At 36.6% G+C, this 72,089-nt stretch overlaps 3 protein-coding genes across 5 annotated transcripts; all 3 read right to left on the bottom strand.

The window, feature by feature from the left end:
* Positions 1-22,022: 22,022 nt before the first annotated feature.
* Positions 22,023-25,226, bottom strand: LOC140887932 (protein FAR1-RELATED SEQUENCE 5-like). Of its 3 annotated transcripts, XM_073295547.1 has the most exons (3): positions 25,112-25,226; positions 24,638-24,728; positions 22,023-24,520 (listed from the first exon to the last, which is right to left on the bottom strand). In XM_073295547.1, the coding sequence occupies exons 2-3, from the start codon at positions 24,690-24,692 to the stop codon at positions 22,188-22,190; spliced, it is 2,388 nt and encodes a 795-aa protein (XP_073151648.1). In that variant the 5' UTR covers positions 24,693-24,728; positions 25,112-25,226; the 3' UTR covers positions 22,023-22,187. The 3 variants fall into 3 exon arrangements, with proteins under 3 accessions (XP_073151648.1, XP_073151646.1, XP_073151647.1); XM_073295545.1 differs by having other exon boundaries at positions 22,023-24,728; XM_073295546.1 differs by having other exon boundaries at positions 22,023-24,792; positions 25,112-25,216.
* A 13,803-nt stretch (positions 25,227-39,029) lies between these two features.
* Positions 39,030-41,421, bottom strand: LOC140891138 (cystinosin homolog). Its single transcript, XM_073299461.1, is given in 9 exon segments — positions 39,030-39,190; positions 39,192-39,320; positions 39,431-39,480; positions 39,580-39,697; positions 39,865-39,907; positions 40,306-40,430; positions 40,672-40,761; positions 40,825-40,957; positions 41,053-41,421. Coding segments are annotated over 9 exon segments (846 nt in total). The 5' UTR covers positions 41,172-41,421; the 3' UTR covers positions 39,030-39,151.
* An 11,724-nt stretch (positions 41,422-53,145) lies between these two features.
* On the bottom strand, positions 53,146-55,639 carry LOC140893225 (cytochrome P450 724B1-like). Its single transcript, XM_073302291.1, has 10 exons — positions 55,514-55,639; positions 55,336-55,422; positions 54,890-55,217; positions 54,639-54,791; positions 54,297-54,542; positions 54,096-54,182; positions 53,910-53,988; positions 53,733-53,839; positions 53,530-53,648; positions 53,146-53,321 (listed from the first exon to the last, which is right to left on the bottom strand). Exons 1-10 carry the CDS (start codon positions 55,516-55,518, stop codon positions 53,237-53,239), a joined length of 1,296 nt encoding a protein of 431 aa, XP_073158392.1. The 5' UTR covers positions 55,519-55,639; the 3' UTR covers positions 53,146-53,236.
* Between the last annotated feature and the right edge of the window lie 16,450 nt (positions 55,640-72,089).

Below are 72,089 nucleotides of genomic sequence, written 5' to 3'. Positions count from 1 at the left end.
CGGATCGATCGGCGTGAATTCTCCAGAATTTTTCCAGCATATTTCCATTCCTCCGAAGTTCCATCTTAGTCCGCAAAATAAGTGACCTAATCACAAAAACAAGAATCCCATCATGCAAATACGGAAAATGCAACACTAACAAAATGCTAAAATAAAACATGCAACTAATGCAAAACAACAACAAAATGACACTAACAAATGCAATAAAAAACATAACTATCAAATACCCCAACACTTAATCCTTGCTCGCCCTCGAGCAAGTTATGCAAAAACAAAAAGAAACAGAACAAATACATAAGCAAGGACGAATCACGCATATCATAGCCTCAGAGAAAACCACTTTCATATAAAAAAATAAGTTCATAGCAACTCTCAATCATCAGTGATACACCTTCAGTCGAATGCAAACGTGTGTGTGTGTCATGTTACCCCAGTTACATGCAACTTCAAAAGAACAAAGTTTCAAGACTGTTTGCCGACCTATAACAATTCAATGTAAGTTTCACTTTTCAAGTGTCCATTCCTTCCAATGACCTCTATACATATTCACTTCTCTTGAGATATTGAATTACACACCTTCGGATTTTGCACCCGGCATTGCTTTAGCCCAAATAATTACCCGCATACTTAGCTATAACTAAGATAGGATTAGAATTTCAATCCCCTCGTCTATAGCCCGGATGAAGCATCAACCCCATTTAATCCGCATACTTAGCCTTGAATTTAATCTTTTAGGATTAGGATTTCAATCCTTTCTAGGCCCGGATGGAGTTGTATAAAATTTATTATTTATTTTTTCTAGGTGCGCCCAAGATCATAAGTGTCTTACTAGAGTCTCATCAAAATTCATAGAACATAATCAAGATCCACAACCCACCTATTGTCGTGCAATAGTCCAACAGACATCCACGATATCTAATACATCGCTACACTTCACCAGGTAAACATGCGTGCTTAAAATATTCAACAAACAACTTCCGGTTTCTCATATCCAATCAAGAGTAAAAAATTTTCAAAAATTCATAATTTTTCAACTATCTCATCATAGGCTAGAAATCATCATCCTTTTCTTATGCACACAAAACATACATGAAACAATTTATGAACTATATGCAAATACGCAACAAACACAATGATGCAATGAAATGCAATGCATGAATGCACCCCCCCACACTTAAACAACACATTGTCCTCAATGCATGATAACAAAAACTTAACCAAATAACTAAACAGAATGCAAAAACTAAAAACGAGACTCCCCTGGTTTACAGGTCTGCGGCGTCTTCATCTTCAGCCTCCGGAGGAATGACAGGAGAGGCATACTGGAAAGGGAAGGGCAATGGATACGGTAGAGCAGCCGGAATAGCATTTTGATCAAGACCAAAGTGCAATGTGAGATTTCGCATCATAGCATCCAAAGCTTGCGAATTATGCGCCGCCACCGTATTTTATGCATCCTGATGTTGAGCGAAGGCGGTGAGTTCACGGATGGCATCAGCTTGGGAACGACGAGGAGGTGGAGGCGGCCTTTGAGGGGCTGGCGGTTGTTGGAAGCGGCCGTCCCTCATAAAATGCTTGACACGATGTGCCCTCTTGGCTTAGATAAAGGCGGAGTCGAGTGGGCGCTGAGGCGGTAACCACTCTTCATCATTTCGAACAACCACCCCGGCGCGTATGCATAGACAGGTGATAATCATGGGAAAATAGAGACCCATCGTGATATTATGGATGGACTTGTGGATCTCACTATGAAGAACATGGCCCACAATAATTGGTGCATCCACTTCAAGCGCATAAAGAAGGGTGGCGCGCTCTAGACTGACATCGCTGGAATGTAATATCGGCATCAGACGCCGAATCACGAAAGCATACCACGATGCAGGAAGCACACGTAAGAACCGCTCCTTGAAGTTAACGATAGAAATTGGGTCAACCCATGTAGCGCCGGGGTATGCCAATTGTTCAAGAAACTCGTCCAAATCCGGGCCGGCTTGTAGGCTTTGGTAGAGCGAATCGTCTACCTCCGGTATTTCAAATAAAGCATTCAGCTCATGGGGTAAAAAGGAAATCAGCTTCCCCCGAACAAACGCTTTTCTATCGGTTCTCTCCGCTGCATTTGCATAGAATTCGTGGACAAGTGGCACTACAGCGGGGGGAGGTGACTCATAGAATTTTTCCCAACCACGCTCATGAATCGTCCGAACGATATCTGGATAGGCCAAGTCTGCCTCAAAACCACGTTCAGGAATGGGTGAACGACTTACCTTGCTTAGATGTACCGATCATGAGCGGTGTCATTGACAAAGAGCCCGGTGAACTCGGCATAAGAACGATCAACAGCCCGAGAAGAGGATTCGCCTTGGCTTCGAACACGTTTAGGCCCCATTGAGAGTAGGAAGATGATAGCAAAAGGGAAAGATGCAATTTGTCGAACACCTTGCGTGCGAATAAGAATCCGGCAACTCCTTGAATAGCACAAGAGCAACAACAAAAAACGACGTCCGGTAGATGCCTAAGAGTAGAAAAGCCCGATGAATATAACCCACGACGAGAAAATATCGAGAAAGTCGACTGGCGGCTGAGCAAGGTTCCGATGAGAGAGATGCCGGAGAAGATGATCGGAGAAGATTGCGTCCGAGAAGTTGTTGCGTTGCCTCCGAGAGATCCCTGCGGATTGAAAAAAAACGAACAAAGAATTAAAAAGAGAAAAAATTTGTAGGCAAGAATTAGGGGGTTTAGGGATTGAGCACGAGAGGGGGAAAGATGTGAAAGAAAGAAAGAAAAAGAAGGGAAGTCTGCGTTTTAATTAAGGCAAAAGTGCTGTCGCTCGATCTGCAAGATGTTGCGGATCGAGCGACACAAAAACGTATAAAGCACTGCCCGAGCAAAAGTGCTTTTGCTCGATCGGTAAGAAGTTGCCGATCGAGCGAGAGAGAATGTTCCACCTTACTGTCCCGAGGAAAAGAGCTCTCGCTCGATCTGCAAGATAATGCGGATCGAGCGAGGGAAAAATGGCCAACTTACTGAATTGAGTTAAAAGAGCTCTCGCTCGATCGGCAAGAATTTGCGGATCGAGCGGGAGAGAAAAAAATATTTTTGGATTTTTCAAAATTACGGAAAAACAAGAAAAACTGGGAAATAAACTTAATGCTAAGGAAAAAGAAACGAAAATAAAGCAAAAGCATAAAAACGAGCAAAAGCAAAAGGGAAAGAAACACTGGGTTGCCTCCCAATCAGCGCTAAATTTGCAGTCAGTCTATAGCTCGACTGCATGCCGTGATTTATTCAACATTTGGCGGGGTATTGAGAGTGATATCGTGCTCGTCCCCTCCGACGTTCACTTGGACTCCTTCATATTAGTGCTTAAGCCGGTGGCCATTCACTTTGAATGTTTTGGATGTGTCCAAACTTTGAATTTTGACTGCACCATGAGGAAAAACATTAGTTACAACAAAAGGTCCATTCCAATGCAAACGTAACTTACCTGGAAACAACCGAAGTCGTGAATGATAGAGCAAGACTTTCTGACCGACTTCGAAGTTCCGTCGAGATATCATCTTGTCATGGAAGGCCTTTGTTTTGTCCTTGTAAATTTTAGAGCTGGCATAAGCATCATTTCGGATCTCTTCCAATTCTTGCAACTGTAGCTTTCGGTGCTCGCCGCTCTCATCCATCTGCATGTTAAAATTTTTGATAGCCCAATAGGCTCTATGCTCCAATTCCACTGGCAGATGGCAGGCTTTCCCAAAAATCAACCGATATGGCGACATTCCAATCGGTGTCTTGAATGCGGTTCTATATGCCCACAAGGCATCATCCAACCATAAGCTCCAATCCTTTCTTGTAGGATTCACGGTCTTTTCTAGGATAGATTTTATCTCTCTGTTTGAAACTTCAGCTTGACCATTGGTTTGTGGATGATATGCCGTGGAAATCCTGTGCGTCACAAGGTACTTTTTAAGCAAACTCGCCACAGTTCGGTTGCAAAAGTGCGTACCTCGATCACTGATGAAGGCTCTCGGAATTCCAAACCTAGAAAAAATGTGATGCTTGATAAACTCTCCAACAACTTGAGAGTCGTCAGTACGGGTGGCCTTTGCTTCCACCCACTTCGAGACATAATCCACAGAAAGTAATATATATATATAACCATGTGAATTCGGAAAGGGTCCCATGAAGTTGATGCCCCAAATATCAAAGATCTCACAAACTAGAATAGGTTGTTGGGGCATCTTCTTTCGTTGGGAGATGTTACCTGTCTTTTGGCATTAAGCGCACGACTTACAGAACAGGTAATCGTCTCGAAATAAGGAAGGCCAGAAGAATCCGCTGTCTAATACCTTCCTTGACGTCCTTTTTGGCCCAAAGTGGCCACCACACGCATAAGAATGACAAAACGTGAGAATAGGGATTACCTCGCTCGCGGGTACACATCGACGTATTACTTGATCAGCGCAGTATTTCCACAAGTATGGATCATCCCACACATAGTACTTAGCATCGCTTCTCACTTTGTCTTTTTGTGCCTTGGAAAATTCAGAGGGAAAACCATTAGTAACTAAATAATTCACAATATTTGCGTACCATGGTAATTCGGTGCTCGCTGTAAACAACTGTTCATCAGGAAATTTGTCTTGCAAATCCAGCTCTTCATCAACATGAACTAGACGACTCAAGTGGTCAGCGACTTGATTCTCGGCCCCTCTTTTGTCTTTGATTTCTACATCAAATTCGGTCATCAGTAGTATCCACCGGATTAGCCTTGGTTTTGCCTCTTTCTTCGCCATCAGAAAACGAAGAGCTGCATGGTCAGAGTAAACAATAACTTTAGCACCAAGTAAATAGGAGCAAAATTTTTCTAAAGCAAAAACTACTGCTAAAAGATCCTTTTCAGTAGTGGAGTATTTTCGTTGGGCATCGTTCAGAATGCGCGAAGCGTAGTAGATAGCGTGCGATGCCTTCCCAACTTTTTGTCCCAATACCGCTCCTACGGCATAGTCACTAGCGTCACACATAATTTCAAATGGCTGGCTCCAATCCGGTGGTTGGATTATTGGTGCAGATGTCAAGGAGTTCTTCAATTTGTCAAAGGATGATTTGCATGACTCATTAAACTCGAATGACACATCTTTTTGTAAGAGATTGCACATGGGGGACGGGATCTTGGCAAAATCTTGATTGTATCTCCTGTAAAAACCTGCATGGACAAGAAAAGAACGCACTTCCCGCACACATGTGGGATAAGGAAGAGACTGAATGATATCAATTTTAGCCCTATCTAACTCTATTCCCTTAGATAACACACATGACCCAAAACCACACCTTGCCCAACCATAAAATGACATTTTTCAGAATTTAAAACTAGGTTGGTTTTGACACACCTCTTAAGGACAAGTGCAAGGTTAGATAGACAGTTTTCAAAGGAATCACCATAGGCAGTGAAGTCATCCATGAAAACTTCTAAGATATGCTCAATAAAATCTGAAAAAATACTAACCATACACCGTTGGAAGGTGGCCGGTGCATTGCAAAGTCCAAAGGGCATCCGTCTATACGCAAAGGTGCCAAATGGGCATGTGAATGTCGTTTTTTCCTGATCCTCTGGCGCGATAGCAATCTGAAAATAACCAGAATATCCATCAAGAAAACAATAGTAAGGATGACACGCTAACCTTTCAATCATTTGATCAATAAAGGGTAAAAGAAAGTGGTCCTTTCGGGTTTCGGCGTTCAGCTTCCTATAGTCAATATAAACCCTCCACCCATTTTGAATACGGGTGGGAACCATCTCATCATCCTTATTCTTTACCACAGTAATTCCGGTTTTCTTGGGCACCACTTGAACCGGACTGACCCACTGACTGTCAGAAATTGGGTAGATGACCCCAACTTCAAGTAGCTTCAGAATTTCAGCCTTTACCATCTCCATCATTGGTGGATTCAGTTTGCGTTGCGGCTGACGTGAAGGGTTTGCTCCTTCCTCCATCAATATGCATGTGGAAGGGCTGATTCCCTTAATGTCTGCTATGGTTCATCCAATAGCAGTCTTGTGCTCTTGTAACACCTTGATTAATTGCTCCCCTTGATCGACTTCCAAACTATTGGAGATGATAACCGGTAGTGTTTCTCCTTCACCAAGGAAAACATAATTCAGATGGTTTGGAAGCGTCTTCAGTTGGACCACTGGTGCCTGCAAAACAGATGGAAGGCGCCTAGTATTAGAGATTGGAAAAGCTAAGTAAGAGACATTACCTGACTGCGGTAGCTCAGGCGAATTATTCAGAAGTTTCTCAATCTCTTCCACTTCTTCACTGCATCGAACCCCGTCATCTGTCTGCATAATGGGTGCTGTAATAGCCACCTCTAACTCATCTTCCCCTGCATGCTCACAATATTTTTGTGCCAAGAAATCCAAAATATCAAAAGAAAACACACAATCATCACTGTCAGGAAATTTCATGGCATCATAAATATTAAATTTCACAACCTCGCCATCGAATTCCATAGTAAGTGTGCCACTGTGAACATCAATTTTTGTCATGGAAGTTTTCAAAAACGGTCTGCCTAACAAAATAGGACTATTATGATCACCATTTTCCATGTCTAGCACATAAAAATCTGCATGAAACACCAATTCATTCACTTGCACCAATACATCTTCTACGACTCCCCTAGGATATGCATTAGACCTATCAGCTAACTGAATCACGATTCCAGTTTTGTTCAATGGACCAAGTTTCAAAGAAGCATAGATAGAATAAGGCATAACGTTGATTGATGCTCCTAGATCTAGCATGGTCTTCTCAAGTCTAACATTCCCTATAGTGCATGGGATAGAAAACATACCTGGATCCTTACATTTTGCGGGTAGTTTCCTTTGGATCACAGCAGATACGTTCTCACCAAGTTCCACTTTTTGACTGCCCTTCAATGTCTGTTTCCTCTTTACTGTGCACAGTTCCTTCAAGAACTTCGCGTATCGAGGCACCTTCTTAATAGCATCTAGAAACAGAATATTTACCTCACATCTACGAAAAGTTTCATAAAGGTCCTTTATCCCTTCATCTTTTCTAGACTCTTTTAGCGCTAAGGGAAAAGGAGCAACAGGCTTATATTCAGAAAGGGGAGGAAACTTACCTATCGGCGCTTCTTCCTTGGATGCTTCTCCATCAGTCGCCTTCGGCTCTTCTTGTGGTTTCTCCTTGGGTGAAGCCTCCACCTATTTTTCCTTGATCTGCAACTCCTTCCCATTCCTTAGAGTAATTGCACTAGCGTTTTCTCTTGGGTTTGGAATTGTTTGAGATGTTAGAGCATTTGAGTGCTGTGCTTCTAACTTATTAATGGCGGTAGCGAGCTGTCCCATCTGGGTGCTCAAGTTTTGGATACTTGTTCTGGTATCCTGTTGAAAAGCTGCAGTGTTAGTGGCAAGTTCCTTAACTATATTTTCGAGGAACTCACCTGGTGTTGGTATCTGAGGTCTCTGCTGTTGCTGTTGAGGATACGGCGGCGTATAATTTTGATTATGCAGTGGTGCTTGCGGCCCCGATTGATTAGCTTGAGGATTCCCATATCTTAGATTTGGATGATCCTTCCAACCAGGATTGAATGTGTTGGAATAAGGATCATATTTTCGCTGGGGTGGTCCAGGAAATCCTCTAGTAGCGTTGACCTGTTCAACTGCTTCTTCATGAAGTGTGGGACATGTATCAGTAGCATGTCCCATTGCAGCACAAATTCCACATGCCTTTGCAGGTTGTCCATTCCCTACAGCCATCTGACGCACAAGAGTCGTCAATTCAAGTAATTGCTGTTCAAGGGAAGAGACATTTACCTCGTTGTTCTTCCTTTGTGGATGCTCGTTCCTGATGGTGCCAAATTGTTGAGAATTGGCAGCCATATTCTCTATCAAATTTCTTGCTTGCACCAGAGTTTTGTCAACAAAAACTCCTCCACTGGCTGCGTCCAGCATGCTCCTGTCATGAGGTAACAAACCTTCATAGCAAAATTGGATCAATTGGTTTTCACTTATCTGATGCTGCGGACAGCTAGCGCAAAGCTTCTTGAACCGCTCCCAGTATTCATGCAGTGATTCCCCGGAGTATTTCTTGATCCCATAGATTTCCTTTCGGATATTTGCAGCTCTAGAGGCTGGAAAGTATTTCTCCAGAAAGGTTCTTTTCATCTCTTTCCAAGTTGTGATGGAGCCAGAGGGCAAGTAGTATAGCCAATCCTTAGCAGCACTCTTCAAAGAGAAAGGAAAGGCTCTCAGCTGAATCTGTTCCTCTGTCACTCCATGGGGTTTCATACTCGTGCAGACCACGTGAAACTCCATCAAGTGTTTGTTGGGATCCTCACCTGCAAGTCCATGAAAAGAGGAAAGTAAGTGAATTAATCCAGACTTAAGCTCAAAAGTTTCATTATTTTCTAAAGTAGGAAAAGTAATGCATAAGGGTTGTTGATTGGGATCAGGAGTGCCCAATTGTCTAAGACTCAAGTTCGCATTAGCAACCATCTCTTCTTCTTCTTTTGGAAAAGCAGCTCGAGCAGCTGCCTCTTGTTGTTGCCTTCGAAATTCTCTCCTTCGCCTATGCAAAGTTCTTTCAATTTCTGGATCGTAGAGAAAATCTTCTTCAGCAAAATATCCTGAAAGCATGAACTAGAGAGAACTAAAAACAAAGAAAAGAGAAGAGAGTGAGATTATTCAGAACAAAATAAAAAAAACGAAAAAGAACACAAAAAAAATTAACACCATTCCCCGGCAACGGCGCCAAAATTTGGTAGCGCTTATCGTGTATGCCCAAATTACCCGACTCAATCAGATAAACAATTAATGCAGTAGTGTGAGTAGGGATCGTTCCCACGAGGAAAGTGAAATTCAATGTGTTCTAAATAAATAAATAAAGGGGGTTTTGAGGTTGAGATTAACTACTGAAACTTTTAGACAATTAAAATTTACTAACATGCAAGGTTAAATAAAAGACTGGAGAAAATCGATAGGAGACGAGACTTGGTATCGGTCGACTACACCCTTGATATTCATTCATTCAATCATTGATTCTCTAAAAATAATTAATCTTATTAAATATTCGCCATTGAAAACTCAATTCCTGTTTCATCGTAATTTTAGTTAATTAGAAAACTGCATTCAAAATTAACTCTTACCAATGAATTAACCCGATAACAGCAATCTAGATTTAAATCCACGATAGCATTCAAACTAGTAAAACTGACGAATCTAGACAATACAAACACCAACGGTTGTATTTAGCCTAGTCAATAATTGATCCTACGAAGTAATAAATTCAACAGCAGAAATTATCACACGTAGTTGCTTCGCAAATTAGTTTATTCAAACAATTACGGATTTGAACTCTAATTTAGCTATCGCTCGCAATACAAAATCCTAAGATGGCCAATCCTAAAATCTCGCATACAAACATAAGATAAAACAGATCAAAGATTGATACTTAATAAAGATTAAACACTACGAATCAAATCTCATGAACAAAATATATCAAGTTTTCGTTTCCCTCAACCAAGTAAAAGAGTTTAGCTACAACGATTCATAACTAAATTCATAAAAATTCCAAGAAAAAGAAGAAAACTAGAGAGTAAAATTCAAGAATAAAACCTAGCCTCCAAAGTAATCTCCAAAAGTCTGATAATAATCCTCCCAAAACGGAATTAAAAGTCTAATAGAGGCTAGGAACTAAAATAACAAAATTACCAAAATTAAAACAAACTTTCCGAAAAACAACGCCCGCTCGATCTGCAACATCATGCGGATCGAGCGGCGTAAAAAGTATCAACTCTCTGCCTCGCGTAAAAATGTGTCGCTCGGTCTGCAGACTTTTGCGGATCGATCGGCACAAAACATCCAAAGCCACTGTCTTCCAAATATAGGCGCCCGCTCGATCTACATACTTTTGCGGATCGATCGGCGTGAATTCCCCAGAATTTTTCCAGCATATCTCCATTCCTCCGAGGTTCCATATCAGTCCGCAAAATAAGCGACCTAATCCCAAAAACAAGAATCCCATCATGTAAACACGAAAAATGCAACACTAACAAAATGCTAAAATAAAACATGCAACTAATGCAAAACAACAACAAAATGACACTAACAAATGCAATAAAAAAACATAACTATCAACAACCTTCAATCAAGTCTACAGGACCTGATATTGTATTCACCATTGTTTTTGTTGGTTTTATTTCCAAGAAATATCTTTCATCTCGCAGAATAGTGTGCGTTGTACCAATATCCAGTATGCAAATTTCCATGATATTATTTTCATGTTTGCTCATAGCATTTTCCATATCAAACTTCACAAAAATGCAATAAAGAAAAATTAAGTACAATACAAATGCAAAATATAACATGATTTATAATACAAGAATGCATGAAAAATACAAATTTGTTACAATCTAGTCCCACCAATCTTTTAATCAATGTCTTCGAAATCATTCAAAAAATCTGCAGCATTGAAACTAGTTGAACCAATTAAATGGTCACTATCTTCAACAAAATTGGTCTCTTTTCCTTTCCCCTTTGTCGATTCTTTATAGAGCTTACGTAGGTGCTCAGGGGTTTGACAAATATGTGACCAATGTCCTGAGTGCCACATCTATAACAAACACTCTTAGATCTTTTTGAGTGATTTTCATTTTCATTCGTATTTTCATGCTGTCTTTTTGATGGGTGGTTCGTGACGTTCTTTTGAGATGAGTTATTGAAATAACTATCTCGATCATTTTCATATCCACGGCCACGACCATGACCGCGATAATTTTTACGTCCACGTCCACGTCCACGTCCACGCCCACTTCCTCGACCTCGTCCACGACCAAAATCTGGTCTATTCCTTTGATTTTGGTTTTCATTTTTCATTACGACATTTTCTTCAGGAAATGCTGTTGATCCAGTGGGTCGGGATTGATGATTTCTTATTAACAATTCGTTGTTCTTTTTCGCCACAAGAAGACATGCAATGAGTTCAGAATATCTCGTAAAACCACGCACTCTATACTGTTGCTGTAGAGTAATATTTGATGCGTGAAAAGTGGAAAATGTTTTCTCAAGCATTTCCATCTCTGTGACTTCAAGTTCACAGAATTTTAATTGCGAGACTATTCGATACATCGCAGAATTATAATGACTGACTTTTTTAAAGTCTTGGAATCTCAACGTATTCCATTCATCACGGGCGGTCGGAAGTATCACTTCCCTTATATGCTCAAATCTTTCTTTCAACCCTTTCCATAAAATCATTGGGTCTTTTCCTGTGAGATACTCACATTTCAACCCTTCATCAAGATGTCGGCGTAAGAAAATCATTGCATTTGCTTTATCTTGTGAGGTTGATATATTAATTTCTTTGATGGTATCACTTAGATCCAATGACTCAAGATGCATCTCTACATCGAGAGTCCATGGCATATAATTCTTTCCAGTGATATCGAGCGCAACGAATTCAATCTTTGCCAAATTTGACATGGTGGTACTAGAAAAATAACAATGCATTTTATTAGTTAATTTCCATTAATATGACAATACAAAATAATAAAAGAACGAAGATTACAAGTGCTTGTACAAATAGAGAAAAAGTATGTGGTGAAAAATCGCTGGTGAGTACAAAACTCATGAGCATGATGATCATAATCGTTATGAAAAATAGCCTTAGAAATGCCATCATATTCATCTTCAAAAAATCGAGGAGAAATTATTTTGAGAGAAATAGTGAATTTCGTGTGATTGAAAATGAGTTTGAGTGAACATATTTATAGGGCAAAAACTAGCCGTTTGTTACCGTTGGGGTAAGAAAAAATCGAGTATGTGTTGAATAAAAATTCGTGATAATTATGTGATGCATATAATGATAATCATAATTAAATATACGCAATAAAATATATATCATATCACGTTATTATAAGTTCAGTATTCTAGACAACCTCTTATATAATAACATGAAATTATATATTGATATAGTTAGTATATATACATAATAAATATATATCATATCACGTTATTGTTTAAAAACCTTAGAAGCTTTTATACTTGTCGTATCCCTTACTGGGAGTGTGGGATGTCATCTTAACATCCTCCCAGGATTTATAACAAGTTTTTAAAAAACTAAATTTTTTCATTTCTGATAATAACATGATATTATATATTAATATATACACAATAAAAATATATAAACAGTAAAATAAAAATTCTTACTTGTTGAATATTTTTGACTTCTTCTTGTATTTTGGAGCGTCGGAAATTATAGAGAACCTTCGAGCGATCGTGCTGATAACGTGTTGCGAAAAAGTAAAAATTTATGGTAAAAAGTAAAAACTCCAAAACTCAAAATATATCAAACTCTACACTTTATAATATTTTTCTCTCAACTCAATTGTATTTTTCATCACAGATGAAGACCTATTTATAGATCCACATTTGAGATTAGTCCAAAAATTAATACATCATCATCTACATCATCACACACTAATTTTCCACATTTTACAACTCAATATTCAACATTCAACATTAAATATTCAATATTCAACATAATAATAATAATAATAATAATAATAATAATATATTTTTCAACAATTTTAAGTGTTTTTGGAGTTTTAAATCTTGACACGTTTTTAAGCCTTCTTATTGGGCTAATCTACTTAATTTCGCATAAGTAAACTCACAATAAGGTATAATGTTTTTACCCAAATTATCTCTAATTTTATTTCTTACATTTCTCCTAAAAGAATTGATAAGCCTGCGGGAATGTTTCTTTCTAAAAAAGTTGATTTGAATCTTCTCTATGCATAATTCTTGTTTAAAAAAAGGTGTTTTTATACCATTGAAGTCACTTAAATTTTTACACTTAAGATTTGAGAGTAATTCAAAATTCTTATCTTTTAAATGTGAGGGATCTCTGACGAAATGTACAGAAATTGTTTATATTAAAGTAGCTACAACATCTTTTTGAGTATTTCTATTTTCATCTATTGATATTTCTTATTCATCTGTTTTTAAAGAATTTAAAATATCTTCTTGTTTTTGGCTGGTGAGATTATTATCTCACCAACCTTTTATTTTACCAGAAAATCCTGCTATCAGAATTTCAGCTATGGCTTTATCATATGTTCCAGTCCGAGTTTTATAAATATTTATAGACAGTAACTTGTTGTACTAAACTGAGAATATTATGTCTAGTCATTCTGTCTATGTCCAATCATGATGCATTGAAACGAAATTGCATGTGCTGAGAGTTTTGTAATACCTAATTCCGGATAATGAATTATTTGTAATGGTTGTTGTGGTGATTAATTCCAACCTATTTTGTTAATTTTGGCTGTGAAATTTTGGAATTGTTCTAAAACCTCATTAATATCAGAATCATTGCTTAGAATATTTATTCTGAATTTAGATATAAGAGAATTAAGAGTTGTTTGATCTATTGGTTCATTTGAATTACTAGTTGTTTCCACTATTCTACTTAATTGATCTTGATAGTTTTAATAAATTCATATTTATTTTCTTGGATATTTTTAACATTGTTTTTAGATATTTGAAGTTTTATCATACTCGATTTTTATTTATTGAGATTGTCTCAATTTGCTGATTTTGTGTGTTTAGCTTAATTTATTATAGTGGAGGATGATTTGATTGGATTTTCCTAGCATCATAAATTGTTTCTCATTATGATGTTTATTTCCAATTATAATAGGATTAATATTTTCATAAAAAGGATAATCTAATGAATTTTGGGAACCATAAATTTCAAACAAATCAAAAAATAGAATATGTATTTTATGTGTATTTAAAAATTCATAAAATTGGTTTTGCATTTTTTTTATAGAATCAATAAAGTTTTTACAAAAGCCATAATCTCTTCTTTATGTTATGTTCAACATAAAATTAATCATATAAAAAAAGTTTATCCACCTGAAAATCTCTTTCTATAACATTTAATTCGCCAACTATATTTTCTGTGAACGAAGAAAAATTCAGACTTGTAGAATCTTGGTCTGATTTTGGTATTTGTTCTGGAATATTTATTCGAATATTTGATGCTAAATAGGATTGGGTTAAAGAACTTTCTATCCTAGGTATAAAATGATCTTGGTATTTCTAGGGTATAATCTACATTCCTTAAAACCAAATTAGGTACAGTTGAAGTGGAATATCGGGGTTGAGTTTTATAAGGAATGTTTATTATTGACGATATTTGTGATATTCTTCCTAAATCCACAGTATCTCGGGTAGAGGAGTCATCAGATTTGCTACTAATATAATTTATATCAAAAGAAACTCGACTCTTAAATCCAGATATTGGTTTATATCTTTTAATTGAGTGTTGTGTTCCATACTTTCTATTGGTTGACTTTTGATTTAGCAACTCCTTCTAAGATCCATCCTTTCTGGGAGTGTTATATCTCTCCATTGAATTGGTTTAGAAATTACTGTATTAGATCTAGCTAGATCCATTTGTAAAAAGGGTTTCACCTTTTTTGCTAAGAAATTTTACTTTTTGTGGCAAAAGCAAAAATCATGGCTTTCTAATGAGTCATAAACACTATTGTTACTGAATGGACCCTTTTAAGAATGTTATATATAGTGAAAATTGAGAAAAATCCCTACACACAAACACAACTTGTGATTCAGTACCCATGTAAGACTTTTTTGTTTTGCACTCCTTGCGGCACATAAACCTTTTTTCCTCACTCCCTATTTCATCTTTTTATTTCTTTTTTCTTTTTTAATTTTTTTATATCCATTAATAATAATATAATAATATTCCCTTAAATCTAATTTTTATTTTGTTTCTCTTTTGTTTCTCTTTCCTCCCCCTAACTCTTTCTCACGCTCTTCCCCTCCTTTTTCACGGCTGAAGACAGAAATCTCTATCCCAAATCATCCACCGGCTGACTTCAACGACCGGCAAAGTTTTGTTGATTTGATTGCCTTTGTGTCGCTTCAAACCCAAGATAGATTCGCCCATCTCTCCTCCTGCCTTTACTTCTCTCTGATCCCTACGACCATCGTAGCTCTCTGCCGCCACCGCAGTCACTCTCCATTAATCGCTTTCAATTCGATTTGCTTTAATTCTTAACTTTTGCGTTGTTATGTGTTTGTGTGCTTATTAATTGTAAAGTAGGATTTCGGATTGAAATTTGGCGTAAAAAATGGGATCTGGGATTACAATATTGGATTTTGTATTATGTGTGTGTATGGTTGTTCATATGGATATGTGGCTTTCTTTGGATTATTTTCTTCAATTATGTCCTCCTTATTCTTCTTGCTTGAATGAGTATAATGTTTTATCGAAATGGTTGTGCATCTGGTTACTGCTATATTGATGGTGGAGAATGTGACTTGCATTTTAGTTGATTGGTATTTGACAAATGTGACTGTGGTTTTTGAATCAAACTTGGGTTTGAGTCATTGAAGATGAGCTCTTATTTAATGAAGGGGATAAAAAAGTTTGAATCTCCATGAAATAGTGTATTATATATACTTGGATGAAATCTAAAATTTGCCCTAAAATTCTAGAATCAAATCATTTAAATAAATTATTTGTCACATTTTTGTTGGTTTTTGCGCTTGTTCGTTCAATTTGTGTCGAATTCTCTTTGACATATGTTGGTTTTTTCTATTATGGTGGTTTTTTCCTCAAATATTTCTTGTGTTTTATTGAAAATGTGATGATCTGTTTTCAACACGTGCTTATTTTTGTTTGAATTATGTTTTTTTTTTGTTCGAATTATGCTGATTTTGAAGCAGTGCATGATAATCCAAAGAAATCTATTAAATTATGTTGCTTTTCATTATGACTTATGACACAGTGTTCTATTTTTTATTTAGAAATGGTTCGAAAACGAGTATGATCTGAGGTGAAAGCTAATTCCCATTGGCCGTATGAGTCACCTAGCCATTTCTCTGCTTCAGTATTTCAGAGTACGATGGAAGAACTTTCACCTGTATTCGGTAGAAGACAACTACGGTGGATAAAAGATTCTCCAATCTCGGAATGGTTGAAGATGCCAAAGCTTAGCTTTAGTTGTTTGAAGGTTAAGTTGTCAGAGTTTTCCATTGTAATGGGGTTAAAATATTTTGGACAACCGGTGAATATTGATTTGAAAATAGAATCTTCCTTTGTAATATAGTTTGATGAATATGGACCAAGGGAAATGAGAATGGAGTGAACAATTTTTTTGGTGTATTTTATATTGTTCTTTGATCGAATGGTACTGTATTTTGGTATAATGGATGTTTAATTTCCATTTATTTAATCATCATACCAAATTTTAAAAAACATCATTCCAAAGTAAGAACGTATTATACTTCATTTGCGACATAATATACTACTGTCCAATATAACTGGTACTGCGTCTGACCACGCACCAACACCATCATGAAAAACATGTATGAAAGATGTATCAAATTTAACATAATCTTATACCACAATTAGTCATTATTATACTTTATTTTCAAACTAGAGTACTACATATTGATATAAATGATATTGCATTTCTGATCCCGCATCAACATCACAATGTAAAACATTTATGGATGATGTACCAAATTTAACAAATTCTCAAACCACAATTAGACGTTATTATACTTCATTTGCGACAAAATGTACTACGTATCCATATAATAAGTACTGCATTTTTTACCATGAACCAACACCACCATGAAAAACATGTATGAAAGATGTATCAAATTTAACAGAATCTCATACCACAATGAGACATTATTATACATCGTTTGCAAGCTAAAGTACTACGTATCAATATAATTGGTACTGCGTTTCTGAACACGCGCCAACACCACGATGAAAAACATTTATGGAAGTTGTACCAATATTTTAAATATATTAGTACTACACGTAGTCGTAATTGTACCACATTTTTTTCACAATAGTACTACGTAACAATGAAAATTGTACTGAACATACATGAAATAGTCAATACCATGATGTTACACATATATGTATGTAATATCATATTTTAAATATATTAGTATTGCATATAGTCTTAATTGTACCATAGTTTGCACATTAGTATGACATAACAATGAAACTGGTACTGAATATACGTGAAACAACCAAACCATGATGTTACACATATATCATAGATGTATAACCTTATGTTTGAGTGTAAATATATTTTTTATATGTTTGAGATGCTTACATGTCATTAAATTAATGATCATAGAGGTTACATATATATTAGATATATAAACATATTTTTGAGTGAGTTATATGTTATTAATGAACATAGATATTATATATATCTTGGATGTATAAATATGTGATTGAGTAATTATATGTCATTTATGATCATAGATGTTACATATATCTTGGTTGTGTAAACATATATTTGAGTGAGTAATTTATCATTTATGACCATAGATGTTACATAAATCTTGGATGTATAAATATATGTTTGAGTGAGTTATATGTCATTGATGATCATGAATGTTATATATATATATATATATATATATATATATATATATATCTTGATTGTATAAACATATGTTTGAGAGAATTATATATATGTAATTAATCACCATAGATGTTATATATTTCTTGAATTTATAAACATATGTTTGAACGAGTTTTATGTAATTAATGACCATAAATGTTACATATATCTTGAATGTATTAACATATGTTTAAGTGACTTATGATCATGAATACATGTATGATTTAGTGGTCTTCATTCTCTTAAGGTATATGTATCAATAGTACAAAATGTCATACTATGTAGTACTTATGACTTTATATGTGGTACACTATAGTTTAATTGTTGTATCAATAATACACAATGTGTAGAACCATGAATGTATGTATGAGTTAATGATATGTTTTTCTTGTATGGTATAGCAGTACGAATGGTACTCTTACTATGTATTACTTATGTCTTGATTTGTGGTACAAAATAGCTTAGTTGTGTTATCAATAATACCCAATGTGCGGTATCATGAAAACATGTATGATTTACTGTCTTCGTTCTTATATGGTATCAGTATTACAAATGGTTTGATTATGTTGTACTTATTTCTTTATTTGTGGTACATTATAGCTTAAATGTGGTATCCATAATACCAAATGCGTGGTACCATGAACACACATATGAGTTAATGTTCTTTGTTCTTGTATGATCTGAGTAGTACGAATGGTCTTACTACGTAGTACGCATGTCTTGATTTGTGGTACATAATAGCTTAATTGTGGTATCAATAATAACCAATGCATGGTACCATGGGCACATGTATGAGTTATTGGTAATCGTTCTTGTATGATCACAGCAGTAAGAATGATCTTGTTATGTAGTACGTGTATCTTTATTTGCGGTACACTTGTAGCTTAATTATGATATCAATAATTGTCAATGTGTAGTACCATGTACATATGCATGAGTAAGTTGTTTGTGTGACATCAGCAATACGAATGGTTTTACTATATAATACGTATATCTTTGATTTGTGGTACATTATAGCTTAATTGTGATATCAATAATACCCAATTTGAGGTACTATAAACACATGTATGAGTAGTGGTTTTCATTCTTGTATGATATTAAATCTATTAACTACTCTGCAGCTTGATATTATTCTTGTCTTAGCTAAATTAGTACTAATTTTGCATTCACCCAATACTCATATTATTATCAAAACAATGCTACGTTCAGAACAATATTGGTACTAAATGTGGCTAAACCAAACAATAGAAAGTTATGATGAATAACACTAGTACTACAGTTGCGTGCACTCGATACTAATATTATTATCAAAATAATGCTACTTCATGAATATATTAGTACTACATGTGACTGAACCAAACATGACCAACATGGTCAAAATAGAACCAAACAACACCAACACCAAGAAATTATATCAGTACAATAATACAAACTGCAAAATAAAATAAACTACTACCAGTACTATGTAATTGAGTCATTAATATAAATTGATAATCAAATACAAGACTAATTTCATTCTTCAAATACAAGATGCACACCCATACTTCCAAAATTGGCCTCTTGCCAATGTATCATCCTTCATTCTCCGACTCCTATCAAGAAACCAATAATATTATAAATAAAATGTTGACAAACAAGAATCAAAATTAAAACATTAAATGCATGTGGTATACATTATCAAAAAAAATGTTTTTAAACCTTTCTTTGCATGTGCGTATGTTGTGTCCCTTCCTAAATTATCCTTGATGGAGTTTTCACATGGAATTGGTTTCATATTGCTGTAATTTGCAAAATACATTTCATCTTCAGAGGAAGAATTTTAAAATCAATTGATTCAGTTCAATATTTCCACGAAATTAGTATAAAATCATATATGTATTACGAAAATTGAAAAACAATATCACTACTCCAATTCAATTTAAGGGGAAAATAAGGAAAAATTCAACAGAATTGCTTTTCATCATATTTTTTATTTCTTATTTGTTTGCTTCTTCTCAAATCCCGCATATCAATTATTGTCAATATCAGACGATGTACATTTGAATCATGTTTGAGATATCATCATCATGGGATATCATACAAAGTGAACTAATCAAAATTAATCAAAAAATTAGTTGTTTTCCTCACCTCATCTGTCATAACCAACATGTGAGGTGGTTGTGGAAGAAAATTAGAGATATGGGATATCATAAAAACTGATCTAATAAAAAAAACACGTAATAGAGATTACCCTATAAAAAACTATAAAAAAAACTTGGCAGCAAATAAACATTACAACTATTCAAACTTTGAGAAATCTACTCCAGATTTAATAGAGATAGAACTATATAAAACATCCATTATTTTTAAGGAATTTCACTTGAAATCTCAAGAAAATAATGTGGTAAGACACTATGTTTGGATCACGGGAATTGGACGGAATTTGGAATTAAAAATACTGTTTTAGTGTTTGGCAACTTGGGATTTCAAAACGGGATTGATATTTGGTAGGATTTCATAGGATTTCAATTAGTTAAGTGAAATTTTGACAAAATTGGTCGGATTTCACAGGATTTCACGGGATTTGAGTTTATAATGCAATAAAATTATTTTTAATAATAAATTCATATACTTTACTAATAAATTTTAAGTTTTTTTTATAATTTTTTAATAAAATATCATTTATCCAAAATTTATACTATCAAATTCCAATATATATTTTAACTTTTTGCCAAACACAAAATGAAATTTCAATTCCATGGATTTTAAAATCCAAATCCAATTTCAAATCCAAATCCAATTCCAAATTCCATTTTTTAGACATCCAAACACGCTGTAAAAATTTGGGCGGCATCTCATTGTAATCATGTACTATGTCAATACTTTTAAAAACTTACACTACATATTCTAATCAATACATTGAATAATTGAGTGCAGAGCTCGAAACAATGAAAATTTAGCACAAATAATCACAACAAAGGATGTAATCAACAACAATACACACACAAAATGAAGTAAAACCCGAAAAAAAATCAAACAGGCAGAGGCAACTCAAAATAAACCAGCAGCAAAAAAATTTAATTCAACAAATCGAACAGAAACTTGTGGAAAATCGAACAACAAGTAGAAACACAAAAAGCTTAAAACTAAACCTTGCCAGGGAAGAGGGATCATCTCTTGCTCGGCCAAGGTGTGGACACAAGATTTTCTTCTACTCGGAGCAGGGGTGATCATCTCTTGCCCCGATAGCTTTGGTTTTGTTCCTCCGAAAATCTAGGAAGGCCCCATGCTCATCCCCTTCGAACTCCGCACAATTTTTTATGGCCCCAAACTAACCCCTCTTCATTGAATTCTCGATTTTGATGAAATATCATCCATCATTTTTTTCTTTTCTGTCTTCTTAACAAGAACACTTTTTTCAGATCCAGAAACTTCACGGGCACCACTCTGCCTCTCTTCTCCGAAACCCACAGGATCATATCCACTTTTTCCAATCTTAAAGATTCCAATCTTGAACTCAACCTACTAATTTTATTCTCGATCTCTTTTTTCCCTACAGTCCCCTCTACTAAACCTCTGCAATTTTTTTTAAGGGTCTTCTTCTAGAGCCGAGAGGAGCGGTGAAGAAAAAAGAAAAAATATGGAGAATGAAGGATAACACTGTAGCAACGCGATTCGGTGATTTGCGATTTTCCGATGGAATTTTGGTTTCGGCCGAGAAGAGTGACGATAGAGGAGGGAGAAATATGGGCAAGGTTGAGGGGGGAGAAGCAAGGCCACAACCAGGTATACGAGGGGAAACGTGTAGAATATTAGATCAGGGAGTGCAAAATAAATTTTTCTAATTATTCTCGTTTATCTTAGTATTTTTCAAATAATTCCTTTTTATCGAATTCAAACTCGAATTACATGACATATTTCTCGTCTTCATCCGATACAAATTAATGAACAAATATGTCTAATTTTTTATTAAAAAAATAAAAAATATTATATGTTAATCTCGGCGGCTGCCTAGGCGGATTTTGAGGCGTTTAGGCGGCGTTTAGGCGGCCTAGACGGCCAATTAATGTAATAACTCCCAGAAGCTTCAACTGTCTTAAAATCGAGACGGTAGACAACCGTCTAGCGCAGAGGCGTCGCTTTTTAGAACACTGATATATATATATATATATAATATGTATATATATATATATATAATATGCTTAAAAGGATCCATTCAGTAGCAATAGTGTTTATGACTCATTAGAAAGCCATGATTTTTGCTTTTGTCGCAAAAAGTAAAATTCCTTAGCAAAAAAGGTGAAACCCTTTTATTACCTAGATCATATATATATATATATATATGATATGATGATAACAACGTGAGCATCTGCTGATGTGTCATTCACCTATTGTATGTGTATGCTGTCACGTCAGCAGGTGCTCACATGAGTCCTCACGATGGTTGCTCGCCATATCATATCAAACACCAATGTGAGATGTGTCACTCACCTATTGAATGTGTATGATGTCACATCAGCAAGTGCTCACATGAGTGCTCACGATGGTTGCTCACCATATCATATATTTATTTATTTATTTATTTATTTATGTATTCTCACTATCTGAATTTCTTGGATTCCATCCTTGACTCGAATTAACCTTAACAAAAAACAATCAAGTGCTTCGCCATTGAACAGCCAAATTGAGTAATCATGCTAAACTACAACTGAAAAGATACTCATTTAGGCCCTCGCATCTCTCGTCCATCGCTTCAAAATATATTGACTTGGAACTATCTTCACATTCCTGCAATCCAGAACTTTCAATGCATGGCTACACAAAATCCCGACCGACTGAAACTTCATGCAACCGCATACAACTGAATCATATTCCGCGGTGTACAAAACCTCAAATCCTCGAACCTGACCATATGAACAGACTATATACTCCACAGAGGACGCAGAATCAACACATTGGTTAACCACAAGATTTAGAAAATTTTCATATTCTCTATGAAACAGTTCAAAAATTATTGGTGTGTATAGGTCCCTCACCTGCTTCAGCATTATGATGTCCCCCATCAGTTTAGGAACCTGCTGACCCATATCATAATTAGCTTCCAATTCTTTGTAGCGCCAGTCATTCACCACTCTACCAAAATGCTTGACATATTGGAGAATATGTGATTCAGGTTTAAGGGACTTTCTGAAGCTGGTAATGGAATCCTCGGATAGTAATACAGTTTCTATATCGGCTGAAAAGACATGCTTACCATATGATAAAGCCCACTTCTCATGTAACTCGAATTTTCTGTGCAACCATTCGTTTTCCCAGAGGCCATAGGTATCCAGCAAACCTTTCCAAGAACTAATGAATTCTTCTTTGTCAGGATTAAAGAAGCAACCACACAAATCGCTTGCAAAAGAATCTGAGTTGGCTACTACTTCACTAAGTTGTTTGAGTGTGTTCTGGTATACTTGCCATGTGCACAAGCGGTGGTCAGAATCAGGAAGCTCAGAGACAATTGCCTCAGAAATGACAGAACCTTGGTCAGTGAGTATGGTTTTAGGTTTTCTTCCAGCCATTGATTTAATGAAAGTTCGGAATAGCCACTTAAAAGACTGCACCGTATCATCATATAGAAATGCAGCACCAAAAACCAGCACCTGCCTGTGATTATTTGTTCCTAAAAACAGTACTAAAGGCCGCTGATCTCGGTTCAAACAGTAAGTTGTATCAAAGCAAACCACGTCGCCAAAATCACCGTAGTCCACCATCATTTTCTCATCAGCCCAAAAGAAATTAGTCATTTGCTCTTCTACGTCAAGCTGTATACTGAAAGAAAATGAAGGCTCCTTCAATTTCTTGGTCTGAAAGTACCGGTGAATACTTGCTGCTTCTTCTTGCTTTATGTTCCAGGCATGTTTTGATGTAAGAATCATCTCATGATCCAAGGGATCACAACTAAAAATGTCTGGAGCCCCTACTCCAGTTAATAACAAATCGGCAAGTGATTTTGGTTGCATGCCAGAACACTCTGATGCACTGCTTTCTAATGTTTGTGACGACCTCTTCTGTGATCTTAGCGTTCGTACTTTACATGCGGGCACAAGTTCGTGATTATGGTGTTCTTCGAAGTGGGTGGCACGGTACCTTCCATCAGCCTGACGTGAAATGACTAATTGTGCCATGCACCCAACTCTCGTTTCTTTTCGAGGTCTCTTCACTTTAAAACCTCTCTTGTCTTTCTGTCGATAGCCTTCTCGGAAACATGTATATCTTCTAGATGCCACAGTACCGTCAATTTTACTCCTGTTGACATAATCCTTCCGAACACTGAAACCCATTCGTCCAGCATATGAATTATAGAACTCATAAGCATGATCTTCTGAGTCAAAACTCATACCTAGTTTTGGAACCCCATATGGCACTGGATTACTAGATGATTCTGCCTCAACAGCTTCAACAAATGATATTCTTTTCTGTGAGGGTAATAAATGAGCTGTGAGTGGAGTCACAAATATATGATTGTGATTTGTCTCAAAATGAATGACCCGATATTTTCCGTTGGGTTGACGTGTAATTGTCATATGTGCCAGACAACCAGTTCGAGTTTCTTTCCGGGGTTTATTCATGTTCAAATCATGCTTGGTAGATCCATAGCCTTGCCTATGGCAGGTATACCTTCTCGATACCACTAAACCTGTAACTTTACTCCTATTTATAAAATCTTTCCGAATGCTGAATCCTTCCATGAGAGCATATTTATTATAACACTTGTATGCGTGGTCTTCAGAATCGAATTCCACACCAAGCTTTGGCACTACATACACATCACCTTCATCATTTATCCCTTGAATTGATACAGATGAAGCACTGCAATGGGATTCGAGTGTTTCAGGCACGTGCTTATCCTCCACATCCGTTTCCACCTGGTTATAATCGGACACAACAGGGCAATGATCATTCTTGTCAATAGTGCATATTTCTGGGATTTGACCTTCATGTCCAGTACATTTGTTGAACTCAACATGATCAATGGATGAATCATCACGGCTAGTGAACTCGGGTTCGCCTTCACTATCAACACTATTTTTGTCAGATGAAGCATTCAGACAGCTATATGTGCTCTCGCTATCTATGTCCATTCCATCTTTGCTACAAGAGGAAACTTGTTGACACGGTGACGTACCTTCAAGGTCAAGGGCAACCCCAGCATCATAGGAAAAACTTGGAGCCTCGGTCATTTAGCATCCCCTTGAAAGATCCCAAAAGGGAAACCTCTGGAGGATGAAAATTGATGTCATTGAATAGCGAATCAATGGTGCTCTATTAAGTCTATTGATTCTGCAGAAAGTACAGTAACAACGTGTCTATAAAAGGACCATATTTTCTGGCCGAAGATGGCAATTTTCAAGCAGTGTGTAAACTAACAGGAATATCAACCAAGAGGAGATTGAAATTGGGGAACAAATACCCACATACATACACGAAAATGACATGATTTATGAATGTTGGAGGAGTAACCCAACAAAAGAAATTGATAGACTTTAGTTACAGGTAACACATCAGACCAAAGTTGGATTTTACATCTACAAATTTCAGCATGTATTTACAAGAAGAAAAGAAAAATGAGACACAGATCACAAACAAAAGCGAAAATAACCAAATCGAATGCGCCGGATCTGCGTTCCCGACCAGAGCTGGAAGAGAAGAGAAGAGGAGCGGCGCCTCTGCAGTAGCATTCAATCCAATCCTATCCAATGCAAGCGACACTAACCCCGAAGAAACGCGATTTTAGTTTGGCATACAACATTGTTACATTAACTTTGTTTTTTCCCTAAGTTGTAATTATCGTCATAAAAAAAAATTTAAAGTTATAATTATAATTAATGTTCCTAATCGTTCCTCTAATTTTTGCTTTTATTTTATATGTAAATTAATTTTATATCAAGATGGAAGGAAGGATAAAAACTTATTACTCCTACCTAAAAATATCAGTTAGAAAAAAAAATGTTTTTATATTTTTCAACAAATAAAAAAAATCTATTTAGAAACTTATATTTCTGGAGAAAAAAGAAGCTTCCACTCGAAACATATAAGATTAAAATGTTAGCAATATTGTTTCAATGTTTTATTAAGAGAACTAAAAACACTTGTTTGTGTAATAAGTCAATAACTAAACTCAAACAAATCGTCACGAAATATATGTATTGCTTTTACACAATTCAATTTCGCATCAAAAGTTGTGATCAAAATATGGAAGTTCCATATTTTCATATTTTTATCAAGAAGAACATTGTATTGTACACCGAATAATTATCAATAAAATGTTCGGATACAAATTACAAATTAACGGATAAATTTTTTTAAATAGATTAAGGGAAAATTTTGTATCTTATTCTGCATATTTTTTTAAATTAAATAATTATAAATATGAATTAATTAAATTATTAATAAATTTAAAACCAAATACATAAAAAAATATTTGCATATAGTGATTCTACTATTCGATCATTTCAAAAATAAATAATTATGCGCAATAACAATTAATTTCTGTATGGACTTCAACTCAATAACATTTTGGACTAATGTTTTAATAAAATAAATTGATCATATTATTTCGGGTCGCGTCGAAAATTTCATCAAAATGAGATGTTATTCTCAATCCCTCTCTTGATATTAATCGAGAAGAACAAAATCCCGAAAACTTGGGTCAAGAAAATATCATGTAAGGATTTTTTCGAGACAATAATGAGATTTGATTCAGAATAAGTGAGGATTTGAAAAGTTTTGTCAGCCCTAGAATAGATGAATGTTTGAAATAATTGTGGGTTTGATTCATCCAATCTAGAGACGTCAAAATTAGTCAAACGTTCGAGCCAACTCACCCCATCATGAAAAATAGGCGGGTTGGATTATTATTTTTATTGGCCAGTTTGAAGACAGGCCTTAGACAACCCAACCCCTTAGGGTCGCGCATTGGGACAGGGTGGGTTGAGGTGGGTTGGTCTGTCAGTTTTTTTTATACGTATTTTATCATATTATTTCAATGGCTTATGTATAGTTGACGTGATTTGAAATTATTAGTAGTGAGAAAAATAGCAAAATTTTCAGCATAACGAAGTTAACATACAGTAAAACATTGAAATATCGATTTCTCAATATATCGAAATATTTTGGTATGATATCATCATGTAATTTAGCAAACTTCGGTCTTTCGGTATACACCGAAATTGTAGCGACTCATCCCGGATCCACCACCTAATCAGAGGTAAGAGCATAATTAAGCATGCATTAAATAAAATAGCTGCAGAAGACTTAAATAGAAACAAACCAGCAGAATACAACCGGTTAATTAAATCAATATACAACCCATTCGAATTACAAATAATCCTATGGGTATAAACCTACAGCTAATCCCGTTGTCTTCAAGGTCACTGGCTACTCCAAGGTCCTTGTGCTCAACCCTGCACCTACACCTGCCCCGTCGAATAGGGTGTCCATATACACAGAAAATACTGGACGTGAGCTCTAAGCTCAATACAAAAACACGGATAAACATACAAATATGATGCATGAAAATGACAGGGTATCCATATCAGGGATAACTGTATACAAACTGATCATACTGGCGCCTAGGATATGAGCTCGTCACATTGGGGTAGCTAACCACTGTGTGCGACCACTCATTTCCCAATCTCGGACGCGGACTACGGAGTTCTCTAGGTACCAGTACCTCAGGGTACTCGATATCAAACGTCCAAACAGGGCTGAGCAACCCTAACTGGCTCATCTCAAAAGATGTACAGATATACAGGCACAAGATAATATGTACATGTCACATAACAATAATAACATGCAAAGACATAAATGTAACATATAAGCATGCATATCCACTGGCAATCTTAGTCAGTACTTACGTACCTTACTACAGGCAGTCCTAACAGTCCCACTCTAGGTTCCAAGTCTATCATCAACTCTACAATGCAAATACCCATGCATTTTTCAATAAGCTCTAAAAGCCTTAACTAAGCTAACAGATAATCCTAAATAATTTAAGGAGGCCATAGCTATACCTGCGTCCGTCATCAGTCCGCTGATGGCGACTATCCCGCAATTAGGGGCACACCCCTGCTGCAGCTCCACAGCCTCGAACACGACTCTACTACACGAGAATTGCTCCGCTACTATGTCAAACACTATCTGACTATGCTAAAATATATTCCTCACTCCAAATCTAAAATAAGAGTACCTAAAGCCCTAAAATAGAGCCACGCGGGTGAAGAAGAGGAAATTGGTGCGGCTAACAAATGAGCCTCTCGGCCCCTTTAAATAGGCAAGGGTTCGGACCGTCCAAACCTCACTTTGGACCGTCCGATCCTTGCATGCGTGACAAGTGTCCCTGCCAGCACTTCGGACCGTCCGATCCTGCACTTCGGATCGTCCGAAGTCACCTCCATGACGTCACTGATGACATATTATAATGGGACAATTGGACGCGCACGAATAGATCGTCCGAACTCCTCGGGGCCTCCGATCCTTGGCTTCGTTTACGTTCGGATCTTCCGAACTTAGTTTGGGTCGTCCAATCCTACCGAACCTTTCCCACCATTTTTGAGTGTTCTGGATCCATTTCCGAAGTCTGTTAACCCATCTGGAATTCTCTTAATCATGTTTTAATTAATTTAAACATGACCACACGATTAACTACTCATTAATCGTTCATTCCGGTTACGGGTCACTACAGAAATAATATTTATAATTTTTTTAAAAAATGATATTTTTAAGTAATGAAATTATAAATAAAATAATAAAACTAAGGTGAAATTATCAAAGTGACCAATTTTTAACTAAATTGTATTCTCAATAAAATCACTATAGCCCTCTACAATTTATAAACTAATTTTTGTTTAACAAACGGTATAATATCAATATCGTACTGACATCTCGATATATCATAAATATTTGGTATAATCGACATGTTACTAGAGAAATTTTGGTATGCCGATAATTTTTTATAATAATTTATGTATTTCTTTCAAAAATAATTGATAATTTTCAAAAAAAAACTTTGGCGGGTTGAACCGCCTTATCGGCAACTCTTGGCAAGCCAGGTTTTTCCCAACCCGCCAAGTTGGCGTTCGACCCAGTTAGTTGGTAGGGTGGAGTGAGCTGGTCCATTTGACAGTGCTCCTCTTACAAGCACTTTCCCGGATGAGTCTGTTGTATAGGAGATTTCTAGAATAGTTTACTTGAATATTGTGATTTGATAGCTACTGCATTTCTTAGAGGTTTAATTAATACATATCTAAAGATAACGACTATGAATTTCATTGAGATAACATAAAAAATAGTTGTAGTAACCCAGTCCTATTTTACAAGATTAAATGATTAAAGTTAATTAGTGATTTTAATTTGATTAATCGGACCAAAAAATCGACTTCAGGACGTCAGAAATGGTCAAAGGGTCAAGTGAACTTGGACAAGTTTGGAAGGTCCGAACGAGATCGGAAGATTCGAAGTGATCGGATCAAACGATGGTGGTCGAAAGCTAGATCGGAACGTCCGAAGGTGAGATCGGAACGTCCGATCGAGTTAGTCCATGCGCACTGTAGTTGTGACGTATCGTTGACGTTTAAACACGTAGTTGCATACATGAGATCGGAACTTCCAAATTAGGGATCGGAGCTTCCGATCGTGACAGTTTGGAACGTGACATGCATGCGGAGATCGGAACATTCGATCGGGAGTTCGGAACATCCGATCTTTGTCTATAAATAAGGGGTCTGAAATTCAGATTTGTGCACAAAATTCATCTCTCATCTCTCATTTATTTAGTGGTTTTAAGGGTTTTAGTCTTCTTTGGCGAGGGGTTGGCCTTGGCAAGGTGTTTTTGAAGTCGTAGCAGAGTCGTGCCCAAGTTTTGGGACCATCGTCATCAAAGGGCTGACGACGAATGTAGGTATAAGTCTAGACTCTTAGTAGCTATTGGAAGTAGCTAGTAGTCTAGTTAAGGAATTTAGATGATGTTTAGTAATGTATTATTATTTTGGAACATTGATATGGACTGTAGATTCCTGCACATCTAGGACTATTATAGAGGTACGTAAGTACTGACTTAGATTGTCAGTGGGTATGCATGCTTATGTGTTGCATTTATGTGTCATGATTTCATGTTATTGCTTTGATATATTATGTTGCATGTGCATAGATCATATTGAGCATGTGTCTATTTCGAGATGACCCTATAGTAGGGTTTCTCATCCCTTGTTTGGACGTATAGACACTGTGAGTCATAGTGACCGATGGGTCGAGCGAACTCTATTGTTCGAGGACATTTTAGATCCACGTCCGGTTAGGAGTGAGTGGATGTACCCAGTGGTTTGATTCTCCGATGGTACTGCTCATATCCTAGGTGCAGTTGAGAAAGTTTGATCAGGATTTGGTCCAGTATTCCCAGATATTAATACCCAATCATTCATTATGCATGTATCATATTTGTATATTTACCCGTACTTGCGTTCTGAGCATAATTCGCTCACGTCCAGTATTTTCTGTTCTTGGACACCCTACGGGGCATTTGCAGGTGGTTCACCCAGAGATTTGGGATTAGGCGGTGACCAAGGCAGGATTTGAGGGTTAACCACTAGGTTGTTTTTCATTTGTATTAGGGTTGTATTATTTGGATTTATTTATCGGTTGAATTCTGTTGGTTCAATATTTTGGTTAATTTTCGTAGTTACTCTGATTATTGTTATTTCATGCTTAATTAGTCTCTGATTAGTATGTGATCTGGGTAGGGTCACTACATTTATAGTATCAGAGCATGAAATAGGATTCTTTGGGACATAGTATTGATACTTTGGTAATCCTTGTAGATTAAGAATGAAATTCAATGACGATAGTAGCGATAGGAGTTGGGATAGCGAGGCACCTAGGCTTTCCCAAGATTGTCATCACCAAGATTAGCATCTGTGACTTGCCTTATGTGGATTCCAGCAAGATTGAGCTGGGAGGGATGATCCAGTTTTGAACTTCAGGTACTTCGGAGGATTGGTTGGAGTGCATGGGATGCTGTGGTCCATCTATCTTTAACAAAGGAAGGTATCCCTGAAGATTCTCCACTAGTATTTGGAGAGATTGTCATGAAGATCTTGTCTCATCTATCAGATAATGAACCCCTCAACATTGGAAAGATCCGGTAGATTAGTAAGATATATTATATCTTGTGAGGAAGAGGGTCCGACGGTAGTCTATGGATACCTTTGACTGAAGACAGAAAGAAACCTCACGTTCAAGGTCAATAGATGGAATGAAAGATTTCCGCATTTAGCCAGATTGTAAGTATTTGAATCATCTATATTAATGATTCTAGACACTTAATGTATTGGTTAATAATATCATTGCACATATTTCGGTGTGAATTGATTTGGATCTAGATTGTTTGTTTCAGTTAATTGGAATTGTAATAAGAATTGTACATCACCTGGGTTTATGGTTTAAGAATTTGATATAATTCTATGTTTGGTTGATGTGTATTCAACTATTGTGACTCATAGGTTTATTGAGTAATTGGTTTTAAGTACTTACTATGTAATTAATTCTGGGTGTTTTCCTTAGAATGGTTGAGTAAGTATGTGACATTTGAATTTTGTGCCAAGAATGATGTGTTTTCAGAGGCATACTTCATACCAGTCTATTTGGTTTGATCTGAGCAGTTTTTTTTTACCAGTTGATTTAGTCTGGACTTTGTTAGATTTTTGTCAAGTGATGACGGGTTTCATCAGGGCACAATGACGAATTATACCAAGTACTGTGGAGTGTGAGAATTGATGACTAGATGGAAAGGAAGCGCAACCCTATGCAATTATTGCTCTGGAAACCTTTCATGTTTCAGGGGGAGGGTGTTTTTGGGGGAGGCTACCTTAGTCTAGTGATTTTTGCAACAGTCACAGAAGTGTTTATTTATTTGACAGTCGGATTATTTTGTTTAGAATTAGTATTGTTATCGCCTGAATTCGTCCAGATATACAGATTGAGATTTTCTGTTGTCGGGATAGTTTGGGAAAGGATATTACTCAACAAATAATCGTTTGTTATTTGGATCTAATTGGATGGATAAATCTAGTAGGTCGACAGATTCATGCCAGTGATCATTTAGATTATTGCCTGACTTCGTCAGAGATATGAAATGAGATATTCTTGTGATAAATTATCCAAGACAGAGGATGATTCTTTAAATGGAATTAGTCCAGGGCTTAGTGCTTGAGTTAGTGTCCATTTCTGATTGGACAGGAACACCTTTGATAGTAGATCCAGACTGGTGCAGGAACAGTGACACTGATTACTATTGGTTATTGTCTGACTACGTCAAAGATAGGTGGAACGAACTCACTATTTGGAAATCCTGCGATTCCAAGTGTTTTGGGATTAGATGACTTCTTGAGGTTATAACTCAGAGATCAGAGTTTGTTGATCAGCATTGTAAGTTCTAGTGATCAAGTACGGTAAGTGGTTGCCTTAATTGATTGATCTTTTCGGGCTAAGTGTGAGCCACAGTAAATCATTACCAGTAGATGATACTGATTAGTATGATGAATATCGATTTGTAATTCGGTGATGGATATTTTGGATTTTGAGGTAATTGTGAAATTTCTGTATGGTTGGCGTGCTTAGGGACTTAATCAGATAGTGATACCTCAAAAAGATGTTTAGATCCACATGGATTGTTGACATAGTAATAATAACCCTGGTGTGCTATAGTGTTGACATCAGTCAGCAATAAGATGAACGGATCAGTATGGTCAAACAGTTTGATTTTAACTATGAATGTGATTTAGTCAGAAATGGGTTTCTAAGTAAATCTGTTGCAAGACACAGACAGTGAAACCAGTAACAGATAAAGTAACTATTCCTTATTAGATTAAGGTTGACTTGATTTTGTACTTAGCTTGGTACTAGAGTTTTTTAACCTAGTAATCTGAGACTAGACTCGATAATGTTACGAGTTTATCACAGAATGTCAGTTTCAAGGAATGGTTTATAGGGCATGGTACTCAGGAATCTCTGCAGTCCTTTTGAGATTATCATCGATAGGTTTTGATCTAACAGGATAGCATCAAGTTATTAGACATGGGGAAAGAATAATAGCTGAGACTTATTGTTTTTCGGTCTGGCAGGATTATTGTCACCGAATTTCCGGGGTGTCTTTTGGATGCGTTAAATCATTGTTGGGACTGATTAGATAGAGTTGATTCGAGCAGGATTTTAGGACTTTGCATCTATTGAGTGACCTGGATTGTGTTTCTCATGATTAATTAGTCAGGATTTGATGAAGGTTTATTTCTATCAGTGAGATGAAAATCAGCATCATTTGATCGGCATTTTGGTAATATTATTTCAAGCAGTACGTTGTGAGATAGATGTAATTGTTCAATCCAGATTTAGTACCAAGAGTGGTGTTAATCGACCTGAGTGTTCAGAAGGTTGGAAAATGGTTCCAAGTATAAACTTAAATGTTCCTGGAGGACAAGTATTGTGGACAAAGATATTGTTACAGTACTAGGTAATGACATATATTTGGCTATTTTATATTGATAGTATCATTTCGGGTATAAGGATTTAGCCTTTGATGATAAAGGATTTATTTACTTTCTCTTTTGGAATTGACATGGACTTTCCAATATAGTGTAGACAGTGCCAAATGTGTTTGACATTGGGGTTATAGTGATCAGTGACAGACTGAATTAATGATACAATGAAGTTTTATCGAGTCTATCTGCTGGATCTAGTCAGTTGTTGATAGAACAATGATTTTGCTTGAGGATATTCGTGCAAGATAGTGTTAATTTCCCAGTATGAAGGAATAGCTAGTGAGTAGTTTAAAGAAACTACCTGTATCATCTAAAGATGTTGCTAAGAGACAATGTCTAGCCATAGTTGGAAAAGAATAGATGAGATTATACCATTGTTGATTATTAATGTATGGATTATCGTGATAAATTGACAGTGATTGGAGAATCTGTTATGATTTCAGGAAAATCACTTAATAATTTATTGAGACTTAAGAATGACTCCAATCTTGAGTATCTGCAAGATATTGGAGTTATTAGATTGTAATTTGAATTCAGCCAAATGATTAAGAGATTCGATGATTGAATTTTGTCGCTTGGTCAACAGTGTTGTAATTCTTATATGGTAGAATTTGATATTAACTTTTGGAATACAGTGGAGTGATGTCAGACAGATTGTATTCAGATCGCTATAGGTGTTCTTGGAAGTTTCACTGTTCAACAAGATTTTGAGATTTGATCTCAAAGAAAAGCTATCTCCGAGGTTCATTCATCCATTTGAGATATTGGAAAATATTGCAGATTTAGCTTACAGACTAGTATTGCCGCCGTATTTGACTAGTATCCACGATGTGTTTCATGTATCCATGTTGCGACGGTATGTGGTAATTGAGTCTCACATATTGCAGCTGTCTGAGGTACAGCTGGATACAGATTTGACATATGTGGAGAGACCTTTGCGTATTTTGGATTATTATTTTGGGTTTCAGTGCGATATCTTGTAAAATGTTCAGATGTGATTAAAGAATGTTTTATTTAATATTGATTTTTGGCTACTTAAGACTTGATTTCGAGGACAAAATCTCTTAAGTTGGGGAGAATGTAGTAACCCAGTCCCATTTTACAAGATTAAATAGTTAAACTTAATTATTGATTATAATTTGATTAATCGGACCAAGAAATCGACTCAATGAGATCAGAAGATCCGAATTGATCGGATCAAACGATGGTGTTCGGAATCTAGATCGGAACATCCGAAGGTGAGATCGGAACTTCCAATCGAGTTAGGCCATGCGCACTTATGACGTGTCATTGACGTTTGAACATGTAGTAGCATGCATGAGATCGGAGCTTCCAAAGTAGAGATCGGAGCTTCCGATCGTGACAGTTCGAAACGTGGCATGCATGCGGAGATCAAAACGTCCGATCGGGAGTTCGGAACGTCCGATCTCCGTCTATAAATAGGGGGTCCGAAATTCAGATTTGTGCACCAATTTCATCTCTTACCTCTCATTTCTTTAGTGGTTTTAAGGGTTTTAGTCTTCTTTGGAGAGGGGCGGGCCTTGGCAAGGTGTTTTCGAAGTCATAACAGAGTGGTGCCCAAGTTTTGGGGCCATCGTCATCAAAGAGGTGACGATGACGCAGGTATAAGTCTAGAATCTTAGTAGTTATTGGAAGTAGATAGTAGTCTAGTTAAGGCTTTTAGATGATGTTTAGTGATGTATTATTATTTTGGAACCCAGAGATGGACTGTAGATGCCTGCACATCTAGGACTATTATTGTAGTAACCCATATCCGGAATTATTGATTAATGGATAATTAATCAAATGATCATGTTAGATTAAGTAAATCATGATTAAGAGATTTCCGAAGGGGTCTAAGGAATTCAAAATTGGATCCAAAACACTCGAAAATAGCCGGTAAAGTTCCGAGTCTTAGGCAGGATCGGAGGCTCCAAACTTAGGATCGGATGGTTCGAAGTAGTTGAGTTCGTAGGGCCTATTCTAGTTCAAAAGTACGGAGTTCGGACAATCCGAAAAAGGATCGGACGGTCCGATCTCCATAATATAGGATAAGATAAGGAAAATAATTTGATTGGCTGAGACTCGAGTTCAAACAATCCGAGATCCAGGATCGGACGATCCTAACAGTAGTCCAGACAGGTGTCTGAGTAGGTGACGTCACGAATGACGTAATATTCGAGTTCGGACGATCCGAAGTCCTGATCGGATGCTCCGAAGTGCTGTCAGCAAACACGTGTAAGACATGAAGAGATCGGACGATCCGAAGAGGGGTACAGACGGTCCGAACCCTTGTCTATAAAAGGAGCCAAAGAGCTCATTTTTCAAGCGCACCGAATCCTCTCCTTCGCCCATATGGCTCTATTTTAGGGCATTGTAGGGTACTCTTATTTTAGAGTTGGAGTAGGATATATATTTTAGTATAGTCAGACAGTGTTTGACATAGTAGCGGAGCTGTGCTCAAAGCTGCGGAGCGGCAGCATGAGTGTGCCCAAGAGGTTGGGTAGTTGCCATCAGCGGGCTGACGACAGACGAAGGTATAACTTTTTATTCCTAAAAATATTTAGTAGTATGCAATAGCTTAGTTAAGGCTTTTAGAGCTTAAATAATGATCATGAGTATTTTCATTATAGAGCTGATGATAGGCTTGAAAACCTAGAGTGGGACTGCTAGGAATGCCTTTAGTAAGGTACGTAAGTACTGACCGAGATAGCCGACATGATATATGATATATGTGTTGCATGAGTATGTGCTATGTGTTTTCCATATTTTACTGCTTTAGCACATGCATGTTTTTATACGTACTAGACCGCATCTGGTTTGATGTGAGTCAAGACAGTTTTCATCGGTGATGAGTAACTTCTTATGGATTCGTGTCTGGTTTTGGGGAGGCTCAGCCCCTGGTTTTGCTATCACTAGGAGCGACCACGAGGGTGGAGTAGATGCTATAGTTTATGGGTGAATATACGAGTGCCCCGCGGACTAGCTATCCAGCACGGCGCTGTATATTCATGGTTCCCCTGAGTATACTATTTTACCTTGTTTTAAAGTCACTTATGTGCTTCATATATTTTATATATCATTTCTTTCATATTGGGCATAGTCGCTCACGTCCAGTGTTTTTTGTATGTCTGGACACCCCATTCGACGAGGCAGGTGCAGGTGCAGGAAGTATGTCCAGTAGCTTGGAGAGGCCAGACCAGTGAAGACATCAGGTTTAGCTGTAGGTTTTATTTGCCTTTAGGATTAATTATTAGATTGGTTTGTATAATCGCATTTGTTTAACCGGTTGTATTCTGTCGGTCAGCGTTTATTTAAGTTTTCCGCAGCGTATTTCTGATTAATGTTAATTACATGCTTAATTAAGCGTTAATCTCTGATTAGTAGTGGATCCGGGTTGGGTACCTACAATTATAGAGGTACATAAGTACTGACTGAAATTGCCAATGTGTATGCATGCTTATGTGTTGCATTTATGCGTCATGATTTCATGTTATTGCTTTGATATATTATGCTGCATGTGCATAGATCATATTGAGCATGTGATGGTTAAATACAAAAAAAGATATTGTAAGTTGCAACAAAAGTTGGTACTGTGATTTCTTGTTTTGCAGCTGGTGATTATTGGTGGTATAAAAAAAGTTGGTAAAAAGAGGAAACAAAAGTTGGTACTCCCAAGAACAACACAAAACGGCCATGAAAAACTCCTGTGATGGTTAAAAACCATCGCCTCCAGCCAACATAAAAAACCCAGAAACGAAAGTTTAAAAACAACAACGAAATCCAAGCCAAAGAAGAGAAAAAGCTTTTGTATATAAACAACTTTTGAGGATAAAGAAACTCGAACTCGATTGCTTTGCCTTTGATTGAACTCTCGAATCGATGGTGTATTGGTGTGTATTATCGACGAGTGAACATGGAAGAACAATGGCGTGGCTGGTCTCTTCTCAATTAGCTCTAGGTTACAAACTCACGCAAGCAGCAACTAATGGGCTGGGCCATATAAAACATAACACTAATAGGCCATATAAGTTATTAAAAAATATATATAAATATTAAACGGGTACCCGATCGGGTAGTCAAATACTACCCGAACCCGATTCGATTAAAAATAAATCGGGTTCGGTTACTACCCGAACCCGATAAAAAAAACCCAAAATACCCGAATTTGCCACCCAATCGGATTCGGGTCGGGTCGGGACCCGAAATACCCAATTCGATTGCCCACCCCTAGCCACTAGGTTGTTTTTCATTTGTATTTAGTTAAATTCGATTGAGTTGTATTATGTGGATTTATTTACCGGTTGTATTCTACCGATTCAGTATTTTGGTTAATTTTCGCAGTTACTCTGATTATTGTTATTGCATGTTTAATTAGTCTCTGATTAGTAAGTGATCTAGGTAGGGTCACTACAATAGTAGTATTATTGTTGTTAAACTTTTCCCAATTAATCTAGATGGCTCGCTAATTTAATTGCAGGAAGGACTGAAATTTATAATTAGTTGTCAAGTAGAACACATGTAAACAAACTAAGATAATGTTTGGGAGAATTTTATCTTATTTTAATGTGTTTTTTTAGAGATTATTTTGAAATTGACTGATTACGAAAATAGTAAGTGTTTGGAAATAAAATTTTAATATAAGCTGAAGTTGGAGTGTATGGAGAAATTACTTTAAATCATAATTTTTAGTAAAATAACAACAATATCATTAATATGTATAACATTTATCTTTTTAATTACCTAAATTTTGGTACACACTGTTGACAATGTATTTATACAATTATTATTATATTTTGCATCAAAATTAATTTATCTTTTTATAACATGAATGCTTAAAAATTTATATACATTAATAAAAATAAAAAGAGTAGGTCTCTTCGATCGCACAAATATTTTCGTAACCTTGGTCAACTCTCTCATATTTCAATAAAAGATAATATTTTTTTATGGTAACCCAAATAAGAGATTCAACTCACAAAATTGACCCATGAGACTGTCTAACAACTATTCTTGTGAAATAAAGAATGCACATGAAAGAGTTTGTATAAATGAACAAAATATTGGAATGAAAAATTATTAAAAAATGCAAATTTCTTTTAAAAAATAAATGCTTAAAATAAAATATGTTTGGAACTTTATGAATTCCAAACTCTTAAAAACTGACATATAAATAACATTTTATAAAATCTCAAAAAATATTTATAAAAAATGAGATATATTGTGGAATATGATAATCTTTTTAAAATAAAAATGTGAAATTGTATCTTTAAAGAATAGATCTCTTGTGAAACGGATCTTTATTTGTGATATACATCAATCATGTCTATATTTATAATTAAAAATATTATTTTTGGCATAAAAGTAACATATTTTCATGAGTGATCCCAAATAGTAGATTTGTATGACAAAATTGACCGTGAACCGTCTCACATAAGTTTTTGTGAACTTTAAATAATTAACAAAAAGCATAAGTAGAAACAAACATCTTAAACCCGCTTCTAACTTTTGGTTAAACATTAAAGAAGTTGAAGCAAAAGCTGACATTCATAAAAAGCCCAAAGCCCCAAACCAATTCCATCCAGCTAGAATATAGGAAATGCTTCCTAGAAGTCACTCCAAATATTATTCTTGATGTTAAATTGGATCCCTATCATAAGCATATTTAATTTTATTTCTATTTAACTTTAAAACAACTTCATTTTCATTAAATTAAAAAAAGGAAGAAGTCTTTTGAAAGTTAGAAGTAATAGTGTTGATGAGACTTGAAATCCATCAATTAGATGCCAAACAACTTTCCCCTGTATTTATGTTACTCGAGTTACCTACAAGAAAACACATTCCCAGTCAAAATTTCAAGATTGATCACACTTCATATGCTTGGATCAATGGAGGAATGCAAATTCATATGTTTTTTTCCGTCAAAGATCCCACCAACACATGCACAACGTTCATCTCACACTACTATGCATCAAGACCAAGCAAGTATACTGCTTTAATAAAAGCTATAATCAAACTTCAACATGTTCGAGAACAAGAAACAGCACCAATCCGTGTTCACATGTTTTCTCACATAGAACACATGCACGTACACATTCAGTATTACAGTTCTAGTAAATATGATAACTTTCCTCTACAGCATCAGAATGCCAAGTGGTCAGATGGTACAAGTAGCGGCTCCTTCCTTACCGCGGTAGGGTCCGTAGAAATATCAGAATTTTTGGTCCGGTACAGCACAAAATGCTGAACCATGAAAATAATGTCAAAGAAAACCGATACCTGTTAAAAGAAAAACAGTTAATCACCATGGCACTTGGTTTTTTCATATAAAAAGGATTTTGGGACTGAAGATAATATATATATATATATATATATATATGTATACATACCAAAGATATCATCGTCTTCCCTGTGTTTCCATAAAAGTTGACCCAGGAATCTGTGAAACAACAAGAACCAAAGATAGCAGAATGAATTTATAAGGGTTTTTTTGGCTGGTGATAACACATTAAAATCGGTATTTTGGTGATCAACTCACTTTGATCAATAGATTGCACAGCCATCTGACAATAGTTGGTTAATCCTCCGAAGAAATCAAGAAGAATGTTGCCAATGCTAAATCCAACAGTACTTTTTCGTTTAAAGTTCAAAAATGCCTGCATTGAGCACCAAAACCTCATATCAGATAGATTTAGAAGGCACAAGTCGAGACAAGAGATGTCAGCCTCACAAATTAGGAGGCTTATAGAAATGACGCATTAACAAATCTCGAGTAAATGAACCCAAAATCGAAATGATATGGAAGACATGATATCAGGCTTACCTGAGGAATGTATTTGATTACCGTCATAACAACCTGAATCATGCTGCAATTGAGGACAGAATGAAGGAGTTAAAGAACTACACAAAGGAGGAAGCAATCCTTATTTGCCATTCTTGACGTTATTTGATTTTCTTTATTCACGAGCTTCTTGTTTTAAAAAAGAAGCGTGTAGGACAATGTTTAAATCTGAGTAGGTCATAGATCTAAACATAGAACAAAGCTTAAGAAATGACGAGGTCGGATTTTGAAATTAAAATTTGTGCAGTCTTGTATAAAAAATTTCCCCCAAACAGTGACCGATGGAGAGGGGCTCAGTTTCTTCATCACTTGTACAATCGACAAAATACAGCAAATCTAACGAAGACAAAATATAGCAAGGCAAACAGTCCTCAGTATACACACTAGACGTGAATTAAGCAAAGATAACTGAAATGATCTTACTTGAAGCAAGACACCAGCCAAAACCAGGAGTGTCTGGGTATGGCTAGAAACACGCTAACTGCTGCAAAAAACCAGGCGACAGAAACAATTCCGACTGAGGTTTTTGAAACTTTCTGATTGCCACGCTGTCAAGAAATCAATATAAAGCAATTTTATTATGTTCACAGGGAACCGGTGGTTACACCCACTCTTCCCTCCTTTCAACTTTTTCACCCCATAAAAAAAAAGTATTTTTGCACCTTAATTGAATTTTCATGCTACATCATAGAATTCAAGCAAAAGTCGTCTTCTTGACAATCTTTACAGTGGAAAATTTATTAGTTAAACTCTCTACATTAATCCATATGATGACATGGAGAAACTTACATCATAAATTGCTATCTGAAACAAGGTAAACGCAGTCAAGAGAACGGCATGCGCCGAGAAAGCAACATCATTGGCAGCAACAGGTATCATCTGCAATTCAACTATGAAATATATAGCTCATATATATTCCTGGTGCAAATTAAATTAAAGTACCTCATTGAAACCAAATTTCTCCCTGTATTGCCTCTGCACAGTAGAGCTAAAGAAGAGAGACGCGTTGTAGATGAGATACGACGAGTGCTTCGTCAAATTCAACAATACAAAATCGAAATTCAACCCCACCACGCTGCAAAAAAATTATGTAGTTATCCGATGATCAACAGTAAAAAAAAACAAAAAAAAAAAAACAAATTAAACGGGGAAAACAAAGGTGAAGAAAACCTTTTCCTCTGGAAATTTAGGATAACTTGAGGATAGAAACTGATGGACCAAGAGAAGAACGCAACCCATCCCACAACGTAGTACAACACTTCCAAGTGATCTGAATTCCAAGACGCCATGTTTTTTTCTGGCAATTCAATTCTGCGATTTCGAAAAATAACGAATCCCAATGAGCTAATTAGTATTGGTGAACGTGGGTGCTTTGTCGTCCCGATTCATGATACTCCATGTCACATTTCCTCGATCGCATCTACATGGGTGATGATCTCACCAGCACGAATTCTTTAAACCAAAACATTTTATGATTATGTCAGTAATTATAACAGTTCATTCTTTCATTGAAATCCTGGATAAACCGTATACGAAGATGCTCTTCATTTTATTTAAAAGTAGCCTACAATACCCTTACATTTATTATTATTATTATTATTATTATTATTATTTCTCCTTTCTTCTATCACAATGAAAAGAAGAAAACTCGACCACAATAACAATCACCCAGCAGCAACTCGAATTTTTCAATCACAAGAAATCAGATAAATATTTTCTCCGCTGAAAAATGAAACGACCATTATAATTGAGTAGATGATTTATCCGTAAGTATAACTATCTTGTTTTATGATATTTATCAATAATGTGATCTCCTTGGACGAGTAAATTAACCGAGCTAACGAAGCTCCTCAACCTATGATCAGCTGCTGCTGACCTGAAATCACGAACAACAGTGTTAAAGGGGGGTCGGAAGGTGTTTCGGCGTATCCCCTCCGACGCTCAAGTCAGATGCTAGGATAGAGAAATATAGTGAGTGGTGCATACACTCGAGTGAAAATTAGAATCCGACTAATGAAAGTGGATCTGGTATTTATAGGAGAGGGCTACGGCTTTGGCGTTTACCTTCCTTATCAAAAACCCGAGAATCCCGGGATCACAATTTCGAATATCTCGCTTAACTCTTGTCCGACAAAGAAAATATTGATATGCACGTATTATACGAGCTGAACTTCCATAACCAGGACACTATACTGCTGCCCTCTAGGGAGTAATAGGGAGGGTGGTGAGCGAGCTGTTGCTAAGCTCCCGAACTCATCATAAACAACTGATCCTAACATCTTAGCTAATTTCCTGAGGTTATTGGGTCAACCCGCTAAGCTAGCCTCCTGCTGAAATAAGAGTGAGGGAGCTTCTCCGAGATCCCGAGCTTACACATTACCATGCCGATCTCACAATTGACCACCCTGAAATCGACGGTGGAGGGGCTTGGCCGAGCTCCCGAGCCGATCTGAAGCATATGGAGAGGGAGCTTGGCCGAGCTCCCAAGCTCCCGAACCGACCTGAAACATATGGGATGTGTAAGGACCGATTTTAATATGTTAATTAATTTGTGTGTTAAAAATATGTATTAATAAATATCAATTTATAGACGATATTAAAATGCATATGTTATTTAAAGAGCACACAGGAGTTGAAATAACTCGAATCGGGTCAAGTTTTAACCTCGAATGAATAAAATAAGATACACATTAAACCAATACATATCTAATGAAATAGATATGTATGGATATACATATATAGATATATCTTACACTCTCTCTCCTCCATATTTATCCACCGTCTCTCTCTCGTTTGTATTGTTCTTTTCTTTTCTTTTCCAAACTTTTCTCTTCGCTTTAAATGCTCGTATCTCCTTCGTATTTGGCCGGATTTCAAAAGTAAATATAGTTCCAGAATCCTCTCGACGAGAGATTCCTTTTTGTACCGATTTCCCCAATTTTGAGCTCGTTTTTCAGAACCCAATCGCTGACAGCTAGCGTCGTTCGCCGCGTACTTCGCTGCCGATCGTCGCAGTAGGAGGAGTGTTGTTTAAGTTGTTTGAACCTTTAATTCGAGGTTTTGAGGTAATTTCGAAACTAGGGTTTCAAATTTTGGGAATTTCGATTCAATTGACATTCGATAATTCATATTTGATTTATTAGTGATTGTAGGTGCTATAATTCAGCTGAATTGAGGTATTGGTTATTTTTTAGAATTTATTTGGGTTTAATTTCGAATTTCCAGATTTTTCATATTGGGGATTTTTGAATTTTAGTGTTGATTATTCATTAATTGAGTGTTTAGATGCTCTTGAAAATATAAATGCGAATTTTCGAAATTTGTAGAAATGTTTGGAAAATTCAGATTTTGATAAGTTGGATAATTCGACTTTTAGAGTCGTATATTCGATATTTGGACATTGATATGATGTTATGATATGAAATATGAATGTTTGGAAATGTTAGGTTGAGTTTTAGCCTTAGTTCTGATAATTCTCAGATTTGTAAAAAGGAATAGGAATTGATGTGAAATAAATAGTTTTCCACAGGATTGGATTATTCGAGAAATATGTGATATTTTCTGTGATAATCTAAGTGTTGGTTGAGGCACATATGAGCTGTTTACAATACGACGCCTATAATAACATATAATGATATTAAGTATTTTGTAATGAGTGATAACATGCTTTATGTGGTTATGTGAATTATATGATTGCATTCACTCATTTACATTGATTGTTAATGTGCATAATTGAGAATAATATCTATTTTTTTAACAAAATAAAATAAATTTCAAATATATTTTTATTTGAAATATTAAGGGATATTCGTCAAATAAGCATGTTAAAAATTTTTCATACCATGTTGAGCCTTGACTCCTTTGATTGCTATTGATATTGATCTTTTGAGATGCATTGAGTCATCATGGAGCAAGTGACATTGTTTAGTGCACTCCTGAGATAGCATGAGGTACGGACATGTAGCTTATGTCGCCCTACGATACTACGTACGACACTTCTGATGACAGCATGAGGCTGGACGGGTCGCTCCTGTCACCCTCCGATGCTATGTGTATGGATTAGCAGTGATGATTCAAGGTCTGCTGCGTTCTTGGCACGGGTGGCCACTGAGATTATTGTGATACGATTATTTGGACTCCATTTGCTATTCCTTATTCCATTGATACATGTCACGCATTACATTGCATTTCATTGCATTGTACTTGATTTTATTCATGTCAGTTATATTTGTCGTAATTTTCCTAGTTCGTCGTACTAGGGTCCGACCCCTGCTTTTTTTTTTATGCTATGGTTGTTTGTGATTCCATAGCACGTTATCCAGGGGAATTAGACGCATTTGGTGGAGCGTCATCTAGTGGTACCCAGTGAGTCGAACGTGGAGTCGAGTTCCCAGATATATGTATATATATCATATTAGCGAGTTTTATATTTTTTGGGGAATGCCCTGTGTATCTGTATTGATAGTTTTTACTTTGTTTTGGATTTGTTGGTGTGATCGAGCCTTGCCGGCTCTGGATGTATTTAGTCCTGGCCAGTGCGGTTATAGGTTTGTAAATTGATGATGTGACTCTATTTTCGAGTATATATTATTTTGTACAGGTTTTTGGAATGTCCTGTTTACGAATAGGTCATGCCAAAATTTCTGTTGGCCCAAAACGCAAAATTTTAACTCGTTTTCGCTATTTACATTAATTAATCCTGATTTTTTTATCATTAAATATTAAATCAGGACACGGGCCCTTTCATTTGATATCAGAGCATAAACTGGGATATGCTCGAATTAGAGTCTAGGACACTCGAGTTTAGACACTAACAAAATGTTTGCGTATGTGTGTGACTAATTGTTCTTACGTGACTTACTTGTTATGTTGTATTTGAACTTAGCTGATTTAGAACAAGTAGTTATTGGGTTTTTAACTTAGTTTATGAATTTCTATAAGAGCTTTTGGTTTCGATAATAGTTCCGTGTTCGTTCAGGAGGAAGAGGTAGAAAAGGAAAGAAAGTTGTAGAAGAGTCTGCAGCAGAAAATATTAAAAATCTTGATGATGTTGGTAGGGGAAGACATGGTCGTCCAGTTGTTCAGCCTCCGAAGGATGTGGAATTAGAGGTGGAACAACAACCACGGGTAAATACTGACAAAGGAAAAGCTGTCCACGCTGAGGCTGATCCAGAAATGGCCAAATTGATTGAGAATATGGGAGGAATACGTCTAGTTATTTGTCAATTTCAGGAATTGCGTTCTCAAAAGTTCTTTAGAAATGAAGGAAGTGAAAAAGCTGCAAGTTGGTTGAAAAGTATCAACAATATTTTAATTGGACTAGAGTATCCTGATGAAATTCGACTGAAGTTAGTTCATTTTCAACTTAAAGACCGAGCGCAACTTTGGTGAAAAACAACGACAGAAACACTTTCTTCTTCTGGTGAAAAGATCACATGGGAAGTATTTCTTACTCAGTTTTCACAAGAATATGCACCACCATCCTATTATTTTGCTAAAGAAGATGAATTAAATTTATTGGTGCAAGACAATAAATTAGTTGTTCAATATGCTTCTCAGATTTCTGCTCTTTTGCTTTATGTCTCACACGTTGTAAAGAATGATCAGTTAAAGATTTCACACTTTTTGAAGGGGCTTACACGAACGATGACAAGTGTATTTTATACACTTAATTTATATATGATTTTTATTATTAATTGTTTGTTTCGAGCAGATTTATACGGAGTTTTGTTATTTTTGTGGTTGTAGGAGATTATTGAATTTATTTGGAAAAGAGAATAAAAATAAGAAGTTGAGAAGAGAAAAGAATAAAATGGAGAAAATAAAATTGAAGGAAAATAAAAGAAGATAAGAGAAGTCAGGAAAAGGAACAGGAAAAGAGGAAATGATAATGGGCTTTTTGTTATTGGGCTTTAAAGATTTTAGCGCTTCTCTTTAGCGCACCATCAAGAGCTATCGCGCAAGTTTTCTGGGAGATTTGAGATTGAAGGCAGAGACGTATCCGCGCCCGCCTGGCTATTTGGAGCGGACGCGCCTGGTGGAGATTTCAGCATTTTATTATTTCGGGCAATAATTTTCTTGGGCTTTTGGGCTTTTGTGCGCTATAAAAAGGATTTCTTATCAGATTGAAGAAAAGGAGTTAGCCGCCACACATACATCACACGTACATATCAGAGTAGTGGTGTTTTTCTGAAGAAATCTGGAGCTTAATTGAAGACGGAGTTCGATAGACCGGACACGGCATCGCATCAACGGATTTGTTTTCTATATTTTATTTATTAAATTCTGATTTGATGTTGAATTTTCTGAACATGATTTGTTTTATTCAGAATTTTATTATGAACTAATTTTTATAGTCTAGAGGTCGGATGAAACCTGGTGTAGACACTTTCATGAATTTTGGATTTTATTGAATCGAGTTTCTTCTAGATTAATTGTGTTTCTAGATTTGAATGTCTTATCAATTACTTGATCAATAATTGATTTGTAATATTTATTTAAAATCTGGTACTCGGGAGAGGAGATTTTGAATAGGACCAATAGAAAATATACTGTTAATTATTTATATAACTCGGGAGAGTGTATAATTTTAATAGATCTTTTAAAGGAGAACATTGTTTTGAATTGATCACTGCAAGTAGATTCTTAATATGGATATTAAAATTGAATTGTAGTTGATATAGTTTATTCGACACTCGGGAGAGGGAATAATACACTTAAGTGTTCTTGGCTATTAATTGATTGAAATTTATGAAGATTAATTAATTAGGATTGATTGTTGTTGAAACCAGGTGAAATATAAACCTCTAGACCATTTTTCTCTGATTGATATTTATCTGAAAGTTGTGTGCGTGCTATCAAGAACTCGTTTGATTATTTATTTTTCTGCAAAATTCTGAGATTTTAATTTTCTATATAAAGTTTAGACTATTTTAATTACAAGCACTAAATATTTTCATTACTCTCTGTGGAATCGATACTTGATTTTATCACTATATTAAAACTTAACACTCGTACGCTTGCGAGTATTTTACAACAAGTTTTTGGCGTCGTTGCCGGGGAGTAAATTTTGATTATTTTTTAGTCTTGTTACCAATTAGTATAAATTTTAATTTAGAGTTTTTTAAATTTTATTTTAAGTTACTAATTGATTTCTTCTTATTTTTAATTGCAGTCTATGCGACGACCTCAAAGTGCAAATTCTTTACTATTTGATCCGGAGATCGAGCGCACTGCACGTGCTTTAAGAAGAATTAGAAGAGAAGAAGTCAATAGAATGACTGAAGAGAATGTAAATCAAGCTCCCCTGGTGCCAATTAGAGATCACTTTCGGCCGACGATCCATGCTCACTATTCTGGAATCACTCGAGGGACCATTAACGCCAATAATTTTGAATTGAAGCCGGCTTTGATCAACATGGTTCAACAGAACCAATTTAATGGGAGCGTCACTGCTGATCCTCACCTACACCTACGCACTTTTCTGGAGATAACTGATACGGTAAAAATAAATGGTACGTCTGAGGATATTATACGCTTACGCTTGTTTCCGTTTTCTCTCAGGGATCAGGCCAGAAGTTGGCTCCAATCACTGCCGCTAGGAAGCATCACTAATTGGGAGGGGATGACAGAAAAATTTCTTGCAAAATATTTTTCACCTGCCAAATCCACCCAACTGAAGATTGAGATCAACACATTTAGGCAGATGGATTTTGAACAGCTCTACGAGGCGTGGAAAATGTATAAAGAATTTTTAAGACGTCCTAACCACAATTTTTCAGATTGGGAGCAGATCGAGTGGTTTTACAACGGATTGAATGCACCTACAAGGATGAATGTGGATTCTGCGGCTGGAGGCACCATGTTTGCAAAGGACCCCGATCAAGCCTATGATATGCTGGAACAGATGACGATCAATAGTTTTCAATGACCATCTGAGCGTATGGGAGTCAAGAAGCCAGTTGGAGTATATGCAGTGGATCCCCTCACATCTATCACTGCTCAATTACCTGCACTGACTACACAGGTAGCTGCTTTGAATAAAGTGAGTTTTTCAGAACCAACAGGTGTTCCGGGTGCTATGGATGAATCTCACTATCCTGAACAAGTGCAGTACATAAATCAGAGAGGTTATGGAGGATATCGAGGTAATCCTGTCCCTAATACTTACCATCCTAGCTTGCGTAATCATAAAAAATTTTCTTATGCTAACAACAAAAATGTGTTGAATCCTCCTTCGGGATACAACACAATTAAGGGTGAGGGTAAGCCATCTTTGGAGGACGTTGTTAGTAATTTTGTGCAGGAATCTGGTAAGAGGATGGCGAGGACTGAGACTTGTCTAGACAGCTTAGAGACGCATGTTGCTAACATGGGCGCTGTGCTACAATCCATGGAGACTAGCATTGGGCAGTTGGCGAACGCACTGAAAGACATCAACTGCGGTCAATTTCCAAGCAACACTAAGGTAAATCCAAAGGAACAGTGCAATGCCATATAGTTAAGGAGTGGGAAAGAAGTTGGAATCCAGGAACATGCAGCTGATGTAGAGAAAGAGGAAGAATTCGAAAAGAAAGAGCCTGAACTTGAGCAGAAACCGATGTATAAGCCTCCACTCCCTTACCCGCAGAGGTTCAAGAAGAAAGATTTAGATGAGCAGTTCTCCAAATTCTTGAAAATTTTCAAGAAAATTCATATCAACATCCCCTTTGCTGATGCTTTGGAGCAAATGCCGAACTATGCGAAGTCACTCCAAACACGTGTCCTTGCTGTGATGTCACTGCTTACGTAATACGTTCGGGTCGTCCGATCTCCATCGGTTGTCAAATCAAATCCATATCCACTTATCCAGACACAATCGGATAGTTCGATCCCTATTCGGATCATCCGATCTCATGGAGCCTCCGAACTCAAACCATGCTTTCGAACTCCATGCACTTTCAACTCCTTAGACTTATTTGAGAAATATTTAATCATGTTTTAGCTAATTAATCATAATTAGAAATTTTATTAACTTAATTTGGATACGGGATACTGCAGATTATATTCTTATAGGCTTGGACTCGAGTACCGGGAGGCTAGGTTGCTTGAGTTGCATGATTTTAGGTACGGACGTACTATCCGAGATACCTTGGTTGAGTATCCATGTTCTATGTTTGCATGTTTTATGTGGAATTACTAATATGTTCATATATATCATGTCACGGACATTATTGGAACATGCATTACACGTTGAGCCTGTATTATTGTTATAAACAATAGAGGGGTCGCTCATCCCTGTTATATTTGTGGATGGATGCCATGGTTTTGGATCCGGATATGCCCACGGTTTATGGTATGAGAGTGCCTCCTGATGCGATAACCCAGCGTACTACATATCATGGTGCCTATGACTGAGTAGTGTTCTATCGATGATAGGTTCCCGGTACCCATTCATGTGCATTTGTATTTGAATTCATAGCATGTGTATACTCTTACATTTATGGTGAGTGTTGTTATCGCTCACGTTCGTGTGTTTCATTGGACACCCCACACGGCGGGACAGTTGCAGGTTTCCCAAGTTCGGGGACTAATGAGTAGTTGGCAACCGGAGAGTTGGAAACTCAGTTGGTGCCAGCAGTTTTAGTTAGGCTTGACCCTTTTGTATTTGGTTTTTCGATTGGGTTGTATTATTAATTATTTGTGTTTCAGTTGCCGGTTGTATTCTGACAGATTAGTATTTGATTTAAGTTTTCGCATTTTCTCCGATTATTGTCATTTAAGTTTTAATTGCATGCTTAAGCTTTGGTTACTTAGTGATTCCGGGACGGGTCAGTACAAGTCTTTTCAGCTGTTCCAGAATAAATCATCCATAAAGTTAATTAAATTAATTCATGGTATGAATAATGAAAAACAAAATGTGACATTTAAATGAGAAGGTGTAGAGTAGGTTTCAAAACACAATTTTACTGCAACCCATGTGTAGTAAATTTTCATAGTTGACGAAATTATCGATCAAACAAGGTAAATTGAAGGAGATACCATTTTGTAGAAATCCTCGGAATTTTTATCATTTCTTCGTGCATGTCCCATGACTCATTTTCGTTAGGGTTGGTTATACAGAATTGTTCCACCTTCTCAAACTGATGAACACGAAAAATTCCAAGGGTATCTCGACCATGTGAACCTACTTCTTTACGAAAGCAAGACGAATATATGACATATCTGATAGAACACATTATTCATAAGTAAAACAATGAACAAAAATTAAACAAAAGAAAGTCTCAACTGACTGCAAAATAATAATTTAACTAAACCCAACAATCTAGCTATAAGACCTTAGAAGGCCAAGTTTCTCCATTGGTAAATAATTTATGGAGATAATCTACCTCAAAGGCAGTTCTGAAGGGTGTATCCAATCGTCTAGGTGATATGCACAAAGTGGTTGTTCAACAGTAGCAATCAGATATTTGTCATCACCCTCACTAGTTACCTGTTGAACATACAATCAGGAAAATTTTTAATAACCAAAATTTTTTTCCATTAAGACAGTAATTTAAGTGTATGAAGGAAATTTCAAGAAATATCATCATTACATCAAGAAAAAATTCCAAATTTGGGATTCAGCAACGAAAATTTTATCGTATGATAGTATATAAGAAACTCCTATCAAACAAAACATAAACCTTCTTGCAATGTTATGTTTCGAGTCTTTCTCAATGCCATCACCATGTTTACATCTCTGGCCATGCATCACAACCCGAAACTTCCGCTCCAATAGCGTCGCAGGGCCAGCCCCTCCATGGGCTCAGCCCTAGCTCCGACGTCCCCCTCCACCTCCAGTGCGACCCCAGCCCCCAATAACCTTGCAGGGATATCCCCGCCATGGGATCGGACCCATGAGTGTCCTCGCTCCGGTGACCGCAGGCTTCTCCGAGAACTCGGCCTCCGCTCACTTCGCCCCACACCATCAAAGCAGCTAACCTCGAGCGAGACCACCCTCGCAAGTAATCCAGCCCTGCCATTGTTAAGCTCAATATCCTGTCGTGCAATCAGCCTTTGCCACCCTATCACCCCAGCCATCATGTGATGCCAACCCCGCCATGGGCTCGAAAATTGTGAACTAGCCACCTCCCAGATCCAGAAACTCGCAAATACAAAGGGTCGACTAGTGCGAGGGACAAGGAAGGAAAATAAACTGTGTGCTAGCAGGGGAACTAGAGGATTCATGTAGTGACCCGCCCGGATCACCTACTAACTAGCAGTCTTAAGCATGAAATTAGCTTAATATAAAAATAATAGTGTTTTTTCGAACTTAATAGAGTTTATTGCGAAAACTTAAAAATCAACTATTTACAAGATAAACCGACGAAATACAACCGGCATAACAAACCCAAGTGTTTTCACCCAAAATATATACAAATGAAATTGACTGTAGCATAAAAATCCTGGCATCTCCAGAACCTGCAACTAACCCTGCTTTGATCCACCCGCTCTATCCAGTCTGAGACCTGCCCCGTGAAATGAGGTGTTCAAGATAATACCAAGGACGTGAGTGACTAACGTCAAGTACATAAATATGAGTATAAAAAACTTAATATGATGCATGCAACATGAGATGACTTGGGTGACTGGTCAACTATCAAGTCCTGCTCAGACTAGGCGCCAATGACTATGTAGCACCATCTGGGCTCCAACCGCTGGGTAGCTCACACACTCGTCTAGATCATCGTAGTATCAGTATCTGCTCAATGTAGTAACTCTCGGTGTCAGACATTATAAAAAGGTGTAGGACTGAGCGACCCTACGAGAAAGGCTATGTCAAAGGAAATACAACTCAACGTGTATGTGTACATGTGTGATGTATTTAAAACAGTAAAACATATCATGGAACATAAAATGCAACACATAAGCATGCATACTCGCTGGATATCTCAGTCAGTACTTACGTACCTCTAGCAGTAGATGAAGCCAAACAGAGTCTAGGTTCTAAGCCTATATTCAAAATTTTATCGTATCACTACACATGTTCTATAAGCCCTAACTAAGCTAAATTATACTCCTATAATTTAAATAGGATTCTCGAACCATACTTTTGTTCATCGTTAGCCCGTTGATGTCGAAAATCTAGTTTCTACTCTCAACTAGATGTTATTCCATAAGAACCTCACTTATATCGTCGAGCCCTTGGTTATAGACTGATGGTTCGAAAACACTCTGAATTTGTACTTAAAATTGAGGTTTAGACCCCTATTTATAGGCCAAAGATCGGTAGTTCCGATCTGGGTTTGGTAGTTCTGATCTGGACATGCATTTCACGTGTACTGAGCATTTTTTACACCTAGTTCCCGGCTGAGTTTGGTAGTTCCAAACTGCTTCATTCCTTCCGAACTCGTTTGGCTGTTTTCGAACTGTCCGAGACTCCTGAGACCCAGCTTCCTATTATTTTCGGACATTCTGGAGCTGATTTTCCACTTATTTTCAGTAAATAATGACTCCTTAATCATGTGTTGTCACATTTAAAATTATATGTCATATCAAACATGTAAAGTAGAAATTAAATCGGGTTACTAAATAAAAATGTAGCGAATCGCCCGATAATTACGAAGTCCGGGATTCATATTTTAATCTCATTTAATCCCTTCATCATGTACTTAGTAACCCTCAATCACGTTTAACATTTAATTAACTTAAAAATAGGGTATGAGTTACTACAATTCATACCTTTGGATTTAGAATTATGGCATTGGTGAGCAGTTCTGGCGGTAGTGGATGGCTGGAGATGCAAATCGATGGTCGCTAGGGTTGAAGAAGAAAGGGGATCGCGCGGTGCTTTTTTTAGTGTACGGTGTTTTTCTTTTGGACTTCATCACCTATTACTATGAAATTTAAGGTCAATGGGAGATGAAGTCAAGGGATCCGATTTATCTTTTTACTTCATCACTTATTATTATAAATTTTATTTATTTACGTTTTTACTTTATCAGAAATAATATGTCGAAGTAAAATGTTACCCAAAATTATTAGTGAAGCCCGGGTTTTGTCAAATCTGAAGTAAAAGGTACATTTTTAGTTCGTCACTCTTATTATCAAAGTTGATTATTATATATTACTAAATAATTAATAATTTCCGAAGTAAATTGTGCAAATTAAAAGCCTAAAATTCTATTAGTAACATTTATAATACATGAATTAGTTAAAACCCTTTCATGATCATAATTTACATTGATATTCAAATATTTAAAACTTTTTGCAACTACTTGGACGATAAGTTGATCAGTGAATCCATGGTTACATTAAATCTCCGGTCCATCTACCTTTCAATCTCCATTTATATTTAATTTATTTAATAATCTATTACTTACATACACTACTTCTAGTATATTATCTCCATTGGCAAACCTCTCTTGAACTCCATGTAAGGACATGAGAGTGGGCAGTCGTCTTCTTTTAGTTTCCACCTAACGAGAAAATCGATAAAATTAATCATGTATAGCTTCGAGTTAACTCAAATTTCGTTGCAAGTAATAAATAAATATCCTCACTCATCTCGATATATATATATATATATATATATATATATATATATATATATATATATATATATCATCATGTTATCAATTAGAAATCAAAAATGAGATTTATATATATATATATATAATGAATTACCTAATATTAAGGACGAAGTGGTGAAGAAAGAAGGCAGTCTCCAATTTACCAAGTTCTGACCCTGGACAAATCCTGAGCCCCCCACCAAATGGGCTCACTTTTCTGCTTGTGGCCGAATCCTATATATATACATATGATTTAAAATATATAATATATTATCATCCATAATTAGAGTTGATGGGATATGAATAATGAACACTTACATCCCATCTCCAGGGGTTGTATTGGAATGGTTTTTCATGAAGACATGGATCTAGATGCGCACTTGAAAATATAGGAAGGACTTGCCAGCCCCTGGGAATTACAAATTCTACAACAAGGGAATTCAATTAGCAGCTAGTATGTGATTATTTTATGAATGCAAAAATAAGTTTGTAAACCTTTGAATTTAACATCCTGGAGAGCTTTTCTGTGCACAAACTTAACAAGATTACCGCAGCGTAAAGCTTCACAAATGACCTGCATGATGTCAATTAACTAACAATAATCATGCATGCATATGCATATGTATATCTATGATTTTATGTGCCATTTAGGAATTATGAGCGTAACTAATGACCACATACATAAGAAGTGAACTCCATGTGTTTGTAATCTTCCCAATTCAAATATTCCCCCACCACCTTTCTTGCCTTCAACACTTGGTGCTCCTCCTGAAGATGAGTTGCATGTACGTGGCTAATTAAGTCACAGGGAAAACCCTTTCCATGCATATATAAATATATGTTTTTGTAATCAAATTAATTAAAACCAGTACTGCTATATACCTGCAGTGTTTGAAATGCCAGAGGCGACTGCGAGAGAAAATAGACAACAAGGGCCATGAGGCCAGATGTTGTTTCATAACCAGCAAACAAAAGGTCGAGCAAAATGCTCACTATTTCCTCATCTCTTAACCAATGTTTACCTATTAATAGTTCATCTAAACAGTCCCCTTCTTCATTTATTATATGTTTCTTCTCTCTTCTTTTTGTTATCATCTCTCCAAATGTAGATGAAATTCTTGTTCTCGCCTGCCAAATTTTATCAAATGAATATATACATAAATTAATATTTTTTTTACGATTATCAATTATAGAATACATCGGATTAATGCTCCGATCCCGTACCTTGATGGCCTTGGCATAAGCTGTACCCGGAATGTAGAGAGGCAACGAAACGAATCCTTTCATGAAAGTCTGTAAATCTCTGAAAATTGTTGCAGCAAGTGGATCCTCGGGCTCAATATTGATAAGACTTTTCATCATAAGATGAAATGTCAACTGTATATATTATAAATTAAAATAATAATTATTATATTATTTCGTTTAATTAAAATTAGTGAAAGTGGAATAATTTATATATACATGCAATTAAGTACCTCTTTCGCTTCGTTGAAGAAAAGAATTTCCTTTTTCGCTTTCCAGGAGTCGATGAAGGAGAGAGACAACTTCTCGAGAAAATTATAATTGCCACACCTAGGTTTGCATGAATAATTAATGAACCCTACCGCAACACTTCTTATCTTTTTATGAAACTCCCCAGAAACCAGCATCATCGACAATTTTCCAAGAACGTCGTGAACCGGTTTGGGGTAACTGCTCTGGAAGAGTTTCTCTTCGTTTTGAAGAACAAACATGTTAAATTCGTGATCACACGAAACTATAGTTGGCCACCCAAAAAGATGAGATTTGAACACTCTTCCATACCTTCAATATTCAATAGTAATTAATTATTCTGTGTTATAATTAAAAAAAAAAATAAAAATGCGCACACACACATATATATGTATGCAATTGCAATAATTTACTCGTGATCATTCAGCACCTAGCACATTTTTCTTGCAAGAAGCTGCCTATAGAGTTTGATTTATGTGGTTTAAGGAAAGCAAGTGTTTCTCCAATCAGCGGCCATCTGCAGAATTGATTGATGGAATTAATAATCGATCAAAATGCATGTACGTGCTTAATTTAATTTAATTTATAATATGATTTCACATGCGTACCCCATGCTTCCATTGGGCAAACGTCTTGCACAGTACTTTTCTTTTAAAATGTAGATGTAAAAATGTTTGAGAGCAAAATATATGATAAATCCAAATAAAATTGCTAGAGACACAGATAAAAGAGAAGCCATAATATATTTCAAAATTTGTTGTTATATATATATATATATATATATATATATATATATATATATATATATATATATATATAAGATTTTCTAACCTTTTGTGTCGTTTTTTTTAAGCAAACCTTTTGTGTCGTTGATAGAAATATTAGATAGTAAACTTTTATTTAATTTTCTTTATTAATATAATCTATGCATATCTAATCAAAAGTTTTCATAAGAAATTACATTAAATGTATAATGACCAGTCCAATTATGCATGCTAATTCAAATAAAGGTTTTTTTCCATTTTATTTTGTGAGGGAAAAAGACGAGGTGCTTGGGAAAATATAATATGTTAGAGTAGATCTCTTGCAAACCAACTATTGGATAGAGATTTTATTGACTGTTGTTCAAAAAAAATGTTTAATAAATTAAAAATATTTTTTATTTTAATATAATTTATATCATACATTTGTTATGGCATTTACTTTATCCGTATACACATGTAAACTATAGTTGGATCCGTAAATGCAAAAAATCTTGATTTTGATGATAACAAAACTTGTTATTATGTTTCTAATATTTTTACTCAAGTGTGTGATTGTTATATCACATTTTGGAAGCATTGAGATGGTGAACTTGAATTTATATAAACTGAATTTCTGGCAAGTTGACGTATTTCGATGATATCCCAAAGCTCAGTGATCCAAATGAGCAGCCGCCAAAATCATTGAACAACCAACACAAAAATCTACAAGTCATATTTCAGACCAGGTGGACCAATTATTAGGATTTTTTCTAGGTCAAACCATCGTTTCAAGATAGATTTATACGAAATTATAGCATCAAATTGATTGACAGACCATCTCTGGTTTAATGGATATATCTCTCGGCTAGCTCGGTAATACAAATTTAAATGGAACGATTCAATATGCATTACAAAGCTAAGAACATGATCTAAAATAATCTTCACAAGTCAAAGTCTTCATAGGAGCTAAGAAGCTGATAAATCACGTTGAAGTTGCTGATTTTGCACAGGTTGCTGACAGAACTCAAGATTATACACAGTATGGTATTTCGAGCATATCTATTTAAAAAAACTTAAAATTGAGTGATTCCTAATTCCATAGAAATTTCAAACAAAAGCTGCAACTTTCATGTTTCTCACTATTCGCATGTTATCAGCAACACAACAAACACTTCAAGAAAAAAGGTCATAGACAACGCTTTTTGTCTTTGTGGCTGAAAAAGCGTTGTTAATAGCACTGTTGTAAAAAGTCTGCTCAAAGACAACGCTTTTTAAGCGAAGCGTTGTCTTTTTTAGCTAATACAACGCTTTTGCAATGCTTAAAAAATGATGTTGTTTATAACATTGACAACACTTTAAAAGCATTTTTATTTTCTGCAAAGACAACGCTTTTACAACATATAAAAGCAACGCTTTAAAAGCGTTGGCTTTTTTAAAATAAAACTTTTCAGCAACAAAAAAAATCATTGTTTTTTTTTAATTTAAAAATCGTTTTCTATTATATTTATACCACGAATTGCTTGATTAAACTCTTATAAATAACACCTATTAAAATAACATGAAAGAACAACTTATCAATCTTCTTACAATTGAACCAGAAATATGTCATACAATTCGAACAAAAAATATTTGACATAATCCATAAACTTTGGATCCATGTTAAGTCCATATAAAAGAAAAATTCCTACACAATAGACATGCATATTAGTTCCAACCTATCTTGCTTCTTGGAAATATATGAGTACCCAGTTTCTTGGCAAAACAAATACCTCACTTTCAATTTCTTTCCACATTCATCTGCGAGGAAGTACTTTAAGCACAAACCAGCTTTGGATTTAAAAAAACATACACACAACAATCAATACTTTCCACATATAAATTTATATTTTCACAAAATCAATATAACTACCAATCAACAAGTAGTGCCGCATCATAGTATCATTATAACTCTCTTTCAAACAAGGTCCGCGCACTGAAATTCAAGTAACAAAAACACAATAAAAACAAAATTAAAAAGCCGCTTGTGTCTAGTCTCCACAAGATTCATGATTTGGCATCCAAATTTTAATTTCAATTAATTCCACAATAACTGAGAAGTAAAAGAAGAAAACACAACATGACAGAATCTAAAAAACAAGTGCAACCTTCACAAAAGAACTTCATTTAAATCACATGTAAGGTTTAGCTGATATTTTTTTTTCAGATTCACTATTATCATGTTATCAGCAACACAACAAATTTAAATAAAATTTTAATGCAAATGATAATGACTATATCCTAGCATGGAGCTCCTAAGATTAGGAACTGGTAGGGCTTGGAAGTTTGATTGTAAAACTTTCACCATCAATTTGACCAACTTTTGAATCCTTTAAGAAGAAACAAACCTGAAGGTCTAAGACACTAACAAGTGCAATGTATAAGTTTTCGGTTCTAGATACTGATTTCCTTTCCACTTTATGGTTCTACATAATTAAATATTAATCAGAAGCTTATAGAAAACTCTCTGTAGTGACCCTTTACCGAGATCACCTACTAAACAGAGATTAGATATGCAATTAACTTAATAAAACAGTAATCAGAACTAAGCTGCGGAAACCATAAATATTAATACAATCCCAAGGAAAGAAATGTGCAATACCCAAATAGTTATACAACCAAATCGAATAGTTGTATCAACCCAAATACAACAGAATAAAACCCTAGGCGAAACTCCAGCTGGCCATCCACTTCCTAGCCTCTCTTGGATCCACCCGCCTCGCCCAATCGCAAACCTGCCCCATGGAATAGGGTGTCCAGAAACACAGAGTACGAGACGTGAGCATAAAACGCTCAGTACGAGAGTATGAGTATACATGAATGCAAGTGTACCACCTACTGACTAGAGGTTGAGAATCAAATAATGAAGACAGACCGGGCCCTGGTATGTCGCGCGCTGTGCCGTCGCTTTAGGAGGTGGCTCACATACCGCAAAATACTAGTGGATACGCCGGGCCCAAATCTATGGAAGTCCATTCACTAACAGGATAGGGTAGAACCCTACTAACAGACATCTCAAAAGAGATAGCTCAAGATGCAAATGTATGCAGCATAAAATCATGTCATATAAATCATGCAGTCACATAATACATGCATACTCAGTCAGGATATCTCGAACAGTACTTTCGTACCTCAAATACTAGGCAAGCTCTACCAGCTCTAGGTACACGCCTACAATCCGCACTACACTGCCAAATGATACTAATATCATTATAGTGCTCTAAAAGCCTTAACTAAGCTATTGCATACTTCTAAATATTTTTAGGAAGCAAAAGCTATACATGCATCCGTCGTCAGCTCGTTGCTGTCGCTTGCCTCAAAACTAGGCCACAGCTCCGCTGCGACGCCTGGATTGCTACGCCACTTCCGGATTCCCAATGGGACGCCTATAATTCCTTAGATCTAAGCTAGAAGACTAAGGAATCGAGAGAAGAGAGGTGAAAGGTGCATCTGAAACTGAGGCTCGGCACCTCTATTTATAGACAACGAATGGAACGTCCATTCCTCATCGTTGCGTCCATTCGTCTGACGAACGTTGCTTCCGTTCTCCTTCGTTGCTTTCGATGTCCCATCAAATGCGTAAGCAATGACGCATTCTGATGGCACTAACGTTGCGTGCGATCCCCGGACGTTGCGTCCGTTCCTCCTGACCCTCCGGACCATTTCTGATCATTCTGAGTCTATTTCCGAACTCCATTTATCTATTAGAAGTTTCCTTAATCATGTTTAACTCAACTAACATGATAAAATTATAGTGATTAGCACTTAATCACCAGTTTCGGGTACGGGCTACTACACTCTCACTCATCAACTACCTCATCATTTCCTGAAGAAAGATTAGCTGGCTTGAATGACAGTGTTTCACTCGCCTTACCATCTTGCCTTGACTCCGAATCTGAACAAAAAACAATATTTTTTCAATGGACATTTCTTTCCCATACCCTCCTGCCTACTTGTCGCACTAGCAAACAATGATGGATCAATTCTGGAAAATGGAGTGCAAAGCATATCTTTAGTTGCTTTTGCACACACTCTCCGTAATTCTTCTTGGATATTCAGTGATCCAGATGCACTCTCCATATTCCGTTTCTACAGTCTCTAAATTCGAATTTCCCACAAGTCTCATAACTATCAGTAATTTGTCATGTATCTAATAATAAAAACATGAGAAATTTTCCAAAATGAAGAACACCAAAAAATTTTCATATTACCCAATGCAGGTAGGCCACAATTTTTGAAACAACACTGCCATAAGCTAGACAATCTGTCAAACACATTGTGGGCATGAATTTTTGAAAATTTGTAGGTTGTTAAACAAATGTGAAGGGCTTCTAAATTTCAAAATATGGGAAGCAAGCAAGCTACTAAACACAACAATTAAACCAAGAAACCACCACAACAAACATAATAGCCAAATTGAACCAAGGAAGAACCCTAGATTACGTAGAATACAACAGCAATGCAGGCCGAAAACAGCAGCAATTAAGGTGAAAAAGTAAAGCCAAACAAAACTTAAGTATGCTAGATGTACCTGCCAAGGTCTGAGGAAGCACCCAAGGGCTGGGCCGCAACACCCGAGCCACATCAAGCTCTCGGCAATGATATAATATTTCACTCCATTAGTTCAGGCGACCACTTCTTATTACAGAGACGATGGATTTGGAGGCAATAACTAAGGGAAAAGAAGATGCCGAAGGAGAATGAAGACGACGAGGGAGAAAAGAATACGATGAAGGAGAATGAAGAGAGATTCTAATTTCAATGTTAATTACTTGGCAAATATTTTATTTTGGGGGCCAGGATTGGACAACTTTTTAAAGTAGGCGTTGTCGAATAACCCTAAAAATTCTTAAAAACACGCTCGTCCACAACACTTCTAATAAGTGTTGTCATAGACATTTTACAACAACACCAATTAACAATGTTTATAAAAAACAATGTCTTTTGATAAAAAAATTTGTTGAGGCGAAAATAATGCTCATAGACAACACTTTTATTTAAAACGTTGATGTTGACAAAAAAAGACTCATGAACAATGCTTTTAATAAAAAAAACGTTGTTAAAGGTCAACAAACAACATTTAACAATGCTTTCACGATCAAAACATTGTTATATCTACGTTGGTGTTTCCATATTTTCTTGTAGTGACATTCACTCGCCCATTTTGTTCTCGACTGTTTTTGAGCCGACCTGATATTTTGCAAATAGTTTTCTCCTATAAAATCCAAATGGAGTGATTTTTGATTCGTTATAAAGCCAATACAAAGTGCTACAATCTCAAGTTCATCACTTTTCTTAGAAAAAAACGAATCAAGATCTATAAGAACTCGACCGATCAACATCTTCTCACCCGATGAGTCTCTCGACCAGTGAAGTTTGCTCGCCCTTTTTTAGCAGTTCTGGTATTTTGAGCGTAAATTTCTCATATGAAATCCAAATTGAGTTATTGTTGATGTGTTGGAAATACAAGATAAAGGGTGACAACGTTTATGTTCATCACTTTACACAAAAATCAATGAATCAAGAGTATTAGCACCGAATCAAACAACACTTACTCAACTAGTTTAGGTGTTCTCATCTGGTCTCTCAACCTGTCAAGGTGCTGTCTCCTGGTATCTCAACATATCACCTGGTGCTCTCACCTATTTTCTTTTCAACTGGACAGTAACTATCCAAAAATGCAAATATTACCATTTTGATTACATGAACAATTCAAAACCTTTTCCAACGGTCATATTCTTGTATCTAATGTCTATATAACTCTTGAAGGCCATAAATAAAAAATTTTGAAGATGAAATAAGAGCTTTTGGATGAATATCAAATGAATAGGCAGATTATACAAGAAAAAAAAGCTAGAATAAGAGCGAGCCCAAGAAAGTGAGGTGTGAGAAAATTAAAAATACAAGAGATGGATTTTGAAAGATAAATCCTCTACAACAAATTGAGTTTGTAGAGCACTCTTACTTGTTCAATAATAGAAGAAAACACCATTTGAAGAGAGATCACTCACAGAAAAAGAGATGTATTTCATAGAATAGTTGAGTGATAGTCTTTGTACAAAGACACTAAAGAATGTTTAATCTTTTTGTTTGGTTGTGAGATTTTTTCCCAACCATAGTTGAGAAATGCTAGGAGTTCTAATTTAGGCGATGAGTAAGTCCTAAAGTTGGAGTGGGTTGTTACAAAGAGTTGTAAAACCAAAGCCTTCTATGAAATCATTTCGACAACAGAAAAAGGGAATATGTAGAAGGATTTGACCTTCAAACATCCATAAACAAATTTGTGTCTCTTTATTTCATTGCATTTACTTATTGTTATTTTTTTTGGATGGTTTGTTGAAGCATTTTATGTGTTATTTAAAATATCAAAATCTTGCATACGAGTTTTTGATAAAATGCTTCAACAAAAATATTTTTATTGTTTCAACTTGCAATCTTTTCAAACGATTTTCAAAGTGTGTAATCGATTTTTAGAGGGTTATGTTGAGTGTCTTCCGCCTGGTTTTGTAGCAAAACTCAATATAATCTCTCGATACTCGGTTCATTTTTGAACATTTTAAGAGCAAGCTATTGCTGGTCAAAATATTTTTAAAGTGTGTATTCACCCCCTCTACACACATTTTCGAATCCAACAAGGACCTTGAATATACTATAATATTATAAATTTGAGTTTGTTCATGTAATGAAAATCATGAAATACATATTTAAGTTATTGTTTATTCTAAACAAGTTCCTAGTCGATTAAACCACCTAAAAGAAGGATAAGTTTACTTGAGCTTAAGATTAGCATATGTGATTTTGTAGTGACCCATCCCGGGATCACTGACTAAACAAAGCTTAAACATGAAAAATAACTTAAAACACAATAATAAATTTAAACCAGCGAAAACTTAAATAATTCAACTAAAACTATCGGGAAGAATTGTAACGCCCAGAAGTTTGTTTACGTAAAACCGCATGCATAATTAGGAATTAATTGATTTAAAAATAAATTAAAAGGGGTTAAATGATATTTTTATGTGAATTATGTGATATGTTTATATGTTTTAAATTTAATTATGGAATTTAACCCAATTATTTTGAGAGTTATGAATTTTTAAGGAAAAGTCGATTTATGATCGCGTAGACAGGACCGTGGATGAACGAGGTAAAAGTTTTCATCGAAATTAATGCCAAAGGTTTCAAGAGTCCTAAATAATTATTTTAAGGCTTAAATTATAGAAAAATATGGGTTATATATATATATATATATATATATATATATATATATATAAGCCCATTTTTCACCTAATTAGACCATTTTAAGGACTTTTAGAGTATTTTAAAAATCATGTCTTTATTATGTAAAAAAATTTAGGGGTGTCAATTCGGGTGGGTCGGGTGGATTCGGGTCGGATTGACAAAAATAATTCAAAAAAATTCATCAACCCGAACCCGACCCGAACCAACCCGAAAATGCCCAACCCGAACCCGAACCCGACTAACCCGCCTAACCCGATCAACCCGAACCAACCCGATTTTATTTTTTTATTTTTAAGAAAATAATTAAATAAAAATTCAAAACACACAATAATAATATTAAAAATAAAAAAATAAAATCGGGTTGGTTCGGGTTGATCGGGTTAGGCGGGTTAGTCGGGTAAATAAAAATTCAAAACACACAATAATAATATTAATATTTAATTTAATCACATAATAACAAAATCTAAGCTTATATATAATTTAAATTTGAAAGTTTAGTTGTAAAAAATTTAAAGTATACTTATAACAAAAAATAAAAAATTATTTTAAAAAATAAAAATTGTACAAAATAAAAATTAAATGACGAAAATCTATTATAACAATATACAATAAATTTTTTTCAAACATACCACGTATAAAAATGTAGTAAATCTATCTTAATTTTATATAAAAAATAATAATAATTAAAAGTTTCGGGTCATTTCGGGTCAACCCGGGTTGACCCGAACCCAACCCGAACCCGATTAATTTTTTCGGGTTAGCTTTCGGGTCAACCCAATTTGACTCAAACCCAAAAACCCCCAACCCTAACTTGATATTTTTCGGGTCGACTCGTGTCGGGTTGGCGGGTTGGGTTGAGTTTTGACACCCCTACAAAAATTAAGGCTTTTTAATGTTAAATTAGAATTTTTAAATCTGATAATTAATGGACTAAGCCTTATTAAGTATTTTAATAAAAAGTCCAAGCCCGTTAACTACACAAACAAATATCTAGATTAGTCTTCATTCCTCTCTCACTTGTATTTTCAAAAAATTTGAGGAAAAGCAAGAGGAGAAGCCGTCTCACACATATACACGCACTCACATGAAAGTTTGACAAAAATTCAAGAGTTTTGGCATTCCATTCGTCCCGAGTCGCGATCTATGCAACCGTATAAGTTTTTAGCGCCTTACAAACGCAAATACATGTTTTTATTCATTCTTTCTCACAATTTAAATCATATGTACACTGTTTTATGATGAAAAAGATGATTTTTGCATTGAATGTGGTTTATAACACAAAAATACATGAACTCATGCATCATGTTCATGTTTTACACTGGTTGGCTCGATATTTGTCCAAGGCTGATTCGAGGGGGCTGCACCACGGTTCAAGGGCTGGGTTAGGGTCCCTTAAAGTCTAGGTCATGAGGGGTTTGACCCTGGTTGGGGTCAAGCAGGGCCTGGATGGCCGAAAGGGCAAGAAGCCCTTTGATCGTGCGCAGGTTGGAAGAATAGCCCATGGCCGAGCCATGCACTGCATGGTTCAGGCCAGGGCTGGTCCGTGAGTCTGACAGGACCCTAGGAAGGTCTTTCCGGTGGGGCTCCAGCCATGGGTGGCCGGAGCAGGGTGGCCGAGGAAAAGAAAGGGGCGGGCTGCGTAGGTTGTGAAAGGAAGGGTTAGGTTTTGCTTGGCTTGGGCAGCTTGGTTAGGGGCTCGGGCAGGGACGTCAGGGTTGGGTCTAGATTTTATTTGTGTCATTTCATGTGGGTTTCGGTTCTGGTTATTTTATTTTGGGCTCGGGTAATTTTATTAGAGGCCTAAGTGTTTTAATGAAATGATAATGGGCTTGAGTGATTAAAAGATATTATTGGGCTTAAGTTAGTAATTTAAGTTAACCCATTAGATTGTCATGGACCTAGTGATCCATGAGAGCTATTGGGCCCATTTACGTTGGGCTAAGTTGTTAATGGGTCAGTCTAGGTTAATGGGCTTAAGTTAAGGGGGCAGCAACTCGAACGAGTCCGTGACAAGTAAAATATTTCATAAATATATATTTAATATATATATGTATTTTTTTTATATAAGTATGATTTTAATTGAAAATAAATTAAATATATATTTACGAAAAAATTTTTAATGATAATGAAAATGATTTTTAAGCTCATGATTCATGCATTTATTTTATGAAACGATTAAGGGCATGTAAAGAAAATATTTTTTGGAAAATTGATGTGATTGTAGAAACTCATGGGATCGGAAGTCGGGATATCGGGCCCGATGACCTTTCAACTTATGTTCATGGCTTATGGATCCGGAAGTAAGGGCTGGTGAAGTGGCAGCATAGAGACGAAGGGAATCCATGGTTTAAGGTTTGGTGAACCTCGCCGCCACGTACGTTGGTTCTTTTAGATTGATCAGTCGCTAATGTTTATGATTACATATAACTTATATGACTCATACTTGATTTTACGATTATGACATGTCATATTTATGTTATGTATTAAGATTAAGATTACAATTATGATTATGATTATGTTTACGACTCAGCATTATACATATGTTTTTACTAGCTTGCATGCATAAGATACCTCAAAATATTTTATTATGATATGTGCTTGTGTGCGATTTTATTATATGGTATTTCCTATTACTGGATGGAACATGCTGAGCCTCTAAGCTCACTATATTTAAATGGTGTGCAGGTGAGGATAATGTTATAGTTGAGAATGTGGTCCCTACTGGTGGTGAGGACGTCTGAGCATCCATGGTAGCTAGCACCCGTGACCATTGCACGTTTACGATACCATTTTGATTATGGGATTTTTAATACATTATTATTTATTCCGCACATGAATACTATTTAATTTTATCGAGTTGCATGGTTTTGAGATTTTAGACGTATGCATGTGTTTTGATGATATATGATTTACGTATTTACGTTATAAAACTTGCATGCATGAGATTTTAGTTATGCTTGAGTATTTAAATTAATTGCATGCAAACGAATATATTATGTATTATATTTTATGAAAAAAACTATTTTAAGTATAAATACATATATGTATGGGCGTATATGTAACAACACTATTTTAAGTAAATATTTTTTTAAAAGAAATTTAATCGGGATGTTTCAGTTGGTATCAGAGCATGGTCCTGCGAGGGTTGACTAGCCTGCTACATGGAGTTCAATAGCCGTATTGCTAGTTTGTGAGTTTTAAATGCTTTTTAATTATATGTTTACATATGAGACACACGAATTATGTTTAACTGATTTATGTAATAAGAATTTTAAGTTAAGATACTTAGTTTTGCATAGCGGTTATGTGAGGGAATTATGAAAATTGCAGTATGCCTCTAAGATGTGTTATACGACAGGATGACAGCGAGGACGCTGGGTGGGAGGGTGCTAGATGGGATTGAGCTTGCCGGGAGCCACCTCCACCCCTACCTCCACCAGTCACACCATTTGAGAGAGCCAGCGTGGACATGTTAGATGGTATTACTAGGCTACTCAAGCATCAGACCGGGCATTCTAATAAGTCGCATGAGGGGGGAAGTTACTGAGATGTACCGCAAGCAAGGACCGAAGGAGTTCAGGGGAACTAATGATCCACTCGTTGCTGAGGAGTGGATTTGTTCGTTAGATACTATGTTTGCTTACATGGGGATTCAGGATGATGAACAGGTTAGATGTGTCATCTACATGATGAAGGATGATGCATCTCTTTGGTGGGATGGTACAGTGATTGATCTTAGATCTGGCTAGGATGTCTTGGAAGGATTTTAAGACGGTCTTCTTCGAGAAGTATTTCAAGGTAGGATGCACGTGGCCATTTGATACGTGACTTCATGAGTATTCGACAGGGAGACAAGACCATGGCAGATTATGTGAGACAGTTTGAGCGTGGATGTCACTTTGTGCCCATGATTGCTTCAGTGGAGAAAGAGAGGCTGCGACATTTTACTAATGGCTTGAGATCCGACATCAAGCATGATGTGTACATGGCGGATGTGACTACTTATAAAGCAGCAGTGAACAAGGCTTATTGGTCTGAGAAGGGAAGGAAGGATATGCAGGCTGATTACCAAAAGAAGAAACAACTTCAGCAGCCATATAAAGGACAATCCCACAGCAGCCGGCGAAGAAGCCTTTTTTTGGGCCGTCTAAGAGCCCAATTCCTCCGAGATAGCAGCAGTAGAGGCCAAAGGGCCAGCCTAGATAACAACAGCAGGAGGCAGTCTCCCATAACACTGAAGGGATACCTTTCTGCAAGGAGTGTCAGAAACCTCATTCTAGACAGTGTATGGTTGGTTCAAGCAAGTGCTATCATTGCAAGGAGCCATGAAATATTTCAAGGAACTGCCCCAATAAGAAGCAAACCACGGGGCATATATTTTTTTTTCAAGCAGAGGAGACAGACCCTGATACTTCTCTTATCACGGGTAATCTTAATTTTACGTCCTTAAAATTCAGCAAATGGAATGTTTAATTAAGATTTGCATGAGTAACTACTTGACTACTTGTACTTGTTATTTTTGAAATGCATGAGTAGGACTAGGTAGAATATTTGAAATTTGTGAATTTAGCATGATTAGGTTCGGACTTTGGATGTTAATTGGTTCGAATTGGTTGCTCTAGAATTATTGTCTATATCTGCTGGGAAATATTCTGCATGCAGGGAAAATTCACATTAGAGGTATTGCTACATTTGAGTTGCTAGATTCTAGAGCTACGCATTATTTTATCTCTCAGTCATTTATTTATCGGGTAGGCATTATACCCAAGGTATCTAGTTCGGGTTATGATATTACCGTACCTTCTGGTAAGGTTCTATTCACCACCACTGTGTTCAATGGGTTAGAGTTGGAGCTACAGGGGCATATAGTTAGAGCCAATTTAGTTATATTGTCGATGCCAGGATTTGATCTCATTCTAGGTATGGACTGGTTGACAGTGAATGAAGCTTCGATTGAATTTCAGAAGAGGACAATATCGGTAAACCCTACGAGTGGAGATCCAATTATCTTCTATGCAGCCAGAGCAGAAGTGCTCTGCACGTCATCTCTTGTGTATGTGCAAGGATGTTATTACATAGGGGGTGCCAAGGATTCCTTTCTAGTGTGGTTGCAGTGGCAGAGCCGCCTACTAGTTTTGTTGAGGATGTAGAAATTGTATGCGACTTTCCAGATGTCTTTACGGATGATGTAGCAAAAATTCCTCTAGTCCGAGAGGTTGAGATCAGCATTGACTTACTACCTGGAACCGTTCCTATCTCTAAGGCACCATATCGTCTTGACCTTACCGAGATGAAAGAGCTGAAGGAGCAAATTCAGAAGTTGCTCATGAAGGGCTTCATTCACCTTGGGGTGCACCAGTTTTATTGGTGAAGAAGAAAGATGGCAGTATGAGACTATGCATTGATTATCGAGAGCTTAACCGTGTTACAATGAAGAACAAGTATCCACTTCCGAGGATAGAATATCTATTTGATCAATTGCAGGGAGCTCAGTATTTTCCAAGATCAATCTATGATCTGGATACCATCAATTGTGGGTCAAAGAGGAGGACGTGTCCAAGTTATGGCCATTATGAGTTTATGGTGATGTCGTTCGGCTTGAAAAAAGCTCCAGCGATTTTCATGGATCTCAGAAACCATGTCTTTCAGTCGTATCTTGATCACTTTATTATTGTCTTTATTTAAGATATCTAGATCTACTCGAGGAGCGTAGAGGAGCATAGACATCACTTGCAAAATTCTTTACAGATTCTGAGAGAGCAGCAGTTGTATGCCAAGTTAAGCAAGTGCGAGTTTTGGCTTGATCACGTGGCGTTTCTAGGCCACATAATTTCTAGACACGGGATAGAATTTGATCCTTCTAAGGTTGAGGCCGTAAAGAGTTGGGGGATTCCAAAGAATGCATCAGAGATTCGTATTTTCTTGGGTCTAGCGGGGTATTATCGGAATTTAATCAAGGGATTCTCTTCTATTTCAGTGCCCTTGACATATTTGACCAAGAAAAATGTGAAGTATGTTTGGAATTCTGAGTGTCTGTGGAGCTTCGACTGGTTGAAGGAATCTCTTACTTCCGCGCCAGTCTTGGCGATGCCAGTGGATTATGAGGAGTTTGTTGTTTTCACGGATGCGTCTAAGATGGGCTTGGGCATCGTACTTATGCAGTGTGATAGTGTGATTGCCTATGCATAGAGACAGCTGAAGGTCCACGAGAAGAACTATCCGACACATGATTTGGAACTTGTGGTTGTAGTGTTCGCACTTAAGACATAGAGGCATTACTTGTACGGTGACAAGTTCAAGATTTTCACCGATCACAAGAGCCTCAAGTATTTCATCACACAGAAGGAGCTGAATATGAGGTAGCGTAGATGGTTGGAGCTAGTGAAGGATTATGATTGTGACATTAGCTACCATCCCGGTAAAGAAAATGTGGTAGCCAATGCCTTGAGTCAGAAGACTTCAGTGGTAGCCTTTTTGTCAGTGCAACGACCTCTACAGACTGAGATATAGAGGTTTGATTTAGAGATTTATTCAAGTGGTCATGCACCGAGTTTATCAGCATTGACAGTACAGCCGACTCTCCAAGATTGGATTAGAGATAGGCATGTTACCGATGAGTAGTTACTGCATATGAGACAGAGGGATGTGATCAAAGGTATTATCCTTTACACAATTGATGATGGTATTGTTTGGTATTTAGGACGGATGTGGGTTCCGAGTTCTGAGCAGTTGAGAGCCGATATTATGACATAGGCACACGCATCTTTTTACTCAATTCATCTTGGGAGTACGAAGATGTACCGAGATTTTCAGACTTTGTATTGGTGGACTGGCATGAAGCGGGACATTAGCCGATTCGTATCCGAGTGTTTGAACTGTCAGCAGGTCAACGCAAAGCATCAACGATCAGCAGGGATTCTTCAACCACTTCCCATCCTTGAGTGGAAGTGGGAGAACATCTGTTGTAGCCCGTATCCAGAATTAACAATTAATGAGTAATTAATAATGTGATCATGTTTAGATTTAGTAAAACATGATTAAGGAAATTTCTATTGGATTAACAGACTTCAGAAATGGATTCAAAATGAACAGAAATGGCCCGAAGGATGACCTAGAACGAAAGAAACGTCCGGAGAACGGATGCAACGTTCGTGCCAGCTGATGTCATCTGTGATGTCATCAAGATGACGCCATTGCTTATGATCGTGATGTGACGTTCGGATGCAACGTTTGTCGAACGGACGCTCCGTTCGAGAACGGACGCAACGATGGAGGAACGGACGTTCCGTTCCGCATCTATAAATATGGGATCCGAGGCTTCATTCCAACTCGCATCTCTCCTCTTTTCTCTCTCGTTTCTTAGCCTTTCTATTCAGATCTAAGGAGTTCTAGGTGTCCTATTGAGAATTCGGAAGTAGCGGAGCGATCCCGGCGGCGAGGCGGAGCTGTGCCTAAGTTTTGAGGCAGTCGTCATCAGTGGGCTGACGACGGACGTAGGTATAGCTGTGGTCTCCTTAAATTATTTAGGAGTTTGCAATAGCTTAGTTAAGGCTTTTAAAGCTTAATAGATGATGCATGGGTATTTGCATTGTAGAGTTGATGATAGGCTTGGAACCTAGAGTGGGACTACTAGGACTGCCTGTTGTAGTAAAGTACGTAAGTACTGACTGAGATTGCCAGCGGATATGCATGTTTATATGTTGCATTTATGTGTTTGCATGATAATGTTATTGATATATGGCATGTACATATCATCTTGTGTCTGTACATCTGTACATCTTTTGAGATGAGTCAGTTAGGGTTGCTCAGCCATGTTTGGACGTTTGACATCGAGTACCCTTAGGTACTGGTATTTAAGGTCTCCGTGGTCCGCGTTTGAGATTCGGGAGTGAGTGGTCGCACATAATGGTTAGCTACCCCGATGTGATGAGCTCATATCCCAGGCGCCAGTCTGAGCAAGTTGCATACAGTTATCCTAGATATGGATACCCTGTCATTTGCATGCATCATATTTGTATGTTTATCCGTATTTGCGTATTGAGCATAGAGCTCACGTCCAGTTTTTTTTGTGCATCTGGACACCCCATTTGACGGGGCAGGTATAGGTGCAGGATTGAGCTCCAAGAGCTTGGAGAGGCCAGTGACCCTTGAAGACAGCAAGATTAGTTGTAGGTTCTATTTAATTAATTCGATTGGGTTGTATAATTTGAATTTGTTTAACCGGTTGTATTCCGCCGGTCTTCTTGTATTTAAGTCTTCCGCAGTGATTTATTTAATGCATGCTTAATTATACTCTTAACTCTGATTAGGTAGTGGATCCGGGATTGGGTCGCAACATTTATGTTATCAGAGCTGCATGCAAAAGACTTGGGATATAGTACTGAGACATTGGATTATCCTTGTAGGATTGAGGAGACCTAACGAAAGAAGATTTGGTTCTTCATTGCCGAGGTTTGAGGCAGAAGCCTTTACTATAAGGAATGCAGCAGTGAAGAGAATACCAGTAGTAGCATATCGATAGATAGGTTGACTGCTGTGTACGGTTCATCATTCGATGCATTGGGATGCTGATCGAAGAAAATATGGATTCCAGCCGGGAAAGACTAGAAGAGAAAAACGAGTATATCGCGTCAGATACCTTTGAGAACTTTTTGGAACTAATGGTTTGTAATAACCCATGTGGTTTCAGTCCGAAGAGGTTCTTCACTCGTAGTTGGAGAGACTGTCATAAAGACCTTCACCAGGAAATGCCTCGAGTGCTTAAGGCATGACGGGTTTTGAGCGTAAGGTCATTAAACTCATGCAGAATATGGTTTTGCCTGTTTGCTTGTATCGATGCTTTCGGTAGGCGAATGGGAAACTTCATGTTCAAAAGCATGAAATAGTTACAAGAAGAACGCTGATGGTAGATCGTGAACAGAAGAGATCGACTGACATGCACTGACGCAGAGCATAGCTCATTAGCTATCACGTGCCATTTCTCCGGAGTTCTTTGCAGGAGAACGTGTAGAGAGACTTGGATGGGAGTACGCTTGCATTGATATGTGTGTCGATTAGAGGCTTCATGCTCAAGGAAAGAAGACTAGTACGAGGATTTTAAATACTGTATTTTTGTAATTGTAAACAATATTTCAGTTGTAATGAATCATCAAAACTGGTACGG

This window comes from Henckelia pumila, chromosome 3 (assembly GCF_033568475.1).
Source record: "Henckelia pumila isolate YLH828 chromosome 3, ASM3356847v2, whole genome shotgun sequence".
Lineage (NCBI taxonomy): Eukaryota > Viridiplantae > Streptophyta > Magnoliopsida > Lamiales > Gesneriaceae > Henckelia > Henckelia pumila.
This window is presented reverse-complemented; position numbering and strand designations above follow the sequence as displayed.

Bases quoted from the DNA above. Each gene is read 5' to 3' on its own strand.
- LOC140893225 (XM_073302291.1), bottom strand. The intron at 55,218-55,335 runs GTGCTGAATGAT...TGAATATTGAAG, and splicing joins TTGCAAGAAAAATGTGCTAG to GTATGGAAGAGTGTTCAAAT. The intron at 53,322-53,529 runs GTAATTCATTAT...TTTTCTCGTTAG, and splicing joins CACTTCGTCCTTAATATTAG to GTGGAAACTAAAAGAAGACG.
- LOC140887932 (XM_073295545.1), bottom strand. From the start codon at position 24,692: ATGACCGAGGCTCCAAGTTTTTCCTATGATGCTGGGGTTGCCCTTGAC.